Source organism: Lactuca sativa, chromosome 3 (assembly GCF_002870075.4).
Source record: "Lactuca sativa cultivar Salinas chromosome 3, Lsat_Salinas_v11, whole genome shotgun sequence".
Classification (NCBI taxonomy): Eukaryota; Viridiplantae; Streptophyta; class Magnoliopsida; order Asterales; family Asteraceae; genus Lactuca; species Lactuca sativa.
This window is the reverse complement of record NC_056625.2, coordinates 63,524,456-63,596,544: the sequence shown is the minus strand read 5'-3', so window position 1 is coordinate 63,596,544 and position 72,089 is coordinate 63,524,456.

Genomic DNA, 72,089 nt, shown 5'->3' with positions numbered 1-72,089 from the left:
TACTTCAAGTCCCATGTTCCTCCCACTTGCTTTGTCATGAGAAGATTTCTTTTTGCTAACTAAGCTTTCAAATGAATAACAAACCTTATTATTGATGGGTTTGCTTATAATAATCCAAACAACCTTTTACTTTTAGAATTTTCTATAAATATGTATTAGTAGATGTTTGGTATACAAGCTTTAGTCTAACATATTCTTAAAATCCATAAAACATTAAGTAAAATAAGGATGGAGCCATTCCATACCAAATCTTATAAAATGTTTGATCTACTTATTAGTTTGTGATTGTATTTGAAATACAAGTCATAGTGATTAAGGTATAATCCCCAAAAAAATAAAGGAATATGTTTTCTATCGACTAGAAAGTAAACCATATCAAGTAAGGTTTAATTCATCCTTTATTATCACTAAAGATTTAGATTGTTGTTACTAGTTTATATCTCAAATTTATAATTGAAAACTTAAATAAAGGTTTCACAATTATGTTTTAACATGCGTAATCTAATTGCAACAACTATAGTTGTTAGTAAAGTTGATTTGAAATTTTTTGCCAAATCTTAGACATTCAATAGAAAGGAAGTCATACATCACAATGTATAGTTCATTTGTAACATCCCAAAATTTACGACCAAAAAAATTGGTTTTAATATACTAGTTTTAAAACCATTTGTCTGAAAATAACCATAGTATCAACTCATATCAAAACCAAAGTATCAATATTCAAACTTGTCATTGATAAAACTGTTGGATTAGTGTCTAAGTCCATAACTATTTTGGTATGTACTTGACCCGATTATGAGCATGGTCCTTTTGGGTTGCCTTCACCATAGCAATATGTAGGATGATTTAAGGAGAGAAAGGTTTAAATATGATTTATTAATATATTAAGAGAATAATATATTAAAGGAAAAATCATATTGTTTAATTAATATTAGTCAAGAATTAATTGATAATTAATTTTGTGGCTAAAAGAGATTAATTAAACTTAGGGGACTGAAGTTGTAATTATAAGATAATTATAATTGGGCTATGGATCACCTAATAATATATAGGTTGGACGAATTCTATTGGAAGCCCATTAGAAATCGTCCAAGGGATATGTTTAAGGAGTCCATGGGCTGCTTAGGGCCTAAGCAGTCAGATTAGGGTTTCCTAGTTGTAAACCCTAATAGCCTACATGTATATAAAGGGCCCCTATGCCCCAAAAACGTGGACAAGTCTTTCATTAGGGTTTCCAGCCGTTTTTGGTGCCTCCCCTTTCTTCTCCTCTTCATCCAAGTTGTATATGGTGTTTGTGACTCCATTAAAGGTGCAACACTTGAGGCACTAAGCTTTTGATACCAATCCAAGCAAGGAATCGATTGTTATTGCTATATAACAATCAAAGGTAATTCTATAAACCCTAATTCAGTTTATAATATGTTAGATCTAAGTTTATTAGTCTTGGATTCAAAGCATGTACAATAGAGAAACCTAGATCCAAGCATTAGGGTTTGTATGAGCACATATGACTGTTCTTATGCCTAAAACCCATCAGTGGTATCAGAGCCTTGATTGGTTTCAGTTGTATGTGATGCTTAACTGCTTTATTTGATGAAAATCGAGTTTTTTGGCCCCTGCCCGACTCAACTCGGCGAGTCAGTACCTGGACTCGGCGAGTTGACCCCTACTCGGCGAGTCAGTTCGTCAGGCAGAGGGTATTTCGGGTTTTAGCTGCTGTTTTGACTTGGTTTTAATGCCTAATTCGTTTTTGATGTTAAAAATCCGATTTTATCTTAAATTAGTGATTACCCTTGCCAAAAACAATAGATAATTTCAAATCTTTTAAATATTGGTTGTTTATATGATAAATATGGATTATTTAAAATTATTTGGTAATTATCTAGTGACTAAAATAAGATTAGGTCAAATATAGATAATTATGAAGTTAATTGTTTAATTTGAATTATTTGTTATTTGATCCCTTATGTTTTGAAAAGTTTCAAAACTTGCCCTCAAGTTTTGGAATTTTAAAGTTGATTAAAAGTTTAATTTTGAAATGTTAAATTCTAAAACCCTGGTATTTTGAAAAGTTCAAATGACACCCTTATGGTTTTATTAATTAATTAAAGTGTATAATTAAAAGTGATTTAATAAACCTATAAAGTTTTGGTTTACATTTAATTAAATTAAAAGTATAATTTACTAAGATAAACCACCTAGTATTTTAAAAGTATAAAATACACCCTATACTATATATAACATTAAAAGTCTAATATTATATATATGTATGAGTAAACAGTCAGTCTTACCGTTAGTAGGCTTCATTCACGAAGCTGGTCTATAAGGGGTGTTTTAGGAAATTGCCTATAAAATGGCGATTGAATAGGTATCCACTCTTACCCACCGCACTCTTGACTAGTGGAGGGTCGTTAGCCGAACGGGTAGGATAGGACAGAAATCTTCCATTATAAGTATAATGAAGTATAAAGTAACTAAATGCTTTTACAAATTCCCAAATCATAGTTACTTTAGGAAAAATGTGAAATTGTATGCTAACCCATGGAATCACACTTCGTACCCTTGTCAAACATTAGTGGAGCGTGTGTGGTTAACCGGCACACTAATTTGGGGATGACATTGGTGGCGAAGGGTGGCTCGATGCTTATCATAGATCAATGGAGCGTGTGTGGCTAACCGGCACATTGATTAGATGATAGTAGCATTAGGCGCACCACGTGATTTGTATGGTTATTCACACCTTGTTTGTGATCCTCGGCATCCCAGTCACAAATAGTAGGGCATAATCGAGATTAAACATGCCATTGAAAAGTTCAATGAATCTCAATAGATCTAGGAGTTTCAATTCATTTAAAACTTAAACTTCCTTTTCGTTTTTCATGGCGGAAATTGGTAAATCGTCATTTACCTACCTTCAAATATTCTGCAACTAGATTACGGCATCCCTTTTCTAGGTTGTAGAATATTGTGTTGGATCCTAGCTTGATGTTTCATTTGGGTGTTACATCAAGAATTATAATCAACATAACTTGAATTTTCTCCCGTTTTGTAGATGTCTGAATCTTACAATGGTCTTCCCAAATCCTTTGGAACAAGCTTTCCAAATGAAGATGACGTTCCGAGATACGATCAAGGAAATGAGAGTCATGCTTCACTTCCTCCACCTCCTCCAATTGTTCTCCCTGAACCACAAGTTCAAAGGCTTAAAAAGTTCAAGCTCACTCAAGCCCTTTTGGCAAGTAAACACGAAAATGGGAAACCTGTGTGTGCACACGTCTTAGAGATGAAGTCACACAATGATAGGTTAAGCATGTCGGGTGTCGAAATTTCAAGTGAGTTGGCTGTTGACTAGGTTCTTCAGTCACTTCCTGAATCATATAGTGAGTTCGTAAGAGAGTACTATATGATGGACCACGACGTGACCCTAATTGATCTCACCTATTTGCTTATAGCTGCTGAATCAGCAATGATTTGGCGTGCTGGTCAAGCAAATTTGTCTGGTGAATCAAACTCCCAAACTTCAATGGACACTGGCAACATTGGAAGTCCAGAAAGAACTAAGTCTGTGATTGTCGGATGTGTTGTGCCAAAGGAGTCCATTTTCTTTTATTGCCAAGAGAAGGGGCATTGGAGACGAAGCTGCCCTAACTACCTGAGAGATCTAAGAGATGGGAGAGTCAAGACGTATGGCTCTACTTCAGGTAAAATCCATTATCTAACTCTTTTAAGTTCCTATTCTAGATTCTTAATACATGATGTGATAAGATTGCATTTTTATGTTTTGTAGGATCTAAGAAAAGAGAGGAAGCTTAAGGGAAGAAGTGAGCTGAATCTAATCGTGAAGAAATGGATTTCGATCGCATTACTTGAAGATTGGATTCTTGAGCTACTACTTGGAGTTAGAATAGATTGTTAAGAAATATGTAATAACATAGTTTTTCAATTGAATTGCATTGTAAGGACAAATTTTTCCGCAATAAAATAAATTTTGGTTTTTATCTTATTTGTTTATCCTTGCAATGAAATATATGAAAAAATTGATGTTTATGTACTTCTACTATTAGCAAAATGTATTTGATTCTTAATTATGTTGTTTGTGGAAATGTCAAAAGTTTACCAAATAGGGAGAGTTTCTCATCGCCCAAGTTTCAATTGGACAGAAACTTGGAATCATGCAATGTGTATTGTATGATGAATGAAAAACTTTCACATTTGGGAAACTTAGACTAATTCTTTGACAAAGTGTCAATTAAAGGACTAGGAGATCAAGTACACTAGGTTGTGCGTTGATCAAGTCCACCACAAGAGTGACAAAGATATTCGTCATGATTTACTAAAGTTTAGTAAATATGATTATACTTATAAGATTAAGTGTAATTCTGAGTTGATTGGAAGAGTTTCAATTAATAATAGAACGAATAAAGAAGAATCAAGTAGGCAGAAAGATAAAAGTTTCTCTATTCTAATAAGAAGGGAGAGTACCTTTTATTGTGTTTTATGATAAGTCTTAATGATTAAGAACCATGTCTCAATTGATCCTCTAAGTGAGTCTTCGTGTAATTGCATGTCTAAGAAGAGGAATCGAGAATTGTAGAAATGGTTAAATCAAGAAGTCAATCATACTTCATTCCAATATCAAGTCTTAGAGTCAAGATTGTGACATTAAGTGAAAAGTCTTAAGTAGGTTTATAACACTCATCAAATGTGGAATTTAGAAAAAGGTTTCCTTATTCTTGCACATTAGAAATTGGTAAGTTGTGTTGTCTTGGATAAGACAAAGACCAACTAGGACCAATTATGTGAAGTGTTTTGTCTTGATAAGAACTACACTAACTCTTGAATATTTGCTTTGTCAAGAAATGTTTCTTGACAAGAGAATCTTATATGTCAAGGAGTCAGTGGGAGTCTTAATGAAAGGTTTCAAGAACAAATCAAGAATAAACCTTATAGATCATCACTAGCACACGACTTGAGGTTTACAACCTATCGTGCTGACATTATTTTGTTTCTATGCCATTCCAATTGAGTTAATTGTGTATGTGAGTTCTATGAGTTTTCATTTGAATGCATACTAGAGCCTTAGTCGATGGAAAGTACATTGATATGTAAGGATAAGTTACTAAACTACTTGGAAGACATGGTGGGCACTCGTGTTACCATAAGGCAAGAAATCAAGATTAAGAAAGTTCAGTTCATATGAGTTTGGATTTGTCGCAAACCTTGGTTTTGGCAAATTCACATGGATAGGAACTCTTACACCATAAAATCTAAGTGTCATAAGATTCCCTCCTTCATGAAAATGACTGTGAGGAAATGCTTTCACTGTGAGAGATTTTAAGAAGATAGCAATCGTGAAAATTGTATTCTCAAATTCGATTATGGTTACGGCATCCCTTTCCATAGTTCGAAATGTGAGATTTGGCAATTAGTTTGAACATTTGGAACTTAGTAACATAAGTTCTAAATTGTTTAAGCACACATATAAGCTATCTAAGGCAAAAGTGTATAAGTTGAAGAAGCTCAGATAAAGGCTTATCGAAGCATCTGGTATTAGAAATATGAATTTCAGAAATTCAATAGGCATTGTTTTCTGAATACATGTCAAAGCTAGTGGGAGCATAAGTGTTATGCTTATATGATAATCATCATGATAGTGGAAGCATAAGTGTTATGCTTATATGATTATTATGGCGAGTATTGCAAGTTAGCAATATTAATTATAGAAAAACAAAGATTCAATTTGCAACGTTGCATAGGTTGAAAAGTTGTTTTAATATAATTAAGGGAGATAATATTATACTTCGTTTCAAAATCTAAAGCTTAGATTGAGAAATTTTAATATTTTCAGTCAAAGGATACATTGTGTGTTCTTAAAATTCGATTATGATTACGGCATCCCTCTTCATAGTTCGAATTGTGAGAACATGACACATAAAATATTATGGCAAAAGATTGGTAAAGTATCATATCTTTATGTAAGACATTATGCATCGTGTCCCATACGCTTCGGGTATAGGATCGATTGCAAATGTTATAATATTTGACCATTCTAAAATTTTCCAAATGTCTAGCGCATTAAGTGGGAAAAAGGATTAGAATCAGTTTTGACTAAAATAATTAAACAACTAGCAAAGGACGATCCAAAGTTCGCTGAGGATTGGTCGCTTGTGAGTAGTTGGAAGTATGGTATTGGATGGACCATATTGACATTATTATGAATAGATAAGATTCTATTAAGAATGAGTTGTCATTTGGCAAATATGGAAATGTTTCCATATTGGAAGTTGGATGTTGAGAGTCTATGTCTAGATTAGAAACTTTTATGCAAGAAGGATGTTCAAAGGAATGTACTTTGAATGTGAGACTTCACGTCTATGAAATTGTCTTGCAACAATTTCTGAGAGAGTACCTTGTAATTTCATTAGCCAAGTCTTGGTGACTTTTATGCTATGACTTTATGAAAGGATCGTTGCATAAGATGTTAGAATCTAGCATATTCTAATAGTAGCAAAGAACCTTGTGTTCTCACACTAATGATAAGGATTGGGAATTGTGAAATAAGCATCATTGAAAAGGTTTTTCAATTGATATATTTCACAAAGTAAGGACCATAGGAAACATGGTGTGCATGCTTTATGCATGGGACAACTATTGTTGTAATTTGAGTAATAAGTTGATTTTCTGAAACAGTAAACGATAATAATAAGTTATCAATATGGTGGTTAAATAGAAGTGTTTTATTTACTCTCACAAGTTTGAGGCCATATAGGATTAAGTATTATTATTATGTTTCAGTTTACATGTTTTGACTTCCAGAATAACTAGGTTATTCAAACATCCACAGTCAGTCATACGTTAGGAGTAGGTATGAATAAAGACTGTCATGAATCTGTCTGTAGATTGTCTGAAGTGTTTAGACATAGCACAAGTTTGCTACAGAGTTCATGAGTGCTTTGATAAGATTAGAGTATTGGATTAAACCCACGCTCACTTGGATCACTTCATGGTTTTATCACGAGTGATTAGTGAGACGATAATATTGTATATTCTTGAAACCGAAACGTGTGAGTTGTTATTTGTTGGTCGGTTACACATTGATAATAAGTAAACGCACCAGTAACTTGGTGTTATAAAACTTATTGTTGTGTGTGATTCGATCAGTAAATCAAGCGAACATTTGAGTCAAAGTTTATCCATTCCTTTTACCCAAAGTGGGATAAAAGCGATATCATTGGGCCTCTCGATGATTTAATGATGACACCTAAGCGCTTGGCCAAGCCGGGACTAAGTTGATGTGTTCAATTGTAGTCTGTTATCAGTCGTCATAAATCGGAAGTCGGGAAACAGTATAGAGAGAATGATTGAAATTCATGTCTTTTGTCTATACGATATCTTGAGAATGAAGGAATATATAATCCCTTATCTAAGGGACACACTATCTGATAAGATCAGAGTTGACAGCGGCTTTTGAAAGCTACGATTGCTTATCAGGTTCTGAAGTGAAACGGAAAATAGTTATTAGACTTATCCAAGTGGGAGACTGTTGGATTAGTGTCTAAGTCCATAACTATTTTGGTATGTACTTGACCCAATTATGAGCATGGTCCTTTTGGGTTGCCTTCACCATAGCAATATGTAGGATGATTTAAGGAGAGAAAGGTTTAAATATGATTTATTAATATATTATGAGAATAATATATTAAAGGAAAAATCATATTGTTTAATTAATATTAGTCAAGAATTAATTGATAATTAATTTTGTGGCTAAAAGAGATTAATTAAACTTAGGGGACTGAAGTTGTAATTATAAGATAATTATAATTGGGCTATGGATCACCTAATAATATATAGGTTGGACGAATTCTATTGGAATCCCATTAGAAATCGTCCAAGGGATATGTTTAAGGAGTCTATGGGCTGCTTAGGGCCTAAGCAGTCAGATTAGGGTTTCCTAGTTGTAAACCCTAATAGCCTACATGTATATAAAGGGCCCCTATGCCCCAAAAACGTGGACAAGTCTTTCATTAGGGTTTCCAGCCGTGTTTGGTGCCTCCCCTTTCTTCTCCTCTTCATCCAAGTTGTATATGGTGTTTGTGACTCCATTAGAGGTGCAACACTTGAGGCACTAAGCTTTTGAAGCCAATCCAAGCAAGGAATCGATTGTTATTGCTATATAACAATCAAAGGTAATTCTATAAACCCTAATTCAGTTTATAATATGTTAGATCTAAGTTTATTAGTCTTGGATTCAAAGCATGTACAATAGAGAAACCTAGATCCAAGCATTAGGGTTTATATGAGCACATATGACTGTTCTTATGCCTAAAACCCATCAAAAACAACATCAGAGTATAACTCCAAAAGATATCATGTGCCGAAATGTTGTGTGATGCACTACGATCATGTCGGCTCCTTTCCCTTCGAAGAAGAAGTACCTGAAACCAAAATTGTAAACCGTATGCACAAAGCTTAGAGAGTTCCCAAATCATACCACATACCCTACAATAACATACCACATAGCATATCCTGGTGTTGGCTTACCCCTTTTGGTCTCTTTCAACCGGTAACAATCTAGCATATCTGGGTGCTGGCCTACCCCTTCGGTCTCTTTCAACCGGTAAATGCCTAGCATCTATGGGTGCTGGCCTACCCCTTCGGTCTATTTCAACCGGTAATGGTAACTATTTCACCCCTACTACTACCACATATAATTCTAGTACATAAACACATAAGACACATACTACCTAGCATATTTGGGTGTCGGTCTACACCTTCGGGTCCTTTCGACCGACAATGTGGTCTATCCCACCCCTCCTACCACTATCACATAATATCATAGCATACTAGAACATAAAGCATAATAGATAGTAGCACACTATAAAATTATCACAAAGACAATCATCTCAACTATAATCAACTCCTAGTGGGCCGGCATGGGTGCCTTCTTCCCACTTCTATTGGAAGGTAACTCATCTCAAATGTTGTAAAGTAGCTGAACTATCCTCGACTCTGAAATCAACCCCACTCAAACTCCTACACATAAAAGATTTCCTTTAAATACCCCTTTCATACTCATAACCCCTTAAGAGTTAACTTTCGTTAAAGTCAAAGTCAAATTCAACACCCTGGTTAGAGTCAACATTCTGGGTTGACTCAACTCACCGAGTTGGCCCATCAACTTACCGAGTTCCATAAATCAGAAAACCCTAAAATCATGATCCAACTTGTCGAGTTCTTTCACAACTCGTCGAGTTCCTCCTATCAACAGAATCAGAACTTTCCCACTCATCTTGTCGAGTCCTCCTTGAACTCGTCGAGTCCTTCCTTTTACAGAATCGGGACACTTCGACCCAACTCGTCGAGTTCCTCTAAGAACTCATCAAGTTCTTTAGTCAGTTAAGCTTTCTTAATGGATGAAGTCACTAATCTTCAAATATAAGCTCCATACTTCAGATATAGACTGGGAATGTTCTTAGAAGGGTAAATTTTCCTACTTTACCCGTTAATACCCGTCCCCAAGATATTTAGTTCAAACCCTAACTCTAAAAGATCTAGATCTTAATCAAAAAGCCATCAATACTTCAAGATAGTGTATACAAATAGAGATCTGGACCTTAGAGACTAGATGAACATGTAAAGCCTTTAACTTTCTCTTCATTCATGACCCTTTGGAGCTTAAAAGGCCAAAATGGCAGTCTTAAGGTTGCATGAGACTTCTATGCCCATAAATTTTGTAGCTTTATGCCATGAAAGCCCTTCAAGACCCTAGATCTAAAAGGATATTCACTTCGGATGCCTATTTACCAAGGATCAAGATATTTGGACCAAAATCCCAATAAAATTGTTAAGAAAGAGATCTAAGCAATCATTTGGCAAGTTTGACTTGCTTACCAAAAAGTGATGAGCATGGGGTGAAGCTTCTGGATCTACAAACTGCTTCTTGAGTCCTCTAACTTCTTCTTCTTCTTCCACAAGCTTTAAACACACAAAAGTCTCTTAAGGATGGATCACAAACTCACACAATGCATTAGGGTTTCGAGATTTAGGTTTCGGGACTTGGAGGATGTAAATGAGGCCAACCTATGGAGGTTAAGGTGCTTAAATAGGGTGCAAAACCCTGAAAATTAGGGTTTCATTCTGCTCATCCTACTCATCGATTTGAGGCTCTTAACTCATCGAGTAGACTTCACAACCCGCGTCCAAATCCATTCGTACTCGACAAGTTTGGGGCTTCCAACTCATCGAGTTTCTATACAAAAACGAGTAAATTTTTGAATTAAATACATACCAGGAACTGGGCGTTACATCCTTAATACTTATTTTCTCTATAGTTTAGTAAAAATATCATTATGAATCTTTTATGTATAAATAAGATCCACATATGTTAAATAAACTATATTATTTACCTTCAAAGATCCCTTTCTTGAAGTTGGAATATATGTATTTAATTTACATAAAAAGATAAAAATGTCATAGATAAGTTTGATTCAAAACAAATTTAATTCAAAAGTGCTTGCATATAGAACTTGTTATTTATAAAACACTGATATTTGCTTTATAATTCTATTAAGAAATCTAGTTCTCTAAAACATGATTCTAATCATTGCAGAATATGAAGGTGATCGTTATGAAAAATAATTTAAGTAAATAATTAAACATTTAATAAATTAACTTAAACATATATATTTAGACATGCTAAATTAAAACATACTTTGTTCCAAAAAAAAATGTTTTACAATACAAGTACTTTATGTTCTAAGTATAAATTATAAACTAAACTATGAGAGTAAAGTTCAACTTTCTTGTGTTCAGCTAGTTACTCTTCTTGGAATATGTATAAACTGATCCACGATGACCCAAATCAAATCCACTCGCTGTGCGGTCCAAGGAAGCTTCGTGATAAAATCCATAGTAATATCCTCCCATTTCCACACCAGGATATCCAACGGATACGTCTTGTCGTGAGGTCTCTAGTGCTCATCCTTGACATTCCTGTAGGTCAAGCACCTCTCAACGTAACAGGCTATATCCCACTTCATGCAGGGCCATCAGTAATCAGGACGAAGATCTCTATCATCTCCGTCGCCCCGGGATGGATGGAAAATCTGGACTTGTGCACCTCCTCCATCAGGATCTGGCGCACATTGTCCGCATACGGAATTCACACTCTGCGATAGAGTTTGTAACAAGGTTTCCAAAAACATAAAGAACACTGAAATCCGAGTTATAACGAAGAAGTTATAACCAATCGAAAATCCGCGGTAAAACAGGCAAAACATTGTTCTGTGTAAAAAGCGAATTTTCGATAAAAGGATTTTTATCCTTAACAATCTAAATGAAAGTTGTAGAATATGTTAAACCGAGAATGTTCATAAAAAAACGTCAAAATCTTACTTCGTATGAGGAAGTTATGATTTTTCGAAGTTTCGGTTTAGCAGTAGACAGCTAAAAATTTGAAATATAAATCTATCTATATTTAGCCGACACAACTTAAACGAGAATCGAAGGTCTCGTCAAAAGTAGCACAAAAATAAAAAGACAAACGAAAACGGACATCGGATGAAGAAGTTATGAATTTTTAACGGATTCCCATCCCGGTCTGTTTAAAATAACAATATTAATAATATCGTCAAAATCACCAGACGAAGTCTAAATGAAATTCGTAGAGTATGATTTTACCTACGCGTGCATATAAAGAATGTAAAAAACGGAGCTCGTATGCGAAAGTTATGATTTTCGCAAGTTTTTGGCACAAAAATCAAAAAAATCTAGAAAACCGGGAAATTACGCTGAGTCACTCCTCGGACACGTCACGTCGCATGCGAGGTTGCCACGTGTCATCTTCGGGTTGGACCGCAAATCGTCGTGTCACCATCAGATTGGACGGCACCCGCGGTCCAGTAAGAAGCCTACACCTTCACATGAGACACTCCTCGGATAACCCTTTCGCATGCATGGCCTTCTCCTATTGGACCGAAGTCCGGTCCACTTAGAAACTGCCGGGTGCGAACCCTCGCACGTGGCTTCGCTGCTGACCGACGCGTGGCTGCCAACTCACCCCTCGCCTCGCCACCTGTCCTCCTCGGCCGAACCCTCGCACCCCTATATAAAGGGTGCGAGCCTTCTTGGATGGAAGGGTTTTTCACCCCATTTTCACCCATTTTGCACCATTTCACCCCCTCGACTTTCTCACGACCCTCGAATGCCCCGGTATAACGCCCGTAGATCCGGGCTAGCCAATTTAGAGGCAATAAGTGTCGAAAAAACTTTTCGGCAAAAGATTATTTATAATAAATAGTATTAACCAAGTTGTAGAATATGTCTCAAGGTTTCCGTACATATAAAGAACGCCGAAATCCGAGTTATAACGAAGAAGTTATGGCCCGTTGAAGTTTTACGGCAAAACCGGCACGACACCTGGAAGCGTAAATAGTAAATTTACGATGGAGCTACTTTTAGCCTTAGCAATCTAAACGAAAGTTGTAGTATATGTTAAACCGAGAACATACAAAAAAAGAACGCCCAAATCTAAACGGAAGTTGTAGTATATGAATTTTCTAAGATTTGACTTAGCAGTGCACGGCCCGAAACTCAAATTTTAGTTCGAGCAGTTTTTGGCTTACGCTACCTAAATGAGAGTTGAAGATCTTATTAATAGGAACTCAACGGTAAAAAGATAGAAGAAAACGGAGTCCGTATGAAGGAGTTACGAATTCTTCGCGGTCATTTAAAAGTCTAAACGCCTCTTACTGTTAAATTTGAGATCGGTCGAGAATTAGCCGACAGAGTCTAAATGAAAGTTGTACACCTTGATTTTACCTACGTGTTGAAAAAAATAACGTCGAAAATGGAGCTCGTATGCGAGATTTATGATTTTTCTAAGTTTTAAGGATGATACGCGATAGGGGGTGACGTGGCACCACCAGAATTGGACACGTGCCACCACCAGAAGGCTGCCACATGCCCCAACTCAACGAGTAGGTCCTCCTACTCGGCGGGTCCTTCAGTCAGCACCCCTATACATGGAGGTGTCGGGTTCCCTCACTTCCTCACACCTTCAAACCCTTCTTTCTCTCTCTAGTTTCTCTCTCTAAAGCCCCAAACCCCTCCCCTCCCCCCTAAAGTCTAGGTAAACCCCCTAGCACCTAAAGGAAGCTCCAAGGCTCCCGAAGCCTTGAGAAAAGAGTCTTTCGGCTAAGAAACGCTGCTCCATCGAAGGCCGGTTTTCGAGAAAACCCGTTGTAAGTGAGCTATGTCTACCTTATCTTTAGTATAACTTATGTTTCAATATACTAAAGTTATTAGGAACTTATAATAAGTATTTAGACTATTATTATGAGTTATATAAGTTTCGTTATAATGTATTTTTAACCACTCGGGGTACGGGGGTTCCGGTTTGGAGGGCCGCTTGGGTTGCTGGATTCAGAAGTGCTTATATGCCAAAATGATCCTGCCCACCAGTGTTCCATGTCTGGCCTCGTCTGTATATAGTGGGTGAAAAGTATTGTGTTAACGATTATATAATAGTAATAATATTTAGACTATTAAATAGTCACGGTTAACTTTAGACTAAACCCTAGTGATATTGATACTAGGTTTTGTCGAGGAAATTGTTTTAAGAGTAACGAAGTGCTGTCCGAGTGCCGAGTCACCACCTTATCAAGTGAGTGCATAGTTACTTTCATCTTACACATAGGTATGAAGTATTTTATATAAATTACGTGCTATGTGTGCATATTATTTGAATACTTGTTGTCTATGTTGGATGAACGATTTTATACATGTTTTAAAAGATTTAAACGATATAATTATTTTATATCTACAAATATGTTGGGATAAAACATGGGTAGACGAAATAGTTGATGTGTGATAAAATAAAATGATGAGAGATAGGTGATGATAGGAAGGTGATGATAATTAGGTGAGGATAGATAGGTGATGATGAATCGGTGATATAGGATGAAAGATACTATAACCTTGTCCGACAATTTGGAGATGTAGTCATCTACCAGGGTATAGATGGCGACCACGGACTATTATAGACAACCCCGTGGAATCACTAGCGGGCTCATAACCTGTAGGTGATGAATTACGAGTTCAGGCGATGTTGTAACTACGTATTCATGTGATGTTGTAACTATGTATTCATGCGATGATACCCTAACGCCTTACTATGCATTACGATTTCAGGCGATGTTGTAACTACGTATTCATGCGATGATACCCTAACCCGTTACTATGAATTACGAGTTCAGGCGATGTTGTAACTACGTATTCATGCGATGTTGCCCTAACCCTTGTTAGGCACGTATTGAGGGAGTAATCCCTGAATCAATACTGTCTATACAATGTAGGCGATGATCCTTAGGGAGAGTCCTTAGGAACAAACATATAAGGAGATGCGATGTAAGGAGATGAGAGGTAAATATGATGTAGGAGACGACCCTTAGGATAACTCCTTAGGGAGGGTACTTAGGAATAAAGAAGATAATGGGGATGGGTAATTGGATTAATTGTTTGATGATTGAACATAATAATTATATTATTGTGGGTTGAAAACCCTATGTATTCACTAGGTTTCCCAACCTGACCCACTTAGTTTACTTGTGTCACAGGTGATGATGTGAAGTTACATTACACTAAGAGATTAAGGATATATAGATCACTAGTGTAAATGAATGTAAGTTATGTTTATGCTTATGTTTCTGTATTGACGATGACATCCCAAATGTTTTTAAAGGAATAAAAGTACATTTCTTCGGAAATGTTTTGATAATAAAAATTTCATGTTTTTATGGGAACAAAATTCGCAACGTTTTTATTGAAAGAGATACTCTAACTTTTATAAAGCATAAACAAAAATCAGTCTTTTCTGGCTGTGAAAATGGGGATGTCACACCCGGTATCACGTCTAAAGCCCGAAGCAATCCCCGGAGCCCCGGAATTCTCCAGAATTCATCCTCTCTCCTGTTGAAACTCTGCCAGATTTAAGCCGGTTTTCATGAAACAAACTATTTTCCGGGAAACGAAACGCTGCCCGAATTACCACCTATCAAGGTGAGTTCATACCCCTATAATTTACCTTTTTAATGGTTTTTAAATGCTTTTTTTTGGTGGTGGGGGGGGGGGAATACAAGTTTAACACAATATTAAATTGTGTTAATAACTGTATGTGATAATAATCAAACAAAGAGTTTCTGTATGCTTTTAAGAATTACCAAATACATCCAAAATGACTTAAAGCCATGTTAAACTTTAAAGTCATGTAAACTCCATTAAATTCGTTGAAAAAGGTTTTTAATAAAATATTTCAAATTATGATTGCCAAAATCAGGTTTATATATATATATATATATATATATATATATATATATATATATATATATATATATATATATATATATATATATAAATATATAAATAAGATTTGAAGAGCTTGGGACTATTGAATTATCTTATTCCTTTTCCTTGATTGGATGTGGAATTAAGGTGATGTTATTTTTCCGAAGGTCGTTTCCTTCTTAATTATATATATATATATATATATATATATATATATATATATATATATATATATATATATATATATATATATATATATATATATATATATATATATATGAAGTCCTCCGTGACACTTACATGAAGTCCTCCGTCCCCGAACGTTTCCGCCATTCTGGTTTGGGGTGTGACAGATTGGTATCAGAGCATTGTTTATAGTGAACTCAGTATATCAGTCATAAAAGATACAACTATAAACCCATTCGGATAAAAACACTCTGACTAAGAGTTATAATTTAAAAATGTAACAATATTTTATAAAAGTATAAGTACATGCAGAATATACATACTAGAATGAGTATCACAAGAGGAACAAAGCAAAAGTATTTGGATGTTGAACATTACAGTTAAACTTGGACACTTATGTAATCATATTTGGGATCAATATAGCCTGACCAGCTATATTCATTTGAGATATGACCAACATGTGTTTGGGAGTGATTGTAGTGTTGCAACAAGTCTAAAACTTACCTAGGTACCAGAAGAATTCTAGAACCAAATATAAAGGTTAAAATACTATAGGAGTATTTTAGGATGCTATAACAAGAAAACTGAAAACTTATCAACTTCTAATATCTAGAAGTCCAAGAATCAAATACCATGGAGGTAATTTAAATAAACTTTTGGGAAATGTTAGAAAGATCTTCTCTGGTACGTCTATAATTACTATGTGGATATGTTAAAGTTATATATAGTTGAGATTTTATAGACTTAGAATATGTGATTTTCACTCTACTTCCTTTTCCTTGTTTGGATGTGGTTTTAGAGTAAGATTACTTATTCGAAGGTCTATTTGATCTGGATTATATATAATCAGTACACACCATGTGATTATAGAAGGACCAGAAAGGATCACCTTTGTAAAAATTTAAATTTTCTCATAGATTCTTTATACATTCCCATTCTCATATAAACCCCTTAGATAGATACTCCGACAATCAATAGAAGAGTCAAGGACGATCCAACAGAATTTCATTAGGAGAATTCTGAGAGAGAAATGGATGAGAAGTAAAGAAACTATAGAAATCATTTAGTGCCCTTACCCTATTAAGGACACCAATGAGAGATTCGCATGAACTTCCGAGATTAAAAATCTTCATTAAGAAATAATGGGGATCAGTATCAGAATCGGAAGTACGACAGCTCGGGAATTCAATATACCTACAGAGGAGAAGGACACCCTATAGATACCAGGAGGGAACAAATCATTACCGCCCAGAATAGAATTATCAACGGAGGAAAACCACACATGATTCATATGAAGTGTTTAACCACCTTTTCATCTAAGTAATAACTAATAATACAACCTAGTGAGTTGGTGCTTACATTACTCACATTAGGTTTTGAGCTTATCTTCTTGTCACGGTTAATAACAATAAATCGGATCATGAAATCTCAATTGATAGTGATTACTTCTCAAACTCATAAGTCTATTTTATGTAGACACTGTTATGAATTGTTTTCAAATACCTTCGAAAGTTAGAAAACAATATCCACCAATCGAAGGTAACTTAGTTCGGATGACACTCGGTTCATTCTAGAAACTTATTTCTGCTCCTTACCAGGACTGCATCATAGGGATGCAGGTCGAATCCTTGAGAACAATATAACAAAACGAAAATTTTATATGTATATACAAATGATTAGAATACATCTAGAGCAACGATAGTCGCTCACAAGCTCATTTTCTTATCATGTAACAGAATCATGCCTCCAAAGAAATGTAACCAACCCACCAGCAAAACACCAATCCTTCAAATAGATGCGGCTACATTTCAAGCTGCGGTCACAGCAGCTGTAGCAGCTGTCATGGCACACCTTAATGCTAACAATGCAAATGTTAGTAGTAATGCTATCAATAACCCCGATCGTGGTGATGGCCAAGTACAACAACGAGTACCTATTTGTAAGGACACTTCGAACCTTAAGCCTAATATCTTGAAACGAAAGTTCGAAAACAAGAAAGGGAGTTGTTCAACTCAAGAACCTAAAAGAGGGAAACGAACTGGGGCAGTCAATACCCCCATCAGCCATGTTATTCTAGCACCAACTAAGTCGTACTTAGGAAATCTCCCACACTACAAAAAGTGCAACTACCATCATCATGGAGTTTGCCAAGAGCTGCATTGCAATAGATGCAACATAAAGGGGCATATTGCTGACATCTGTAGAACCCCGGTTGAGTTCATCACTTCAGCTACCAACGTTGAAACAATTCCAATATGTCACCTTTGTGGTGAAATACGACATTACAAGAGGGACTGTCCAACAGAGAAGAACGACGGGGGAGTAGGAGGAGTTTGACCCCCAATGCATGGGAAAGCATCAAAGAACCTTGCTATATTTGGTACGTTTCAAAACCCTGATAAATATCTAAAAATATGATTACTCTCCCATTTAAATTAAATCACAACATTCATATAAAATTTGAAACCCTAATAGGTAAGCTGTGATGACTTAATGTATACATAAGGGTCATTTATAATTAAGATTTGTAGACTTAGAGTGAGTCATCTTGCCTCATTTCCCGTTCCTTGTTTGGTTGTGGATTTAAAGCAGGGTTGCTCAGTCAAAGGTCTTACCAATCTTAATTATACATGACTTGTATACTCCAAGCAATTATAGAGAGACCTAGTAAGGATCGTTTCATGAAAGTTCATAATTTCAAATTATCAAAACCCTCGTATTGGTAGTACCCGCCAACTTCGAATCAAAAAAAAGGTTCGTAGTGATAATAACATAATAAAACCAGAAACGCAGAAAACTTAGGAACATAGGATATCATTCTAGTAATCATTCGTCCCAGAACGACTTAATATCTATTTCATCGAGAAAATTCTGACATCCTCATTTGACATAGTTTGGCCTGGCCCTTACCATGTGAAAATTCTTATGTTGTATAAGAGAACTTTTCCTTAATCATCCGTAAGATGAAATTCTTTCAATCCATAACACAAAACCCTTAGGTTGTCTCTCGTTTCAAAACTTCAGAAGTACCCATGCGAAGAGTACCACGCCATTCTAGCCTACTTAGTAGACAGGAAACTTCAAATGAAAAGCACCGAAGTAGTCTTAGAAGTCAGTAACTACCGAAATACCTCAATAGATCTCATAGGAAAATCATTGTACCGCAGGTCAAGTTCAAGAATAAAGACGAAGAACTCATTAAGTTAATCTGTCGCTGTTAAGTGTATACACGAGGGTGGTATATAAGTTAGACTTAAAAAGATTAAGGATATGTTCTTCCGCCCTATCTCCTTTTCCTTGTTTGGTTGTGGACCTGGGGCAGAGTCACCCATCTGAATGTTTTGTGAAATCTAAATTATATACGACTTGTATACACGAGGTGATGATGGATGAGCCAAGTATGAGTATGATCATGAACTTCGGAGCAAAAGCCAGCATCATGTATTCTACCAGGTAGAATTCAACATGAGACCACGACAGTGGGTCGAGCTACTAAATGACTACGAATTTGAAATTTGTCATTATCTCGACAAAGCCAATATAGTAGTTGATACCCTAAGTCGGAAAGACTACCCAGGTCATAGTGCCACTCACGGACTATGATAACCCTTTTAAATCTTTCCACACAAAGTAAGGACGCTCAACAGGAGGCCTTTAAACCTGAAAATGTGGCAAGTAGAGAAAATAACTAGAACGTGTGAGTACACGGTATGCCAATATCTGTTATCTCCACTGAGATAATAGAATCAACTCACAATTCAGGCCGTCATTCAAAAATCTCTAGGAACCAGAATAGTCATGATTCTATGGGATCGATTATGGTAAAGAATGGGATACCCATTTACCAATTAGTCGAGACCGTTATCACACTAGCATTCAAGTTGCTCCATTCAAAACCTTATGTGGTCACAAGTGCAGATACTATATGCACTGGACTAAATTAGGTAATACGCAACTACCTAAAGATCCAATTTCCACACAGCACCCTTGCTGATCTGGAATTCTTCCGAGAAACTACCAAAAACAAAATACGAATCGAGAAGCGCCATAAAGCTTCCAGAGTTAACTAGAGAAGCTATGGCTTCGATAAAAGAAAACCCTTGGAATTCCAGGATTGATGACCTTGTCATATGAAGGTCTCACTCAGGAAAGATAAGATGCGCTTGATAAAGCATGAAATACAAAACTGAAAGTACATAAGACCATTTGAGGTTATTACCAGAATCAGTCTTGTACTTTTAAACTGAGACTACCACAAAAACTTACTAACATTCATCCCATCTTTCACATATCTAATCTAAAGAGGTGTCTGTCCGATAAAACACTTGTTATTTCACTCGATGAAATCAAGTTAAATAAAAGTCTACACTCTGTAAAAGAACCAATAAAAACCATGGATAGGGAAATCTAAAGAACCACGCTAAGTCTCATCCCGTTAGTGAAGGTTTGCTGGATTACAAACCAGGGAACTGAATTCACTAGGGAAAGGAACGATTAGACCTACTCCATGAGTATCACTTTACATTTAATTTCGGGATGAAATTCCCTCTAACGGGGGGATAATGTAGCACCAGTCAAATTTTGGTCAAAAATAAATTGATCAATAATCGTAATTGGGATGAACCAAGTGGTAGAGTTTGTAACAAGGTTTCCAAAAACATAAAGAACACAGAAATCCGAGTTATAACGAAGAAGTTATGACCAATCGAAAATCCGCGGTAAAACCGGCAACACATTGTTCAGTGTAAAAAGCAAATTTTCGATAAAAGGATTTTTAGCCTTAACAATCTAAATGAAAGTTGTAGAATATGTTAAACCGAGAACTTTCATTAAAAGAATGTCAAAATCTGACTTCGTATGAGAAAGTTATGATTTTTCGAAGTTTCGGTTTAGCAGTAGACAGCTAAAAATTTGAAATATAAATCGATCGATATTTAGCCGATGCAACTTAAATGAGAATCGAAGGTCTCGTCAAAAGTAGCACAACGGTAAAAAGACAGACAAAAATGGACGTCGGATGAAGAAGTTATGAATTTTTAATGGATTCCCGTCCCGGTCTGTTTAAAATAATAATATTAAAAATAAATTCAAAATAACCTAATGAAGTCTAAACGAAAGTCGTAGAGTATGATTTTAACTACACATGCATATAAAGAACGTCAAAAACGGAGGTCATATGCGAATGTTATGATTTTCACAAGTTTTTGGCACAAAAATCAAAAAAAATCTAGAAAACCGGGAAATTTCACTGAGTCACTCCTCTAACACGTCACCTCGCATGCAAGGCTACCACGTGTCATCTTCGGGTTGGACCGCAAATCGCCGTGTCACCATCAGATTGGACAGCACCCGCAGTCCAGTAAGAAGCCTACACCTTCGCATGAGGCACTCCTCGGATGACCCATTCGCATGCGTGGCCTTCTCCTACTGGACCAAAGTCCGGTCCACCCTCGCCACCTGTCCTCCTTGGCCGAACCCTCGCACCCCTATATAAACGGCGCGAGCCTTCTCGGATGGAAGGGTTTTTCACCCCATTTTTCACCCCCTTTTCACCCATATTGCACCATTTCACCCCCTCGACTTTCTCACGACCCCCGAAGGCCACAGTATCACATCTAAAGCCCGAAGAAAGCCCCGGAGCCCCGGAATTCTCGAGAATTCATCCACTCTCCTGTCGAAACTCTTCCCGATTTAAACCGGTTTTTCGTCAAACAAACTATTTTCCGGGAAACGAAACGCTGCCCGAATTACCACCTATTAACGTGAGTTCATACCCCTATAATTTACCTTTTTAATGGTTTTTAAATGCTTTTTAGGGGGGATACAAGTTTAACACAATATTAAATTGTGTTATTAAATGTATGTGATAATAATCACACAAAGAGTTTCCATATGCTTTTAAGAATTACCAAATACATCCAAAATGAATTAAAGTCATGTTAAATCTTTAAAGTCATGTAAAATCCAATAAATTCCTTGAAAAAGGTTTTTAATAAACTATTTCAAATTATGATTGCCAAAATCAGGTTTATATATGTATAAATATATAAATAAGATTTGAAGTGCTTAGGACTAATGAATTGTCATATTCCTTTTCCTTGTTTGGATGTGGAATTAAGGTGATGTTATTTGTCCGAAGCTTGTTTCCTTCTTTTATATATATATATATATATATATATATATATATATATATATATATATATATATATATATATATATATATACACACACACACACACACATATATATATATATATATATATATATTAATATAAAAGGTTACTCCATTCGATATCATTACCTTTGTATAATGGTGAGCAAAGGTGTTCAACCATGAGAAATCATGCTAATCAGATTAAAGCATATAAATTATAATTAGTATAATTTATGATTCAAAACTAAATATACAAGTATGATTCACGACTGTATACTTTCCAAGGAAATTACCAACAATTCATTTATCTGTACCAGGATATGTATAATGCCTTTAATATACGAATAACATATTAAAGAAGTAAAGATACGTCATATCGGGTTTGCATTAACAAAGGTACGATACATAGTACCAGGGTTAGCAATCACGGGGTAATAATACATCGTAAATCTCGTTGAAACAATAAATGTGTGAGACCCTTCACGGTTTACTTATCTATTAACCAAAATCTCTTGTAGGGAGAGCGTGAATTTGTGTATAGATCTATATGGGACTGACAATCCCACGCCTTCACTGTTCGCTACAGCTTAGCCGGCAGGCCTAGGGTGTCAAATGTCATATCGTTTTCGACACCTGAAGAATGTCGCATCAGGCATATCAGTCATATTAGTATTGTTAATAGAACTCACATGGATAAAACAACGAGTAAATTAATATGTAATATACTTCTCTTAAAACTGTAAGAAAAGATAATTACGTCCAGACCCAATACACCTTATGTTTGTTTTTACTTAAAGTAAAAACTACGTATCATGAAATCAAGTATGGAAAATATACTTGTACTTCTGGTTTTGGAACATTTAAAACCATAAGGTAGTATTATGGATAATTTAATATTTTCCAGGGTTAATACTAATGTTTTATTGCAGAACGGATGAAACTAAGAATACTTTTACAAATGAAACGGTTTATGGGATTAAACCACTTTTACAAAGGAAACGGTTTATGGGATTAAACCACTTTTATAAATGAAATATTTTATGAAATTAAGCCACTTTTACACATGAAACGGTTTATGGGATTAAACCACTTTTACAAATGAAACGATTTATGGGATTAAACTACTTTTTCAATTGGATCTTAGTCAACTAATATAACATAAAGGACCTTTAGTGGTTAATTCTATAAGTCCTTAGTTATTACATCAGAGTTATATATAAGTAATATCCAATTGACAGTGAAATGTGTGACTTCCGCCTTACTTCCTGTTCCTTGTTTGGTTGTGGGCTTAGGGCAGATACACCTATTTAACTGTCAATTCTATATTAGGTTATACATAATTAGTATAAACTAAGTAATTACAGAGGGAAACTATTGAGGTTATCAGTTTATCACCTCAGGAAATATAGGATTTTCTGGAGGAACCAGTGAAATTTTCCAAAGAACCTAGAGTATAATTAACAAAACTAAAATACTTATGAACTCACCAGCTTAAATGCTGATATACTCTTTCCAAATAACTTGTATTCCCAGGAATCCAGTAGACATGTCCACTCCTAAAGCTCTTGAGAAGACTACCTAGTACCGTACCATGACTCTTGTCTTCTACTGTACCTACTTTGGTGTTAGAATATGTAATGTTTAAACACTTATGTAAAACTTATACTTATTAATGCAATGGTTGTTTGTACTTGGATTACTATGTTGTATGTGTTGTGATACTTACATGAAGTCCTCCGCCCCTGAATGTTTCCGCCGTTCTGGTTTGGGGGTATGACAGACTATCATAGTCGAAGGAAGAAATCTGGCCCATGATACGCTCACTCTTCCGGTGTTCCTCCTTCATAGCCTCCTGCTCGGTCTCCCGAATCCGCTCTAAAACCGGAGTCACTATTGTCATCCTTAGGCAAATGTCTCTAATCGGGGCTGCAATTGCCTTGCGGCTAAGTGCATCGGCCACAATGTTGGCCTTCCCCAGGTGGTAGAGGATCTCACAGTCGTAATCCTGCACCACGTCCAACCATCGCCGCTGTCTCATGTTCAGATTTGGTAGGTCCATCAGCTATCTCAGGCTCTTGTGGTCCGTGTAAATGGTACAACGGACCCCATATAGGTAGTGTCGTAAAATCTTGAGGGCAAAAACAACCGCCCCAACTCCAGATCATGCGTCAGGTAATTCGCCTCGTGAGGCTTCAGCTGCCTCGAAGCGTAGGCAATGATGTGCCCCCTCTGCATCAACACTGTGCCCGAACCCAAGATAGACGCATCATAGTACACAACAAAATCCTCAATGCCCTCCAGCAGGGCTAGGATCAGCGCCTCGCATAACCTCTACCTCAAAGTCTCGAACAATGCTTGCTCCTTAGGCCCCCAGCGAAAGACAACAACCTTCTTTGTCAACCGGTTCAGGGGTACCGCTAACTTGGAGAAATCCTAGATGAATATCTGATAATGGCTTGCTAAACCGAGGAAATTTCGAATCTCGGATGGAGACTTCGGAACCTCCCATCTCATCACGGCCACCACTTTGGCCGGCATTACCAGAATATCGTTCTGGTTGACAAGGTGCCCCAGAAACTACACCTCGTGCAACCAGAACTCGCACTTGGAGAACTTGGCGTACAAGCTCTCCATCCTCAGGGTATCTAACACCTCTCGCAAGTGCTCCTCATGTTGCTCCCATGTCTTGGAGTAAAGCAAGATGTCATAAATAAAGACTATCACGGACCGATCCAGCATTGGTTTGCATACGCGGTTCATGAGGTCCATGAATGTGGCAGGGGGCATTGGTGAGCCCAAATGGCATCACCACGAACTCATAGTGGCTATAGCGAGTCTAAAACACTGTCTTCTACACATCCTCGTCTCTGACTCTCATCTGATGGTAGCCTAATCGCAAATCAATCTTGGAAAACCAAGATGCTCCCTAAGCTAGTCGAAGAGATCGTCAATCCTTGAGAGTAGGTAAAGGTTCTTCATCGTTACCTTGTTTAACTCCTGGTAATCTATACACATCCGATGTGACTCATCCTTCTTCTTCACAAACAGAATCGGGGCTCCCCAAGGCGAACTACTTGGCCTGATAATTGATAAATCCCTAGTCTAACAGCTCCTGCAGCTATGTAGACAACTTCTGGATCTTGGGAGAAGCCAACCGATACGGTGCCTCGGCTATCGGAGCCGCACCCGGAACGAGGTCAATCCTAAACTCCACCTGTTATCTAGAGGTATGCTAGACAACTCCTCCGGAAACAAATCCTGGTACTCCTGCACAACTGGAACATCACTCACGGTCACCTTTCCCGCCTCCCAGGTATCCATAACATAGGCGACATAACCTGTCTAACCATGCTGAAGGTAGCTCCTAGCCCTCGCTGCTGAACCCAAAATTGGCCCATGTTGCAGCCTCTCACCCTGAATCACCAACTCTCCCCCACTTGGGGTCCTGACACGAACCAACTGCTGCTCACATTCAATCACCACCCCCATTAGGGCTTAACCAATCCATGCCTATGATGACTTTGTACCCACGCAAAGGAATGGGAACCAAATCCATGATGTAATGCTCATCATATATCCTCAAGACACAATCTCTGTAAACCTCAGATGCCAAGGCAAATCAGTCGTCAGCAATCTCGACCTCTAGAGGATAATCCAACATGTCTGAAGACTCAGCAAACCTCTTGCTGAGTACAAGAGATACGAATGATCGAGTAGCCCCTAAGTCAAATAACACCTATACTGGGATGTGTTCACGTGGAACAATTGTAACATCCCAAGTTCATAAGCAAGAAGTTGAAGGGTGTTATGTGAAAAAATAAGGAAGGGACTCGACGAGTAGGTCTCTTGACTCATCGAGTCAAAGCGAGTCTCGGGCACGTGGTTAAGTGGCCTGACTCGCCGAGTCGGCGGCTGGACTCGATGAGTCAGTGCTGGAAAAGGAAAACCCTAATCTTAGGGTTTGCACCCTATTTAAAGGACTTAATGTCCTCCCCTCATCCCCCTTAGCACCCTTCGAGATCCAGAAACCCTAAATTCGTGTGTGAGAGTCCTTGGGAAGATAATTGGAGCTTGGATAAGTGATTTTTGAAGAGATTTTGAAGATCAAGAAGCTTGGATCAAGGAGTTTGTGGAGATTCAGATTATTCTTCCGTGCGTGGGAGGTCGTTTTGGAGGTAATGAATTGTTATCCTTGGCCTTCTCCTTTCTAGATCCATCTTTCATGGAGTTTTAGGGTTTGTTTGGAGATAATGTGATGAGATCTTGGTGCATGAGTTAGATCTAGAGTCCAAACTCTAGATCTGAGTTCTATTTGGATCAAATATGCAGAAAGCCCTTTTAGTTGTTATGCAAAAGCTATTCCCCATTAGATAAGTCCCTTTCTAGCTTGGTTTTGGAATTATGGGTCATGAAGCATGTAAAGGTAGCAACTTTATGTTGCTAATGCACTCTAAGGACCCAGATCTATTGTTTGGAGCAAAGGAGTAGCTTTGTATCTTTCGAATATGAGAATGCACGTATGAACTCGGCGAGTCTGGGAGATGACTCGGCGAGCTGGGCCAGGGTTTCAGGCATTGAGTCGTGTAGTGACCTCGACGAGTTGGAAGAACAACTCACCGAGTCTATTGAAGATTGTCGAGGACTCGGCGAGTCTGTTCTTGGACTCGGCGAGTCTGGTTGTAGAACCCCAACCTGTTTGGTTAAAGCCTCGGATTAGTGAGTCGGTTGTTGGGCAGGATAGGAATCAGAGATCGTTGGACTCGACGATTCTTGGGGTGACTCAGCGAGTTGAGTCGTGCTGTGAGAGTTTTCTGAGTTTGAGAACTCGGCGAGTCGACGAGTTGACTCGGTGAGTATAGTCAATCAGGAAGGCTGACTTGGGCCAGGACTTTGACTTTAACTTTAGGGGTATTAGGTAATTTTCGGATATTTATGTCATTGGATCATTGATGATTATAGGTGTTGAAGTTGGTGGCAGTGCTTTGGATTTATGCTTCCGGGATTCAGTTCGGCAGTTGCAAGGTGAGTTATCCTCACTATATCGATAGGGTCTGGGGCTCCAAGGCCGGCCCTTTATCGGATGGGAATCCAGGTTTTTTGTTTAATATGTTTTTGAGTTGCTAGATATGCATCCTGGTTTTAGGATAGTGTTATGTTAGTGACCTGTTTAAGGTCATGTAAGGTCCTAAGAACGGATCTTACCAGTGATCAATAGCAAACACAATCACACAAAACAAGAATAGAGACGAAAAGAGAATAAACCAATCTTGCACACGTTTTATAGCTATAAACGTCTGGTACAACTCGATAGAAAGCCATGAAAAATAAGGCATCAACAACTACAAAACGTATGACTAAACCTCTATTTATAGGGACCACGACCGAGAAAAGTTTACGGTCGTAAACTCATTACAAACCATAAACTTGCTATAACACCTACTAACATACTCCATCTAAACCAAACTACTATTACATTGCAAAGCCTAGACCAAACCACTAATTTGAGCCCTTCAATCTCCCCTTGGTTTGGTGCTAGCCTGAAGTTAACCTTTATTGACTACCATAACATCTGCTTGCCCCATTGCCACATTCGACATGCGCTTGTTAAGAATCTCAGCATCCATAGTCGTATAAACATTTGCAGCATCTTCAAAAGTATCCTCCACCACCAAAATCTGAAAGTTGCTTAGGTGATGAATATCCCACTTTCGAAATTGTAATAAATCCCTTCGGTCATAGAGTCGGATGTATCCATTCTGGAGTTTGATTATAGCAGTTGAAGTAATCTCATCAAAAACCCAACATGTCACACCCCAAAACCGAGAACGGCGGAAACGTTCTGGGGCGGAGGACGTCATGTATAATATCAACAACAATGTAAAGTAGTAAACAAGCAACAACATCATCCATTGCATTAATAAAATAATTATTATACAATTGTATTCTGACAAATTTTGATAAACACTAGAGCATAAATCAAAATGAAAGATAAGTCTTGAATAAGCTCCATCTTCCGTTTTTCCTTGCATCGGTACCTGTCTATGATGACCTGAGGATACAAGTAATTTTGAAAGCGAGTATCAGCTTTAAAGCTGGTGAGATCATAAGTATTAATGTGTCTTAATGTGTGAAAACTTATAATTTCTAAGACTTGACATTGCTTTGAAAGAAAACGAGTATAAGTATGAAAATATTTGTAGCTCAACTGTATATGTTTGAAAATCCCTAGAAATCCCTATGATTCCTATTAGTAACAAAAGGAGTCTTCTACCAAGACTTAACTGTTCTGTGTGTATGTGTCTCTTGTAAGAGTATGTATTTTTCCAAAGTATAACTATCATTACTCAAAATATCTTTTGTATATTTATGTTTAAGTGAGGTTATCACTGAAATATGTACTGGAAAAATTAACGTAGTACTAAATCGTAGCTCTAAAAGGGCTACTATTTATCAACAGATAGCATCTACATTGCCGCGCTTCCTATGAAAATTCGCGAAGTGAATGTAATGGGAAAGGAATGGTACTATGGTGTAGTGTCGAACTACAACCGTACCTATTACCTTAAATCTAGGGTAAACCTACCAAGTACCACAGTATTTGGATATATATTTAGGTATATATATCAATACACCGATACTCAACTTGCCTTATTTGATGGATAAGGTATAATGTGATGTCTAGATCCCAGACTGTTTCGCTCCCCTATTAGAGGGATTTTAGGACCCACACACGACCCCTGCATGAATGCAAGCCGTGAGCACCACATTACCTGCGATCATGTATACTCGATATAACCATCACGTTCGTAGTGTGATTTATCAGTATAGATAGATCCTAAACTGGTTCTGAGCTATAGCCCCTAATGACGTCTATCCTATGTATATGAAAGCGTACTCATGTAAGTGTGATCACGTAATTGTACTTATGGTGTACTGAAGTGTTCTACGTGTGCTAGCCGTAATGTGTGATCTCTTTAGCTAGCATGTATTGTCATGTAAGTGTTCTAGTATAATTGTATATGTTCTCGTCCTAATATAGATGTATATGTATTTCACAGCAACATTCTAGAAAGTATTGACTCATGAATGAACTGACTCGTTGTATGATATCGTGTTCTAGTAATAGTTCTAGTATCTTCCTGAACTACCCATATGGTAGCTTACTAGTGATCTAAGTGGTACGTATGGACATGGATGTATACCCTTGCTACCCAAGGGCATAGGATGAATTGGAAGGACCTTTTATGACTTTATGTGTACACATGATATATAACTAATATTTAAACGACCTTCGGATGAGTATCCAATATCCCACCAGACCACATTCAAATCGAGAAAAAGGAAATAGGGTGAATAGCCTTCCTAAGTCTTTTAAACATTTCTTATATAACTATACATATAGAGGCATGCAATTTATAATACAAAAGCATAAATAAGTTTGGTAAAACATTTGAAACATAAATATTAGTTTAAGGAAAGATCGACTTGATGTCAATCTATAAAACAATTTGAAGGCATAAGTTTGATAAAACAATATAAGTATAAGGAACATTTGTTTGAAACACAGTTGTAAATAAGTTTGAAATATGATAAACAGAGTAAGAGGTACAGTGTAATAAGGAGTTTAAAACATATAAAATGTTTATAAAGATCATTTGAAGGAAACTGTTTGGTAAAACGGCTAATGAGTAGCCAAATCTTTTGAATGTTGTATATTAATCACATGTGATTGATGTAATAAGTAATATACTCCTACTTACTAATCACATGCGATTGACATAATAAGTAGCATGATTCTACTTGTATCCCCCCCCCCATAAAGCATTTAAAAGTAGTTTAAAACATTATTTAAGGGGTATGAACTCACCTGAAAGCTTGAAGATAGCGAGATGGAAAACCGGGCAGAGTTTTGTCTCGGGAAACGGATTTTCCTCGAGATTCTCGGGAATCTCGGGAGTAAAATCGACCCTCGGGACTTGAGCAAAAAGACCAGAGCTTCGGGTTATAACGGGCACGGAAAACGAGGCAAGATCGAGAGAGAAATGAGAGAATTGAGCAACTTTTTCGGAAAGCCTCGCATCCTATTTATAGGAAGGCTGAACCGCCTCCGAACGCGGGGCGTACGCTCGTACGCAGCGCGTACGCGTACGTCATGCATGACCGAAGCCTCGACTGCCTCGGTTCGGATGGGACGGGTTGCTGGGTACGCGGGTCGGATGGGACGGCGGGTCGGACGGGACAGCGGGTCGGACGGGTCGGAGCTTCGGACGGGTCGGACGGGTTAGATTCTTCGGATAGTGCGACGTGGACGATCCGAGACCCTCGATCTCAGTACGCGGGGCGTACGAAGGTACGCAGGGCGTACTTCGGTCCTATCCGGTGACTCCCCTTCGGATAATACCGGGAATTTATAATTAAATTCATATTTATTTTAATTAAACTTCTAAAATTCATATCTCCCTCATACGAACTCCGTTTTTGACGTTCTTTATATCCACGCGAAGGTGAGACCAAGATCTACAACTTTCGTTTAGAATCCGTTGGCAAATTCCAAAGTTATTTTTATTATTTATTTAATAAAATGACGCGATTAAGGAATTTCTTCAAATATTCATAACTTTCACATCCGAAGTCAGATTTGGACGTTCTTTTTATGCACGATCATAGATTGAGGTTGTCTATAACTTCCATTTAGATACTTAAGGCTAAAAACTATTGCATCGAAATTTCGCGTTTTACGATTAATCGCTGATGCCGGTTTTTCCGAGAATCTTCGGTTGGTCATAACTTCTTCATTATAACTCGGATTTTAGGGTTCTTTATATGTACGAAAACCTTGATACGGTTCCTACTACTTTAATTAACCCAAATAAGATTTTAGGAAAGTTATATTTTGACCTAAATTTGATTGGTTTTACATTACATTGTCTCGAAATATAGGGTTGTCACATCATCCCCCCGTTAAAGGGAATTTCGTCCCGAAATTAGAATTTAAGCAAGGAAGTATGCACGAATAATCGAGTCGTGAGGAGGAAACTTCCTAATCGATTGGTTCTAACGCACCTAAGTGATAACGGGTTCTCGGTTGGCATTCCAACGAACCTTCACTAACTGGCGATGGCGTTTCTTCGTCCGCTTGACCTCTCGGTCGAGGGTCACTATGGTTCTAATACGAAGGCGAGGATCTCGACGAGTGGACTTGCAAGAGTCCTAACGGAAAGGTATGGTTTCACGATCGAGATGCGAAGAGTAGAAAGTACGTTACTGAGTTCGCGGAGTAGGTCTTGTTTGTGTGAGGCACAGGACCGATTCTGATAAGAATCTCGGAGGTCCTGTCTAACTTGGATTTAGATTCCCACGCTTTACGAAGCGTATTAGTCCATTCCCAGAGTGAGTTATCCTAAAGAACTTGGTCACTCACTTGGAATATCAAAGGTTCCTTTTCTTACGTAACTTCCCAGTCAAAGGCCACCCGTTGCTGGGTAAAAGTCGTACGAGTTTCTGTAGCTTGCGAGGAGTTCTGAATGAACTAATGCGGTAGGTCGGTAAGACCTAGAATCTGGCGAAGAACTGTCGGAGTCTCTGGTGTTGATAAATGCTCAACGGTTTTGACTAATTGAGAGAGTACTCAAAATTTCTCACACAACTATCAGTGTGTCCTAGAAATTTGACTCTTCAATTTCAAAACTCGTGCCTAGAGAACTTTGCTAAAAGTTCCACTGTAGGATTGTTACCATGGGCTTTCTTCTTACTACGAGGGTAGATAAGTAAGTCATCTCATGGGGAAAATGACGAATTGATCCAAGTAAGAAAGATGTAACCCTTCATTTAACTCATGAAAACCATGGGCGTATTGGTCCTATCCGAAAGGTATCACTACGAACTCGAAGTGTCCGTATCGGGTTTAGGAGATAGTCTTCCGGACATCCTCCCCTAACACTCGAACTGGTGATATTCGGATTCCAGATCCATTCCTGGAAGTAAATTCTTTCCTTACGTTTGCTCAACCATTTTGTATATGCGAGGCAGAGATAACGCTTTCTATGAAAGTTTTGACGAAGTCCTCGATATCTGAGGCACATACGATGCGATTCGTCGATCTCTGGAAGAATATGACCGGGGTTCTCTAGGGTGAGAAACCTAGTCTTCTAATTCTAATTCTATGTGGTTCGCTTAGTTGTTTGCACTGTTCTGGTATCTCCATGGGTGTTTAAACTATAGGGCGATATGTTTTCGGGAGTTGTACTGGGTTCTAAGTTTATTCACATGACGATGTGATTACTCATATACGTAGGCAGTTTCTCCGTCCTAAAGTTCATATTAGAATTCATACATGGTATCACCATCACAATTTCGGGTATACGAGTTGCATATAATTAAGGTTGAAAAGGTAGTCGAATAACTGATTCTTCTTTAAGCTCACATCCCATCGGGGAAAAAGAAGTTAAAGTGGAATCATCAATTCTAAACCTGTAGAAGCTTGATTATATATCACTCTTATGTATACCATTCTCAGTGATAGATCAATCATATGAATCCTTGGATTGAACTTGACGTACTGCACGAGTGGTACTTCGGGGATTTCTTCGGCAAGAAAAATAACTAAGGGGTACTCCTGGAATGAGTACTTCGGTGTTCTGATATGACGGCTTCGCTGCAAAAGTGATCTAGAAGAAAGAGATGTACGCATGAAGCTGTTTTCGCGTCGATCAAATTGAATCTGATTGTATGATAATGTCGGAATCATACAGAAACTTTAAAGACATTAGAATTAAACATAGACGATTACAGTCAAAACACAACTGTGCAACCATGAACAGAGTTACAGTACTTTAGATTTACCACTAGACTATTGCTGCGAATAAGATATACTACAAAAGACAAGTATACGCAACACGAGAATTCCTATACAGACAGGATCTCGCAAAAGGTAAGACTCTAGTTGCACTAGTTCTAGATAGTTTATAAGTCTGTTACAACGAAACGCCTTAAATACATTAACGTGGTTCCTGAGCAGGCTCTCCTGCAGCTGTGATCCTGGGAATCTTCCCGTCTACGCCAGGGTTCTGCATTATCGGGCAATCCTTTTTGAAGTGCCCTAACTCACTGCATTGGTGGCATGACTGGCTAGTACCCACATCAATGGAGGAAGTGAAGTGTCGGGTAGGAGTTATGGGAACACGGGTGCTTTCCTTGTTTTCCTTCTTTGGGCAATCTCTTTTATAGTGCCCAAACTCACCACAGTTATAGCAATCTAGGCTGGCCCTAGTGGTGAAGGTAGCTTTACAGAAACGGGCGATGTGTCCTTTCTTGTTGCAGTTCACGCACTGTAAGACGCGGCACATTCCCTCGTGGTGGAAATTGCACCGGTCGCACTTCGGGAGTGTTCCCTTATATGGTCTGCTCGGTACTGGGATGGCAGAGGTTTGTGGCTGCTGTCTGGCAATTTTCTGAAACCGTTTGCGTTCCACCTTGGCTTGACATTTTCTTTTCTTGTTCTCTGCTTTCTGGCTTTGCGAGCCTGTGGATGTTACTGTTGGATGACTTCCTGGATGGATATTGCGATTGGAAAGTTTATTCCCATTAGCAGCATTGACTGTGCTGTTAGCGCTACGGTGCGCCATGAACGCGGTTACGGTAGCCACTACGGCAGCTGTAACTGTCGTTTGAAAGGTGGCGGCATCCATCGGAAAAGTAGAGGTCTCGTTGCTTGGTTGGTTGCTTCCGGACGACGCCATGATTCTGTAACATGAAAGAGTAAAGATTTGTAAGCGATTATGGTTGACCCTGATGTACTTAGATTGTTCATGAAAAGAGTAAGGGTATGATCTCTAAAGTTTGACCTACATCCCTATGATGCAGTCCTAGTACGGAATGGAAGTATGATCGTAGAATGGTCACAAGACGTTTGTCGTTCGAGATGAGGTATCGTGGGTTGGTGAATAACAAGATCCAACCACTGAAGGAGACTTGGAAGTGTCTCCTGAACAAATCACCATAGTCCAATGACTTGACTAAAGCATGTTTCAGATAGACTCGAATGAAGGTAAGATAAAAGTACTTGAATGAAGAATGACACAGAAGTTAGCCGGCTGTCAATATCTTTGATATTCACGATGTAAGGGTTTTGGAAAACGGCCTTTTAAAGGTATCACATCATATCCCCAGAAGATAGTTCCTGACAGCATAAAGACCTAACTAAAGTACTTACGGAATCAAGATAATTTCATAGAAAATACCACATCGGGCATAGACAGAAAAACACGGTCTCTTGTTATAAGGGAAATAAAGTAAAGCGTCTACTACGGGCGACGGTCATCCCTCTGGTGAACTCTTAGTTCAATCAATTGACGTTCCATTGTCAAGTAGATGTCTTTCGCACACCATGTGGCATACTCGGAGTCCTATGACTTCGGTTCGTGATTCAGCCAGTTCTTGCAGCAGGGTTTCGTGGTTTCTCTCTGATCTCTCGTGAGCATCCTCTAGAAGAAGGGTGTGGAGGGTATGCGTTCTAGCATAGGCGACTTCTTCTGAAATCTGATGTAGGGTTGTCCTGTCTTGAATCTCATTTATGGCCTCTCTGCGGACCAAGATTGGCAAGACTATATCTGCTAAGCCCTCATTGCTCAAGTCGTAAAAGTTTCGGTTGCCAATAAATGGCATGGGCTGATCTTGTTCTTGGTTCCATGTTTCCAAGCATTCCACTCACTCAGGGTCAGGCTATGAAAAGCCGGAAGAGGGTTAGGAATTTGAAATGGGAGCTACTCGGGGTAGGTTCTCAACCTCTGGCTCGGGGTTAGCATCGTACAAAAAGTCTTCATTACGGTGATCATCCAAGGGGATAGGATGATCATTCTCTGGTTCTTCTCCAAACCAACCAACTATGACTTCATTCGGAAGGTACTGGTTGTCAAGGGAATGGAGTCCAGCTATGATTTTTATGCGAGAATTTAGGGTAAGAGGATAATTATTAGACGAACTATCTAGATAATTATTTAGAAAACCTTCATTAGTTACATCGTTAATTGTGAAGTGCATACCAGCTATGTGTAATCTAAACAGGATAGACCTTCGAATAAGTGACCTTATTTCCAAATTCACACAGAATAGGGGTAAGGCAAAATTACCACTGATTCTAAGTTTATAACATCCTAATTACATGTAGCCTTAGTGTATCCACTTAGCAACTATCAACTTAGTAATGAGGATTCCGTTTTAATTCTCAAGTATAAAGTACTTATAGTAACACCAAATACTCCTATAGTATTTTAAAATTTTATATTATGTTCTATTGTTCTCATTGTGGTAGGGTTGGTAAGATTTTAGCATTGTTGCAACCACACACTTAAACTTAGGCACAAGCTAGTCAACCCTCGGATAATATAGGCGATCAGGCTATATCTTCCCAATTCTGACCATATGTCTCTAAGCATACTTGTGTTGCCCAACAATCGTAATTCTTTTGTACTGTCCTGGTGACACTGATTTTAGTATGAATGCAGCACGTATACTTACTTAAATATTTTACTATTTAGAGTATAAACTCTTGGTCAGAGTATTTTTAATCCCATATGTATTTATAGTTAGTATATCTTTTATGGGTTGATATACTTAATTCACTATAAACAATGCTCTGATACCAATCTGTCACACCCCAAAACCGAGAACGGCGGAAACGTTCTGGGGCGGAGGACGTCATGTATAATATCAACAACAATGTAAAGTAGTAAACAAGCAACAACATCATCCATTGCATTAATAAAATAATTATTATACAATTGTATTCTGACAAATTTTGATAAACACTAGAGCATAAATCAAAATGAAAGATAAGTCTTGAATAAGCTCCATCTTCCGTTTTTCCTTGCATCGGTACCTGTCTATGATGACCTGAGGATACAAGTAATTTTGAAAGCGAGTATCAGCTTTAAAGCTGGTGAGATCATAAGTATTAATGTGTCTTAATGTGTGAAAACTTATAATTTCTAAGACTTGACATTGCTTTGAAAGAAAACGAGTATAAGTATGAAAATATTTGTAGCTCAACTGTATATGTTTGAAAATCCCTAGAAATCCCTATGATTCCTATTAGTAACAAAAGGAGTCTTCTACCAAGACTTAACTGTTCTGTGTGTATGTGTCTCTTGTAAGAGTATGTATTTTTCCAAAGTATAACTATCATTACTCAAAATATCTTTTGTATATTTATGTTTAAGTGAGGTTATCACTGAAATATGTACTGGAAAAATTAACGTAGTACTAAATCGTAGCTCTAAAAGGGCTACTATTTATCAACAGATAGCATCTACATTGCCGCGCTTCCTATGAAAATTCGCGAAGTGAATGTAATGGGAAAGGAATGGTACTATGGTGTAGTGTCGAACTACAACCGTACCTATTACCTTAAATCTAGGGTAAACCTACCAAGTACCACAGTATTTGGATATATATTTAGGTATATATATCAATACACCGATACTCAACTTGCCTTATTTGATGGATAAGGTATAATGTGATGTCTAGATCCCAGACTGTTTCGCTCCCCTATTAGAGGGATTTTAGGACCCACACACGACCCCTGCATGAATGCAAGCCGTGAGCACCACATTACCTGCGATCATGTATACTCGATATAACCATCACGTTCGTAGTGTGATTTATCAGTATAGATAGATCCTAAACTGGTTCTGAGCTATAGCCCCTAATGACGTCTATCCTATGTATATGAAAGCGTACTCATGTAAGTGTGATCACGTAATTGTACTTATGGTGTACTGAAGTGTTCTACGTGTGCTAGCCGTAATGTGTGATCTCTTTAGCTAGCATGTATTGTCATGTAAGTGTTCTAGTATAATTGTATATGTTCTCGTCCTAATATAGATGTATATGTATTTCACAGCAACATTCTAGAAAGTATTGACTCATGAATGAACTGACTCGTTGTATGATATCGTGTTCTAGTAATAGTTCTAGTATCTTCCTGAACTACCCATATGGTAGCTTACTAGTGATCTAAGTGGTACGTATGGACATGGATGTATACCCTTGCTACCCAAGGGCATAGGATGAATTGGAAGGACCTTTTATGACTTTATGTGTACACATGATATATAACTAATATTTAAACGACCTTCGGATGAGTATCCAATATCCCACCAGACCACATTCAAATCGAGAAAAAGGAAATAGGGTGAATAGCCTTCCTAAGTCTTTTAAACATTTCTTATATAACTATACATATAGAGGCATGCAATTTATAATACAAAAGCATAAATAAGTTTGGTAAAACATTTGAAACATAAATATTAGTTTAAGGAAAGATCGACTTGATGTCAATCTATAAAACAATTTGAAGGCATAAGTTTGATAAAACAATATAAGTATAAGGAACATTTGTTTGAAACACAGTTGTAAATAAGTTTGAAATATGATAAACAGAGTAAGAGGTACAGTGTAATAAGGAGTTTAAAACATATAAAATGTTTATAAAGATCATTTGAAGGAAACTGTTTGGTAAAACGGCTAATGAGTAGCCAAATCTTTTGAATGTTGTATATTAATCACATGTGATTGATGTAATAAGTAATATACTCCTACTTACTAATCACATGCGGTTGACATAATAAGTAGCATGATTCTACTTGTATCCCCCCCCCCATAAAGCATTTAAAAGTAGTTTAAAACATTATTTAAGGGGTATGAACTCACCTGAAAGCTTGAAGATAGCGAGATGGAAAACCGGGCAGAGTTTTGTCTCGGGAAACGGATTTTCCTCGAGATTCTCGGGAATCTCGGGAGTAAAATCGACCCTCGGGACTTGAGCAAAAAGACCAGAGCTTCGGGTTATAACGGGCACGGAAAACGAGGCAAGATCGAGAGAGAAATGAGAGAATTGAGCAACTTTTTCGGAAAGCCTCGCATCCTATTTATAGGAAGGCTGAACCGCCTCCGAACGCGGGGCGTACGCTCGTACGCAGCGCGTACGCGTACGTCATGCATGACCGAAGCCTCGACTGCCTCGGTTCGGATGGGACGGGTTGCTGGGTACGCGGGTCGGATGGGACGGCGGGTCGGACGGGACAGCGGGTCGGACGGGTCGGAGCTTCGGACGGGTCGGACGGGTTAGATTCTTCGGATAGTGCGACGTGGACGATCCGAGACCCTCGATCTCAGTACGCGGGGCGTACGAAGGTACGCAGGGCGTACTTCGGTCCTATCCGGTGACTCCCCTTCGGATAATACCGGGAATTTATAATTAAATTCATATTTATTTTAATTAAACTTCTAAAATTCATATCTCCCTCATACGAACTCCGTTTTTGACGTTCTTTATATCCACGCGAAGGTGAGACCAAGATCTACAACTTTCGTTTAGAATCCGTTGGCAAATTCCAAAGTTATTTTTATTATTTATTTAATAAAATGACGCGATTAAGGAATTTCTTCAAATATTCATAACTTTCACATCCGAAGTCAGATTTGGACGTTCTTTTTATGCACGATCATAGATTGAGGTTGTCTATAACTTCCATTTAGATACTTAAGGCTAAAAACTATTGCATCGAAATTTCGCGTTTTACGATTAATCGCTGATGCCGGTTTTTCCGAGAATCTTCGGTTGGTCATAACTTCTTCATTATAACTCGGATTTTAGGGTTCTTTATATGTACGAAAACCTTGATACGGTTCCTACTACTTTAATTAACCCAAATAAGATTTTAGGAAAGTTATATTTTGACCTAAATTTGATTGGTTTTACATTACATTGTCTCGAAATATAGGGTTGTCACACAACACTCCATTTGAGCCGAGAGATCCATCTGGATAAGGTTGAAGCACATGGAACTGTTTGACCAGTTTAGTTGCAGGCCACATCACAACTTGTAGAGGTTTGTCAGTTTTGGAATCAATGATATCAAGATGCTCTATTATAAGGGACTCAGCAGTTTTTATGGCAGGAAACCCCTTCTTAACCTGATCTTCAAGAAAGTGCTTGAACTGGGTCGCCTGTGGATTGTTTGTGAGATTAGAGAAAGGAGCTCGAGACAATTCTGTCAGATCGACCCTAGTCCATGAACTGAAATCATGACTATCTCTATAAAGCTCAGAGTTGCCACTTTTCCTTAGCACGATCCACATATTGAGAGGATCATGAAATCCCCACGAAAAAATTCCCGATCTATCACTGAATGTATCTCTGAATCGAACGACTTCAAGATCAGTCATTGTAATCGCAGGTTCATCCCAAGAAGCATTCTGATTAGGGTTTCTTTTAAACAGTAGTTGCCCTTTCTAAGCTACTTCCTCTTGTGCATCGTGAATGGTTGCTGAAACATGGGGGGCTTGAGGAGGCTCATCTTCAACACGATTAACTGCTCCTGATGTTTGACCAGTTGGCAAAGAAACTGGAAAGCCTTGAACATGTAGATTGATCTTGCATTCATCAGCAGACGTCTAGAATTTATCACCGAGGTCTTCCTCAAGTTTCTTCTTTAGCTGAAAATAGCTTGAAGTCAAGAGATTGAAGTGATCTTGAAGATCAGAAATCTGTTTTGACTTAAGATCTTTGTCCTTAGTAAGATCATCTACTTGCATACCAAGCTTTGAATTATCAGATTGAAGCTCAGACACTTGAACATAAAGCTTTAAATTTTCAGCTTGAAGACCTGACACACGAATGTCAAGCTCAATGTTTTTCTGACTTGGCACTGATATCTCCTTCTGTAGCCCTGAGATAGTTAGGTTGTCTCCTCCAGAACCACCATCCCCTATAGAAATACTTTTACCACGAGGAGAGGGCTTCAAAAATTGCTCCTCAGCCAAATGCATGGCTAATATCACAGAAGTCTCATCGTGATCAGATTGAGGAGGAGTAAACCTTGGTGGAATAGAGGAACTACCAACATTAAAAGTAGTGTCTGGACCCACAGTAAAAAGTTTGGTTGTGGTAAGACTGGGAGTAGTGGTAGGTGGTACTGGGAGGCCGCTAGCAATACTTGCAATTAGCTCACTCTGCCTTGGATCCCTTCTTCTTCTTTTCAACGGGGGTTGACCAGTCTGTGTTGTTGCAGAATCACTCACAAACAGCTCTGAAGTAGGAGGAACAGAAACAAGAGGGGAAAATCCCATAACTGTCTCCATTGGAATGGAAACACTTGCCATTTGGTTTGAAGTAGGGGTTGCAGTTTCAAAAACTTCATTAGACTCCATTGTCTCCGTTGTTGGAAGAAAAAATTCATCGACATTGTTAAAGATTGTGTCTAGTTTCTCATTCGACACCAAATTAGAACTACCAGCTAGAGAAGCTGCAATATCATCATGATCAAACCAGTGAGATCAAGATCACTAAAGGAATCATTTTTATCTCCCTCAACATTTGCTTCAAACTCCACATTCATTCCTAAAACATCACCTTGAGCACGATCAGACATTAAGCCATGTTCTTCTGCGACATGAGCGTCAGGAGTAGGAGTATCTTCCTTTTCAGTACTTTGATCATCAGATACATCAATAACAAAGTTGTATGGAGATAACTTCTCAGAAGATGCAGGCTCAGAAGAGGCCTGGTCAGATGAACCATAAGATTCTACAGGTTCATTTAGTTCAGTGAACTTTCCAAACTTTTCAAGCGGGTATTTTCCTTGAAAAATAACCTTTCCTCTTTGATGAGTCCTACAGTGTGAGGACCCAATGATTTCATATCCAGAATATCACCTTCTTTTCTCACATCCGGAAACTGAGCATCGATGAACAGCTGAACGAATCTGGGATACAATAAGAAAGTATCCCGAGTTGAAGCTCGAATGTTCACAACAAACTCATCCAAGATGAATCTCGAAAAGTTGAACTTCACTCCTGCAGCGAGAGAAATAATTGCACCAGTATTCCTTTGAGAAATCTCATCTGCTCCCGATCTTCTCCCTGAAATGCAGCTAACGAACACGTGTGCTAAAAATCTCCAATACGGATGTAAGAGCTTCTTTAAAGTTGGAGGTGAAGTGCCTTCATAACTCATTCTCCTTATAATTCTCTGAGTGTCTTCAATCCCAATCTCCGTAGGGAAATTAGGTTGATTGTCAATCAGCAACGTCTCTCTGATAAAGCTTTCATTAATAACAATTTCGCGTCCTTGAACTATATCTTTAACAGTAAAATGACCGGCATCACTCATATCCATGTTGGTAGTCGCCCATAATTCTCTAATTAAATTCTGGTAAAAAACAGGATTTACTGTAATAGCAGATGCCAAACAGCCCTCCCAAAGTCTGTGAATCATCGACCGAAGATCCGAGTGAACAGCTGGAGGATCCGCCAAGACAATAGCAAGATTGTGCATATCCGCAAATTTGAGGTTCGCCATTATCCTGCACTTAACCATACAAAGTAAGACAGAAAAACAAGCCAAACGAACAACAAGAATTTTAATTTAATTTTGATCCCAAAAATAATATTAATTATTTTTTTATTTAAAAAATTTGGTTCAAAAATTAAAAAAACTTTCATTTAAATCAAATCTAAATTTGGAGTCAACACTAATTTGCGGTCAACATTAGTTTGCGGTCAACACCATTTTGCGGCCCAAGAACCGAGTTTGCGGCCGATGAACTAGGTTTACGGTCGACGAACAGATTTTACGACCAACACATGAAGATTGCGGTGAATAAGGATTTACGGTCGCAAATCGGGACAATAGACTATCAATCATTCGGAGTTTGCGGCAGCAAGCACCTTGCGGCCGTAAACTCCGTCGTGTCCTTTTTCTCGACTTCTGCTTCGACAACTCGGTTAATCACACAATATAATACATATTCCTGATCAAGAACTCATTACCTTCGAGACTATCAGATTAGATTTGCAAGATCTGATGGAAAAAATTTCAAAGAGAGAGAGAGAGAGAGAGAGAGAGAGAGAGAGAGAGTGGGAGGGATGTTTGCGGCCGGAATCAAAGATATGAGGGTGATTCCGGCGGTAAACCCCTTTTTTATACCCATTTACCATTTACCTGATAACCACATAGGATAGAGCAAAGTTCAACACAGTTAAAAAATTTAAAAATAATTCTTTTGAGGATTTTTACTAAAGGTAAAATTAAAATTTAAAAACAAAAAACAAAAATAAAATTTAAAATAAAATAAAATAAATTTAAATCATGCATAATAGAATAAAAATAAAAAACTTATAAATTTTAACAGTTAAAATTGAAATAAATAAAATAAAAATTAAAATTAAAATTAAAGATAGAATAAAAATAAAATTAAAATAAATACAAATACAAATAAAATATAAAATAAAATTACAGTAATTTAACTTCAACTAAAATATAATATTAAAATTTAACTACTGTGATTGAATTTGTGACGCTGGGATCAAAGTTATTGGACAACCTTATTCCATTTGTGACAAGATTTGGACAATTTACTAATGACATGATACATGCATATATCTAATTATAACTTTATTATTATGATTGGCCCTAATTCCTAAATAGATTTTTCTTATGACTATTTAATTTACTACAACCAGGGATATTGTTGTCCACCTAAATCGATCAGCGAGATCTGCATACAATTTGTATGTGTTCAATTTTAATTGTACTAGAACGTGTTTCCCGCTTCCTGATATGCCCCATCTATCAAGGACTTCTAGAGTACTCCTTACATCGGGTGTGCAGACAATCATTAGGAGAGAGGATAGATTCAGATTGTTATTACTTATAGTTTTAGAGGGATTGAGAAGTAGAAGGTTGCATATGCTGTGTTCCAGGTCGGATCTCCCGATCACGCAGAGGAGGCAACATATGACTAACAGACAGAAAGAAAGAAAACAATTTTCTACACACCTAATTCATCGGAATTTACCAGTCGCCCCATCCAACCGGAATTAAGGACAGAATCCGCACATCGAGGAAAAGTGAATCCACAGTTCTAGATATGGGTTATTTAATGTGACCGATAGATTCCCATGTATATCTCCCTGCTCAACCTATCCGAGCGTCGTGAAGTCAGGTTAAACGGATCTAACTAGGTCAAAGTTTGTCAAGTCCTTAAATTCATTAGGTTCAACTTTCCCTAGTCAAGCCCATTTAAAATCTTTCGTGCCTACCAACGCATCGAACACAGAGCATAGACGATTCAACTTAGGTACGTTACGCCGATTCAGATTGCCCGTTATCACTTGCTAATTTCATTTCCCGTCACAACACCTACAAACAAAACTATCAGCAATATTTTTAATTTTCTGGGTTTTTTTATTGTTTTTGGATTTTTGGAATTTTTTATTGTTTTTGGATTTTTGATTATTCCCCCTCCCCCCTAAATTTTTGCATGGGTGAGAATAAAAATAAATGAAAATGAAATGCGCAAATTTAATCTATCCTAAGAAATTAAAAAATTAAAAAACATAAAAAATAAAATTAAAATTGAAAATAGAATTGAAGAATTAAGAAAGAAAAAATAAAATAAAAAACTTAATCCTCAATATGAATCATTTTCAGAAAACCTACAAGCACATCGAAGCGAGCTTTGTTAAATGGCTTTGTGAACAAATCAGCCACATTATTCCAGCCGGATTAGCAAACATTCATAACAGTCTCTGATGAAATGAATTTTAATGTCGATGTGCTTGGTTTTAGAATGTTGGACTAGGTTTTTGGCAATTTGAATAGCAGCTTCATTATCACAATGAATGGGGGTTTCTAAATAATTCAAACCATAGTCCAACAGCTAATGTTCGATCCAAATAACTTGAGAGCAGCAGGCCGATGCAGCAACGTATTCCGCCTCCGCTGTGGAAGTTGAGACAGTGTGTTGCTTCTTGCATTGCCACGAAACTATTCTATCACCTAGGTATTGACATCCTCCAGAGGTTGATTTCCTATCAAGCTCACAGCCTCCATAATTACTCTCAGCAAAAGCATAAAGATCAAATTCAGAATTCTTCGGATACCAAAGACCCAATTTTAGGCTCCCTTTGATATACCTAAAGATTCTTTTGACAGCAATAAGATGTGAAAGTTTAGGATTAGCCTGATAATGTGCGCATTGACAAACTGGAAACATGATGTCAGGTCGGCTTGCAGTAAGATACATCAGTGAACCGATCATCGATCGATAGTGAGTCTGATCTACAGATTCGCCTTCAGGATTTGGAGTCAGAAGAGGTCGTTCAGCCATTGGTGTTGATGCAGATTTCGCATCGTGAAACCCGAAATTCTCAAGAATATCCTCCACATACTTGGCTTGATGTAGCAGGATTACGGTTGAATTCTGTTTAACCTGAAGCCCCAAAAACCTGGTCATTTCTCCGAACGAACTCATCTCGAACCGCTTCTTCATTACACCTTCGAATTCTTTGCAGAGTTGCGAACTGGTCGACCCAAAGATAATGTCGTCAACATAAATTTGCACAAGAATTTGATCATTTCCGACATGCTTGATAAAAAAAAGTCTGATCGATGGTGCCACGTGAATATCCATGCTCGAGCAAATGCTTTGTTAGAGTTGCGTACCACGCTCGAGGAGCTTGATGTAACCCATACAATGCCTTGTCCAACTTGTAGACGTGATTAGGAAATTTTGAGTCAACGAACCCAGGAGGTTGATCAACGTAGATTTCTTCCTTCACCTTGCCATACAAGAAGGTAGTCTTGACCTCCATTTCATACACGGTAAAGTTCATGTAAGAAGCATATGCTAGAAAGATACGAATAGCCTCAAGGCGAGCTACTGGAGCATAAACATCAGTGTAATCAAGACCCTCGATTTGCCGAAACCCACCAACCACCAATCGAGCTTTATTTCACACAATAACCCCTGAATCGTACTGCTTATTGCGATAAACCCATCTTGTGTCAAGAGACTTCTTGCCCTTTGGTAACTCACCTAACTTCCAAACACCGAGTTTTTCAAATTGATGCAGTTCCTCATGCATTGCATCTACCCAGCTGGGTTCATTCAGATCCATTTCAACATTCTTGGGCTCTATTTGAGAAATCAAGTAAGAGTGGAGACAAGTATTAACATCGCCACTATGACTTCTTGTTTTAATACCGTCACCCAGCTGACCAATGATGTTATCGATCGGATGATCACGTTGAATTCTTGAAGGTATCTCTTGGCTGATATCATTGAGAGAGACAGGAAGAGTGTGAATGTTGATACCTCCTTCATTTGCTGATTGAGCCGCTCCAGAAGGCTCTGCCACAAACTCATTTGAGATAAATTCAGGAAAGAGTAGTTCCATAAAGGTTGAAGTGGTTGTGGAAGCGTTATTAGGCATGAACTCTCTCTCCATAGGTGTAAATGGTGTAGCTTCAGCATCAAGCGTATCATTTTGGACTGGAGATTTAGGACTATCAAGTTGTGCAGATGAATTCATCTCTGGTGAAGCAGAGAACTCCCCCTCAGGCATAGCAGAGGACTCCCCCTCAGACATAGCAGAGCACTCCCCTTCACGCATAGCAGAGGATTCCCCCTCAGACGAAACCGGAGACTTCTCCTTGAATGAAGAAGGGGATGCAGATGGAGGACTATAGACAACTTCTTCGTCTGCGTCTTCAGAAATCTTCTTCAAACCAGAAATAGATCCAGATGAGCCACTCGAAGACACATTTATTGATTTGAATAGCGATGTGTAATCAAACAGCCAATCCGGACCCACTCTAGCGTCCGTCTCATTTTCTTCCAACCAACGCACGTCACACAATTCCACAATCTGTTTTATCTTCTAATTGTAGACTCTATAGGCAGTGCGAGCAGCATACCCTACGAAGTAATAGTCATCGGCCTTTGCATTAAACTTCGGGTTGGCATCTAAGTGAAGAAGTTGTTGGATTAATGTCTAAGTCCATAACTATAATTGGTAAGACTTGACCCGACCCGGCATGGTCCATTTGGGTTACATGGCATCATGCACTTGGATAGACTAAATGAGAGAAATAAGACACTTATGGTTATTAATATATTATAAGTTCTAGTATATTAATAATAAGAATAATAAGATTATTTAATTAGTATTGATCAAGAATTAATCTAGGATTAATTAAGTGATCAAAAGAAGACTAATTAAATATATGGGTTGATTGTGTAAATCATCCATACTTGTATAGTGGGCTAATGCTTCATGGATAATCAAGTTGGGCTAAAACCCATAGGATGGTCCATGGATGCTCCATGGTGTATTTGAACCCATGGATCCAAGGAAATGGAAAGCCATGACAATTAAGGGTTTACCCTAATTGTAACACTATATAAAGATCACATTCTTGGGAAAAATCGGCCACTAGAGAGAGTAAGAAAGGGCTAGCCGATTTCCATGAAGTGTAGAATTCTCCCAAGTTAATCCATTTGTATTTGGTGTTGTGTGAACCATTTGAGGTGTCACACTTGGGGCACTAGGCACTCAAGCTTCATGAAGACTTTCTACACCAAAGAGGTATGTATTCTATCTTGCTATAGTTATTGTTTTTGTATGCTAGATTAGGATAATACCTTGGATGTTCTTATTTGCATGTATAATAGAGAAAACATAGATCCAAGGTATTTAGGGTTGCATGTACACTTAGGAGTGTTAGAATGCTCAAAACCGAACAGTGGTATCAGAGCCTAGGCTTGTTTTCTTGTTATACCTGCAATAGAAGCTGAAAAAACGAATCTGGTGCTGTCTGATCATCAGACTCGGCGAGTCCATCAGAGGACTCGGCGAGTCCATGCCTAAAATGTGATCAATTCGATCCAACTCGCCGAGTTTGTTCATGCACTCGACGAGTTGGACCCCCAGACAGCATATTTTCGAGTTTTTTGGCTAGAAATGGACTAGGAACATTACCCTAAGTTGTTTTTGAACTTATAAACTTGTTTTTGATGTGGTAATGTTCATGCTAATCCATTTTCAAAGATAATTGTCAATAGATTCATGTTTTGTATTAGTTTAAGGTTTAGACTAATTACATGAAAAAGTTTGATTTGAATTATCTTGTACTTATGAGTTGCTTAGATTAATAGAAAAGTTAATTGAAATAGTTGTTTTCAATCCATTTTAATCTAAGAGTTGAGTATAAAATGTGTTTGTGTAACTTGTCCTCAAGTTACATGAAGAGTCACATTAAAGACTCATAAAAATTCATAAGAGTTGGCAATGGTTACAAAATGAAGAGTCTTGTGTCATTGAATAATTTTTATGACTCCATAACTTGTCCTCAAGTTATGAAAGTTCAAGAGTCACTTCATTAAAAGAAAAATATGTAACCATAATTAAATCCATAAGTTATAAAATAAAGAAAAAGTTAGTTCTTTTACTAGTTTAAAGTCTTCCATAACTTGTCCTCAAGTTATGGAACTTGAAGAGTTTTTGGATTAAAACTACTTTAAACACATAAGTTATGGAATTAATTAGTTTTGAATAGTTTCAAAACTTGCCCTCAAGTTTTGTAATTTGAAAAGTTTTCAAGTATGAATACTTTAATTCCAAGTTAGCCCTTAGAATTTTAAAAGTTAAAATTCAACCCTTATACTTTATAATATTATAAGTTAATAATATATATATATGTATAAGAGTAAAGTCAGTCTTACCGCTAGTACGCCTCATTCACGAAGCCGGTCTATAAGGTAGGTATAAGGTTGTTGCCTATAAAATGGAAACTTAATGGGTGTCCACTCTCACCCACCGCTTGCTTGACCGGTGGAGGGTCGTTAGCCGAACGGGTTTGACAGGACTAGAATTCTCCCTTCATTAAAAGTATTAATGATAAATACTAAGTAACTAAACTTTTAATAATACCCAATCTTAGTTACTTAGGAAAAATGTGAATAAGGTGCTAACCCATGAAATTACACTTTACACTTTGTCTAAGTCGTTAGTGGAGCGTGTGTGGTTAACCGGCACACATACTTGGACTTAACAAGGTAGATAAAGGGTGACTTAATATTTATCATAGTATCGATGGAGCGTGTGTGGTTAAACGGCACATCGATTGAGGGGTAATTTATTAAGGGTACCAAGTGATTTGCATGGTTACTTCACACCTTGTTTTGTGATCCTCGGCATCCCAGTCACAAAACCTGAAGGGCACACTCGAGATTGAAACATGCCTTTGAAAAGTTCAATGAATCTCAATAGATCTAGGAGTTTCAAAACCAATTAAAACCTAATAATACAGTTCGTTTATCTTGGTGGAAATTGGTGAATCGTCATTCACCTACCTTCAAATATTTTATAGCTTGGATTACGGCATACCTCTTCTAAGTTATAAAATAGTTTGTTGGGTCCTAGCCTTAATATTTCATATTGGGTGTCATATTAAGGACTTAAGATCAACTATCTTGAATATCTCCCAAAAGATGTCTGGTTTAGACACCTATGATCTTCCCAAATCTCTTGAAACAAGGTTTCCTAATGAAGATGATGTCCCATGGATATCATACTTCTTTCACCTCCTCCAAATATTCTCCCTAACCCACAAGTTCTTGAAAAAGTTTAAGGTCACTCAAGCCCTATTGGCAAGGAAAGGTCTAGGTGTGATCACATCTTGGAGATGTTGTCACATATTGACAAGCCGGGAGAGTTGGGTGTCAAAGTCTTGAGAAAGTTGGTGGTTCAATCACTTTCTAAGTCACATAGTGAGTTCCTTTGGGACACCTATGAAACAAACTATGACAAGACCCTTAATGATCTTATCTATTTGCTAAGATCAACTTCCTAAAACTTTATGGACATTGACAATGATGACATTGGATATCTAGTAAGGCTCTCTCTTCCCAGTGGAAAGGGATCGGCCATAGTCAACTCGGTTGACCAAATGGTAAAGAGAAAAGCTAAGTATGTGATAGTCCCGTGTACCATTATCAAAGGGTCCATATGTTTATATTGCCAAAAGAAGGGGCATTGGTTGCGAAGCTGCCAAATTTACCTAAGGATGTTAAAGTCAATAAGTTTGACTCTACTTTAGGTAAAGTCCACTATCTAACTCTGTTAAGTTTCTATTCTGAGATTCTTGACACATGTTGTGACTGGGTCACATGGTGATGTTTTAAGAATCAAAGAAAGGTGAAGAAACTTAAAGAAAGAATATGCTGAATCTGATCGCGTAGATGGATTTCTATTGCATAGTTTGAAGATCGGATTCCTGAGCTACTTCTTAGGAGTTATGAGATATTGCCTAGGAATAGATAACAACAAGTTTTCATATGGATTGTAAGGATAAGTTTTTCCGCAAAGTTTTTAAAAATAAAAGGAAAATTTTGATTTTATTTATTTTAAAATATCCTTACAATGCCATTTGAGGAAAAATTGTTTCTTATATGATTCCATTAAGAGCAAGAGTGGAAATATGAAATTGATTCTTTCATTTGTGGTAATGTCTAGATTTACCAAATAAGGAAAGATTCTCATCAACCAAGTTTCAATTGGACCGGAACTTGGAATCATGCAAGTTGTATAGCATGATGAATGAGAACTTCCAAGTTTTGGAAAAAAAAAATTAAGACTAATTACTTGTTCACATGGATGTGTGAGTCAAGTAAAGGACTAAAGGATCGAGTACACATTCATGTGCACTGATTAAGTCCTCCATAAAAAGATTGATAAAACTATTCGTCATAGTTTACTAAAGCTCAGTAAATATGATTATACTTACAAGCTTAAGTGTAACTCTGAGACATTGGAAAAGGTTCCAATGTATGGCAGAGCGAATAAGAAGAATCAAATAAGGCAGAAGGATAAAAGTTTCTCAAATCTGAAAAGATGGGAGAGTACTTTAGTATCAGTTTTGTGATCATCTTAATGATTAAGAAACCATATCAAAATTAGTTCTCTAAGGAAATCTTAGTGCATTCTTGTGACTAAGAAGAGGGATCTTGAATTGTTGAAATGGTTAAATCAAGTAGATGAGTCACACTTCGTGCCAATACAAGTCTTAGAGTCATACTCCAAGATTGTAACTTGAGTGACATGTCTTAAAGAAGGTATAAAACACTTGTCAAATGTAAGAGTAAAAGTTTTCTACTCTTGTACATTTGAAATTGGTAAGTTGTGATGTTTTGGACAAAACAAAGACCAACTAAGGCCAATTGTGTGAAGTGTTTGTCTTGATTAGAATCTGCACTATCTCTTGGATGTTTGACAAGGGAGTCTTATAGGTCAAGAGGACAGTGGGAGTCTTAAAGGTCTTGAAAGTCTCAAGAACTAATCAAGAATAGAACCTGAAGTTCTTCACTAGCTTAGTGAGGAAACACTTTCACTAAGCAGATTTTATCTAGATAGCAATTGTGATATTTGCATTCTCAAAGTCGTTAGTGGAGCGCGTGCGGTTAACCGGCACACTAATATGGACTTGTGAGAAGTGGCAAAAAGGTCTAACCATTATGATTACGGCATACCTCTTCATAATTGTTTAGACTCACAAGTGTGCTATCTAAGGGAAGGTGTATGATTTTGATAAAGTCTTACCAAAACAATCTAGTATCAGAAATCTGAACTTTGGTAAGAAAGTCAATGAAGTATTGATTTCTAGAAGTCCATGTGATTTCTGAGTACATGTCAAAGCTAGTGGGAGCAAAAGTGTTATGCTAATAATCATCATGTTAGTGGGAGCATGATAATTATGATAAGTATTGCAAGTTAGCAATGTTAATTATAGAAAACAAAAGTTTCAATTGGGAAAAAGTTGTTTTGCTATAATTAAGGGAGAGGAAATTATACTACATCTCAAATCTATAAGCTTAGATTGAGGTTTTAATCGTATTTAGTCAAGGATATATATATGAATTTCATTTTGGAATGGCTCAACATAAGGAAATTCTGTATATGGGTCCATTATTTGCGTTCTTAAATTCGATTATGATTACGGCATCCCTTTTCATAATCTGAATTATGAGAACTTGGCAAATAGAAATGGAAATGTTATAGCAAAAGACTGGTTTGGTCTTTATGTGAGATATCATGAATCGTGTCCCATATGCTTCGGATATAGGATCGATTACATGTGCTATATTCATCCTTTCTAAAATTTTCCAAATGCCTAGGGCATTAAGAAGGGAAAAGGTTTAGAACTGGATATGACTAAAAGGATTAAACAATTGTCGAGGACAATCTAAGGATTACCAAAGATTGGTTGCTCAAGGACAGTTGGAAGTATAGTGATAATTCTGGAAGGACCATATTGACATAATCTGTAAGGAGGCAACTCTTGTTCAGAAGTGATAAGTCAGAATGGAATCTGGAAATGTTTCAAAGTTAAGATTTTTCAATCTGTGTAAGATTAAGGAAACTTAATGCAAGAAGGATGTTTCCAAGGAGTTGATCTCCTTTGGAATACTCTGTAATGATTGTTGGCAAGTCTTTCTGACTTTGTGCATAATCATTACAAGAGGATCAATGCATATAAGTTTAGAATCTGACAGATTTCAGTAAATGGTATGAATTTGGAATTCTTGCATTTGCAGTAAGTATTTGGGAGTGTGAAAAGAGAATCATTGAAGTTATGTTCAATTGATCTAGTTCACAAAGTAAAGATCATAAAAAAAACATAGTATGCATACTTGGTGTATGGCATGACTAGTGTTTAGAAAACATAGTGTACATGCTTGGAGCATGGGACAACTATTGTTTTTAAATTCAAGAACAAAGTTGATAGCTGAAACAGTATACAATGAATAATGTGTAATCATATGGTGATAAATAAAAGGTGTTCAAAGAGTTGATACCATATTGGATTCAATTATTATTGTGTTTCATTTTGCATGTTTTGACTTCCCGAATAAACTAGGTTATTCCTCCGGAATGACTAAGTTATTCAAACCATCCACAGTCGGTCATATGTTGGAAGTAGATATGAATTAAGACTGTCATGGGTTGGCTTGTAGAGGTCTAAGGTGTTGGACAAAGGGCTACAACACTCATGAGTGCTCATAAGTTCTGAGTATTGGATTCAACCCGCGCTCATTGGAATCACTTCATGGATTTTATCACGAGTGATCATGAGACGATAATATCTTATATTCTTCAAACCTAGAGATATGAGTTGTTACTATGAGTTGATAGTACATTGATTGCACGAAACCGCATTTGGTAACTTTGTGCCATAAAACGTGCCTTTGTGTATAATTCAACAAGTAGTAGAACAAGCCATATGAGTCCAAGTTTATCCATTCCTTTTACCTTCGGGATAAAAGCGATATCTGTGGGCCCCTCTATGATTTGATGATGACAAATGGAAGTGCTCGGCCGGGCCAGGACTGATTTGATTTGTTCAATTAGTCGGTCGTCATAAATCGCAAATCGGGAAACAACAAATGGACAGAGAGAATGATTATAATCCATGTCTCAGTCCATATGATATCTAGAATGGAGGAATATATGATCCCTTATCTAATGGACAAGTCATTGACAAAGGTCAGAGTTCATCTACAAGGTCAGAGTTCGACAGAAGCTTTTGAGAGCTATGATTGCCAGTTGGTTCCTGAAGTCATACGCAATAATAGTTTTAGACTTATCCAAGTGGGAGACTGTTGGATTAATGTCTAAGTCCATAACTATAATTGGTAAGACTTGACCCGACCCGGCATGGTCCATTTGCGTTGCATGGCATCATGCACTTGGATAGACTAAATGAGAGAAATAAGACACTTATGGTTATTAATATATTATAAGTTCTAGTATTTTAATAATAAGAATAATAAGATTATTTAATTAGTATTGATCAAGAATTAATCTAGGATTAATTAAGTGATCAAAAGAAGACTAATTAAATATATGGGTTGATTGTGTAAATCATCCATACTTGTATAGTGGGCTAATGCTTCATGGATAATCAAGTTGGGCTAAAACCCATAGGATGGTCCATGGATGCTCCATGGTGTATTTGAACCCATGGATCCAAGGAAATGGAAAGCCATGACAATTAAGGGTTTACCCTAATTGTAACACTATATAAAGATCACATTCTTGGGAAAAATCGGCCACTAGAGAGAGTAAGAAAGGGCTAGCCGATTTCCATGAAGTGTAGAATTCTCTAAAGTTAATCCATTTGTATTTGGTGTTGTGTGAACCATTTGAGGTGTCACACTTGGGGCACTAGGCACTCAAGCTTCATGAAGACTTTCTACGCCAAAGAGGTATGTATTCTATCTTGCTATAGTTATTGCTTTTGTTTGCTAGATTAGGATAATACCTTGGATGTTCTTATTTGCATGTATAATAGAGAAAACATAGATCCAAGGTATTTAGGGTTGCATGTACACTTAGGAGTGTTAGAATGCTCAAAACCCAACAGAAGTGTGCATGGACAGCCAAATACATGGAAATGACTGACTAATGGCTTGTGACCATAGAGAATCTCATACGGGGTCTTCATCTGAGCTTTGTTGATCAACACTCGATTCTAAACATAACAGGCAGTGTTTATCGTCTCAGCCCAAAAGAAAACCGGTAGCTTTGAATTACACATCATCGTCCTTGCAGCGTCCTTTAAAGTTATGTTCCTTCTTTCAGCAACACCATTTTGTTGGGGTGTGTGAGCAGAACTGAATTGACGCAGGATACCCTTTTCTATGCAAAAGTGATTGAGTACAGAATTCTTGAACTCTGTTTCATTGTCAGTACGAAGCACCTTCACTCGATTGTTAGTTTGGTTCTCAACTAATATAATGAACTTCTTGATCAAATCAGCAACTCCAACTTTGTTGGATAGAAAGGAAACCCACATAAACTGAGAGAAATCATCAATCACAACCAGACAATAAGAACTTCTGTTGATGTTGAGAACGTTTACTGGACCAAACAAATCCATATGTAGCAATTGAAGCACCTGGCTAATTGAGTTGACCTGTTTTGGAAAGTGTGGTTTTCTATGAGCTTTCTTTGTACGCATGACACACATTTTTCTAACGTGACGACGTCTTTGACAGGCAGTCCACGCACCATCTCATTTTTTGCAAGACGATTCAGATTCTTGGTATTAGCATGACCTAGTCTTCTGTGCCACAGCATTGCAGTTTGTTCGGAGATCTTGGAGAAAAGGCACGTAACTTGTTCTGGAAGATTGTTATTCATATCAATGATATAGGAATTTCCATACCTTTTAGATTTTACAAAAAATCCACTCTTCTGGGATGACAAAGCCTGGCTTGAGAATTTTGCATTCCTTATCAGTGAAATGCGTAGAATAGCCCTTGTCACAAATCTGAGAAACATTAACAAACTATGCTTCAGCTCGGGAGCAAAATTAACATTCTCGAAACTTAAAACCCCATTTGAGATAGTTCCTTGTTGAGTGATTTTACCACCTTCTCCACCCGCAAAGGAGATATATCCCCCATTAAATGATTGAATGTTGTGCAGTTGGGCGATATCTCCTATCATATGCCGGGAACAACCATTGTCGACGAACTAGGGTCTGACGACATTTCCCCGCAACTGTCCTTGAAAAATGTGTGGGTTTAATTAGATTTGGGAACCCAGGTCATTATTTTCATGGGTGGCCCCGATTCCTTTTTAGATTGATAATTTTCGAATTTTTCAGAAGACACGGAAGATGAATTGGAAGTTAGTTTGGCCAGCCATTTATAATTTGGTTTTCTAATAGTCCCGGATGTTTTTGAGATTAAGTGTTTATCCGTTTGCTTTAGGCATGTGGGTTTTCTACTAGATTTGGTTGAAGACTCACTGCTGCTTCTTGACGAAACCGACCTCGGCTTGGCCATGCTCGGTTTTGGCAAGCTGCCTGGGACCTTTTGATAAAAAAACCTTTTTATGCTATATTGATCAGATTTGTTTTCCATACTATCACCCTTGCTTCTCTCATAAGAACATGAACAAGAATTAGGTTGTGAGGCAAGTGAGGGTACATTAGATGGAGAAGTTTGTGAAACTGGTGGTTCTTCAAAATTATTATCACACACATCAGAATTGTCAACCAAATTGTTCAAACTAGATACTTTCAAACCATTCAAAACAATATCATAAGTAATAGAAACACCACCACAAAAAATATTGTCACTTAAAACAACAAAAAAATTATTGTCTTTATTAAAAACTAAAACTTCAGGTTCGGACTCAGTTTTATTTTCAAAAACAGATCCTTCAACTTCGTGCTTTGACTGATTTAAGGATTGATCTGCAGGAGAAGTAGAAATGTTAGTACTTTCAACATTAATAAATCCTCCTGAAAGAAAACCAGATGGCTTGCCATAAACCATGAATGGTTCATTGGCAATCTCTTCTTTGGACAAAGGCTTGTGCTGATATGAATGATTGAAGGGAGGAGGAACTTGATTATAACCTAGACCTTCTGATTGATTTTTATTAAATTGCATGCAGTGGTCTATCATATTTGCAACTACCTCACTCAAGACATCAAATTTCCTAAAATCAAAATCATCGGTTTCAAATTTTCCCTTTAAGGATTCAATTTCAGCCACTAGTTCAGCGTTCTGTTTCACTACATAATCATAATTTTCGCATTTGTTACTGTAGTCTTCCTGAAGTCTCCTAGAGTCCTTTATTTTTTATTCCAATTGAGCTTTAAGTGGTTTTTGACCTTTTCTGATTTGGTACCTTTCATATCTAAGGTCTTCTACTTCCCTTTTTAATGAGTCATTAAGTTCACGAAGAATCCTAAGGCTTTCTACTTCACTATCTAATGTCTCAATTTTCTCATGCAGAATTTTAACATAATCAATACAGGCTTGAGAACATGATGTTAGACTTAGCTCGGTTGTATTCGGTTCATGAGAAGAAGATACCATCAACGCAAACTGCAGCTCCATCATTCTATCTTCAGCTGCCACAATCTCTGCCGAAGCATCATCACAGACCTGTGCCAGGTGAGCATTTTCTGGTGCAGACAAATTCAGGGCCTGTATTTGATCCACCCAGTCGAAAGACTGTGCAACCATAGCTTTCTCGTTGTTTATCTGAGTACCACTTCGATTGTTTCCAACTGCAACTATTGTCCTATCATTATTTGATCTTTTGTCTAGCTGCGGACAATCACGATCAAAATGCCCTGGCTCGTGGCAGTTGAAACATCATAGCTTTCCCTTGTTGAACCCAACTTTCTTGTCAGCACTCATTCCCTAGTTGTTCTTTCCAGTCTTTTTGGCAAACTGTTTTGCCCTAAAGACTGCCATGGCAATTTGCCATGTAATATCCATCTCCTCAATGTATTCAAGGTGAATCTGATCAAGATCGGCAAATGATAGTTGGGGTGGGAGATCCTTGGCTACGAGTGCATTGTAACAATTGACAAGCCCTGAAGCAAGAGCAAGATTTTCATCACCCTCCTTTCCCTTTGAAGAAGAGGCCCCAGTTGAGGATGGAACATCTTGAGAAGCCACAAACTATTGATTTTGCAAGAAAGGCATGGCTGATGCAGAGGAAGCTGATGGAGTGGGGAAAGTCTGAATCCGAGCTTGCGGAGCATTAAATGATGAACCTACAGAAGGAAGAGAAAAAGAAAAGCATGAAAAAGCATTGTTAGAAGAGATGCCAAGGTTCGCAGCTGAATATGAGCTCACATGGTTGATCTCCCGCTGCTTCTCATCAATATCACACGCCTTGATGACTGCCATCACTTCAGCGAGAGAGAGAGACGACTGAGATCCTTAGTCTTCTTGATGACAGCTACATGGGAGAGCATTTAGTAGCTTTTTGTTTATCTCTGACTTTGTATAGAAAATCCCAGCCACAGTCATTTCTGTATTTAGAGATGTGAACCGCTGCAGCTGTGCTTCAAGAGTCTCTCCAGGAACATAATTGAACATATTGAATCGTTGTCGCAGCATGTCATGGCGACTCTCTCGCATATCTTTGTTCCCTTCATAAACCTCAATTAGGGCTTCCCACAAAGCCTTAGCAGACATATACTCTCTGAAACCTTGAGCAATATCTAGTGACAGAGCCATTGTCAAGATAGCCAAAGCCTTCTCCTGCTCTTCCACACTCTCAAAGTCTTCATCAGTGTAATTTTCTATCTTCTTGTCAACCACTTGCCCTGCAACTGTAGTGGTTATTCTGACTGGATCCTTGATGATGCATTTCCAGATCTTGAAGTCTTTCATTTTTATGTATTTCTCTATTCTATACTTCCACTCGGGAAAACCATCAGCAAACATTAACCTTGGAATTCGTGTAGTGGCGCCCATGACAGCATCAAGTTCTTGAAAATGATTTTGACTTTGAGATTCCATTTTTTATTGTTTAATAAATGTGAAACAAAAAAAACAAATTAATTAAAATTTAAATTGAGTTCTTGGTCAAACATAGTTAAATTCCGATTTACTATTAAAAAGAATTTACTGCCCAAAATCAGTTTGCGGCCGTAAACTCTGAGTTTGCGGTCGAAAAGAGAATACGGTCCAAGAATGCAGTTCATGGTTGAAAAGAGAATACGGTCCAAGGTTCACGATGCAAGATCAATCAGTCTTCGATTCCATGTTTACGGCTCAGGAATGCAGTTCACGGTTGAAGAAATATGATGAGATTGCGGCCGTAAATAGTGATTACGGCCGTAAGCTCGAGCCGTAAGCAATGATTTTTGCAGTTTTTCGATGAAGCAAAAACCCTCTTGCAGAAAAACACGAACTTAGTCTCAAGACAATAAGAACTCGCTCCAAAATCGATTGTAGATTTCCTTTGACGCTGGTTCTCGCTCCAAAATCGATTGTAGATTTCCTTTGACGCTGGTTCCGCTCTGATACCAATTGTAAGGTCCTAAGAACGGATCTTACCAGTGATCAATAGCAAACACAATAACACAAAGAGACGAAAAGAGAATAAACCAAGCTTGCACACGTTTTATAGCTATAAACGTCTGGTACAACTCGATAGAAAGCCGTGAACAATAAGGCATCAACAACTACAAAACGTCTGACTAACTCTCTATTTATAGGGACCGCAGCCGAGAAGAGTTTACGACCTTAAGCTGTTTACAGCCGTAAACTCATTACAAACCGTAAACTTGCTATAACACCTACTACCATACCCCATCTAAACCAAACTACTATTACATTGCAAAGCCTAGACCAAACCACTAATTTGAGCCCTTCAGGTCGGTATCTTGGTATGTAGGGTAATGTTATGTTAGTGACCGGTTAGGTCGGTATCCTGGTAGCGATGTTGTTATGTTGCATGATCTGATAGATTCGTATGTTTGGTTGAGGATTTTTATGTGATTGACTGTTTTATGTGCACATGGTTGTTTGGTTGGGAATGGGTTGAGGAGGGTCCTTCTTTGTGCTGTAGGCCAACATACCCAGGGCGGACCGGATTGACCGAAGGCCTAGCGAGTGGTCCGGATAGGCTGAAGGCCCCAAGAGGGCGGTCCAGACGTGCCGAGGCTCAGAGAGTGGACCAGGCCGACTGAAGGCCCGGTGCGGGCAGACCAATCATATTGTAGACTCAGAGAGTGGACCAGGTGGATTGAAGGCCTGGTGCGGGTGGACCAATCACACTGTAGACTTGATATACATGTGTAGACTCGGAGGGTAGACCAGGTGGGCTGAAGACCCGGTGCGGGCGGACCAACCACACTGTAGACTCGATATGCATGGTTGTCCTGTTTTGTGATATGATATGGGTATGGCTATATGAGGTTGGTATTTTGGGGGTAACTCACTAAGATTTCGAGCTTATAGTTGTAGTCTTTTGGTTTCAAGTACTTCAAAAGATCGTGGCAAGGTGAAGGCGTGATCGTACCGCTCCTCATACTTCATGATTTTGTGATGTGGTTCTAGGGATACTCTGATGTTTAAACTCTTTTGAAAGCAAATTGTAATAATTTAATGGCTTTTAAATGAATCAAAATGTTTTAAATTGGTGCAATTTTTATGAGTGTTACAACAATCCTAAACAGAACACATGGAATATAAATATCAAAACTGACATGTAACAAAACTTAAGAAGAAGAAAACATACCCGTCACCACATCCAGTGTGGCACACGCCTCCTCGGCGTTCAGCTGGAAGGCCCGACCTCCCACCACTGGAGCATCTGTCTTGCCCTATTGGCCATCCGTGATCCGTAGGGTGGATGGAGTTGGCGCCGCCACTAGCGCTGTTGATACCAATCTCGGGCAATTGGCCTTTTTATAGCCCTTCTAATTGCAATGAAAGAAAATTAGGTCTGATGTCTGAAGGTTGGGGTAGGGGCAGTACAATCCCTGCCAATGTGCCCAAGCTTGCCACACTTATAGCAAACCGATCCCCCTAACATGCAAACTCCCTCATGCGACTTGTCGCATTTCCCATACTGGCTCTCGCCCTGCTAGCCCTTCGACCTAGAGTCGAATCCCATGGGTTTCTTCCTAGAAACCCCAGTCTTTTGCCCAGTCTCCACATTCCTCTTCCTGATGTGTTCTATATCAATATACATCTCCCTCACCCTCGCTATCATGTCATCCAAGTAGGGCATGCCGAGTACCTGACATATTTCCGAATGTAAGCTCTCAACATGTCATGGTACCAGGTTTTCTTCGTCTCTTCATCACCTGCGTACCGAGGCACTAGTAAGGCCCTCTCCCTTAACTTGGCAGTGATCTCCGCCAGTGACTCAGTAGTTTGTATCATATCCAAGAACTCCCTTGCTAGCTGCTAAATCTCCATAGCTGGCGCAAACTCAGCCCGTAATCTTTTCGTAAGGTCTTACCAGATCATAGCCTCAATGGTTGGAGCCCCCAACGTATCACTGACTACCTCCCACCAGTATCTGGCCCTCTCTCTCAAACAACCAGCAACAAACCTGACCTTCGACCCCTCATGGAAGAAGTGATGGGTTTTGAACACTATAACATCCCTATGGTGCACATACAACCCTAATGCTTTAGATCTAAAGCATGAAGTCTAACTAGCATACAAAACTTGATATTTGAATCATAAAACTAGTTAGATGACTACCTATTTTTCAAGCTTGTAGAAGTTGGCCTTTCACGAGCTTAGCACCTCAAGTGTGATGCCTCAAATGTTTCACAAAACACCAAGAAAAAATGGAGGAAAATGTGTGTGTGTGTGTGAAAAAGAGAGAGAGAGACAGTAGAAGGCACCAAAATTGGCTAGCTAATTCTTCGAATGCACAAGTGCCGATTTTAGGGTTTTGGGGTTACATTTAAAGTGTAGAAATTCCAAGGGTCACTTGTAAACCCTAATTCTTACACTTAGGCTTATGATCCAACAATTGATTTGAACTAACACTCGATGGACTATCTCATAAGCTTAGCCCATCACAAATCAATCATGGATCATTAGCCCAAACCATATGTGTAACTGATTTACATAATTAGCCCCCGTTAATTTAATTAATCTCTTTTAATCACTAAATTAATTCCCAATTAATTCTTGATCAATACTAATTAAATAATATGATTTCTCAATTAATATATTATACTTATAATATATTAATAAATCATAAATAACCTCTTTCTCAAATATCCATCCTCTCAAATTGTTATGGTGAATGCAACCCAAAATGGATCGTGCTACTATCAGGTCAAGTACATACCAAATATAGTTATGGTCTTGGACACCTAATCTAACCATATCGCACTTGGATAAGTCTAATAACTATAACTGCAAGTACGACTTCAAAAATCGACTGGCAATTGTAGCTCTCAAAAACCACTCTCAACTCTAATCAATAACGCGTCCTTTAGCTAATGGATCAAATATTCCTCCATTCTATAAAATATCGTACGGACTGAGACATGGTTTATAATCATTCTCTTTGTCCATGTGTTGTTTCCCGACTTCCGATTTATGATGACTGACAATAGACTACACTGAACACATCAACTTAGTCCAGGCTTGGCCAAGCACTTAGGGTTTCATCACTAAATCATCAAGGGGCCCACAAATATCGCTTTTATCCCTCTGAGGTTAAAAGGAATAGATAAACTTCGACTCATATGTTTGCTCAATTTACTCATCAAATCACACACAACAATACGTTTTATAACACCAAGTTACTAGTGCGTTCACGTATCATCAATGTGCAACTGACTTGTAAACTACAACTCATATGTCTCCGTTTCAAGAATACAAGATATTATCGTCTCACAATCACTCGTGATAAAATCCATGAAGTGATTCAAAAGAGCGTGGGTTTAATCCAATACTCAAATCTTATAAGGAGTACTCATGAAAAATGTAGCAAACTTGTGCTATGTCTAAATGCTTAGACAATCTACAGTCGGATTCATGATAGTCTTAACTCATTACTTACTTCCAAAGTATGATTGGCTATGGATGTTTGAATAATCTTTGTTATTCAGGAAGTAAAACATGCAAGGTGAAACATAAGAATAATCCAATCCAATATAGACTCAACCATATTGATTACACATTATTCATTGTATAATTTTTCGATTAATCAACTTAATACTTGAATTAAAACAATAGTTATCCCATGCTCCAAGCCTGCATACTATGGTTGCCTGTGGTCCTTAACTTGTTAAATAGATCAATTGAACACATTTCCAATGATGCTCATTTCATAATTTCCTAATCCATATTATAAGTGTAAGAATACAAAATCCTTTCCACTAAAAGAATCCATTAGAGTCTAAACTTGACGCAATGTTCCTTTTGTAATGTTGAGGCACAAAAATCATAGAGACTTGGCCAATGATATTACAAAGTATTCCATTTAAGAATGTTACAAGACAATTCCCTGGAATTTAAGTCTCACATTCAAAGAGCATTCATTGAACATCCTTCTTGCAGTAAAGTTTCTAACTCACACAAAAATTCTTAATATCCAACTCCCATTATGGAAACATATCCATAATTTCCATATGACTATCTATTCTAAATAGAATCCTATCTATTCCGATTTATATCAATATGGTACATCAATTACTATACCTCCAACTGTTCACAAGCAACCAATCTTCGGTGAACCTTAGATTGTCCTTGACAGTTGTTTAACTACTTTAGTCATATCCGGTTCTTGTCCTTTTTCCCTCTTAATGCCCTAGGCATTTGGAAAATTAGAGCAAGTGAATATTGTTGCATATGAAATCGATCCTATACCCGAAGCATATGGGATACGATTCATAATGTCTTACATAAAGACATGATTCTCAACCAGTCCTTTGCTACAACATTTCCACATACAAAATTTCTTTATGTTGAATCATTTCAACATAACATTAATGTATGTACATGACTATATTCTATTAAAATCTCAATCTAAGCTTTTAGATTCGAAATGAAGTATTAGTTCCTCTCCCTTCTATACCGAAACAACTTTTCTAACTATGTAAGCTTGCAAATTAAAACTTTGTTTCCTATATATAATATTGCTAACTTGTAACACTTAACGTGATAATTGTGCTCCTGATAGCATAATAATTATATTTTTACTAGCATAACACTTATGCTCCCACTAGCTTTGACATGTATCAAAAAAATAGTTGGACTTCTAGAAATCAATACTTATTGACTTTCTTACCAAAGTTCAGATTTCTGATACAAGATGCTTCGATAAGACTTTATCTAGGGTTCTCAAACTCATACAACTTTCCTTAGATAGTTGATATGTGTGTCTAAACTATTTCAAAACTTTATAGCAGTAAGTCCCGAATGTTCAAACTATTTTCCATTTTCTCACAATTCAAACTATGAAGAGGGATGTCGTAATCATAATCTAATTTGAGAACACATTTAACACAACTGCTATCTCCTCAAAATCTTCTTTGTGAAAGTGTTTCCTACAATCATTTTCATGAAGTGGAGAGAGACCTTATGTCACTTAGATTTTATGGTGTATGTGTTCCTATCCATGTCAATCTGTCATTTACAATCATTATCATAAGACAAGGTCTATGACAAATTCAAACTCATATGGATTGAACTTGTTCAATCTTAATTTCTTGCCATATGGTAGCACAAGGGCCTACCATGTCTTCCAAGGTGTTCAACAACTCACCCTTACAGATCAATGTACTTTCATAAGTGCTTTTCCTTATTCAATCAAATGAGGATTCATACAACTCACATGCATAGTCAACTTAACTGGAATGGAACAAAAACAAGAATGTGTCAACACGATACGTTACGAACCTCAAATCGTGTGCTAGCGATTAACAATAGGTTTACTTTTGATTAGTTCTTTAAACTTTTCAAGATCTTTAAGACTCCCACTGACCTCTGGACATATAATATTCTCTTGTCAAATAACATTCCTTGACAAACAAATATTCAAGAGTTAGTGCGGGTTCTTATCAAGAAAAACACTTCATACAATTGGTCTTAGTTGGTCTTGTTTTATCCAAAACATCACAACTACCATTCTCAAATGTGCAAGAGTAAGAGAACATTTTTTTACTCCACAATTCATGATGTGTTATAAACCTACTTAGGATATGTCACTCAAGACACATTCTCGGAGTATATCTCTAAGACTCGATTTTGGAACGAAGTATGACTCATCCTTTTGATTTTAACCATTTTAACAATTCCCGATACCTCTCCATAGTCATATAAATGCACTAAGGTATCCTTAGAGGATCAATTGTGACATGGTTCCATAATCATTAGGATGATCATAAACACGATACTAAAGTACTCTCCTTTCCTTTCAGATTGAAGAAACTTCTATCTTTCTGCCTAATTGATTCTTCTTATTCGTTCTTTTTATACTTCGAAACTTTTCAAGGTATTAGAATTAAACTTAATCTTGTAAGCAAAACCATATTTACTGATCCATTAGTAAATCATGACGAATAGCCTTTATCATTCTTTGTGGTGGATATGACTTGTACACATCAATGTAAATTAGATCCTTTATTCCTTCACTTGGTTCACATACATATGTGAACAAGGAATTAGTCTTAATTTCCCAAAGATCAAGATTTTCATACACCATATAATTCAAATCACATGATTCCAAGTTTCCATCTAGTTGAAACTTGGACGATGAGAATCTTTCCTTACTTAGAAAATTACGACACTACCACAATCGATATAACTAAGAATCAACCATTTTCAACATTGCTATTAATAGAAACATGTAAAAAATGATTTTCACAAATGTCATTGCAAGGAAACATAAAATAAGACAAACTCAAAATTTTTATTTATTTATAAAAAAATGCAGAAAACTTGTCCTTACAATGCAAATACATATCAAAAACCATGTTACTAAATATTCCTAAGCAATTTATCATAACTCCTAAGTAGTAGCTCAAAAATCTGATCATCGAACCATGCGATCGAAATCCATCTCTTCGCGATCAGACTCAACTCACTCTCCTTTTAAGCTTCCTTTCTTTTCTTCGATCCTACGAAACATCAAAATGTAGTCATATCACATCGTGTATTAAGAATCTATAAATAGGAGCTTAATAGAGTTATATAGTGGACATATCTAAAGTAGAACCGTACAATTTGATTTTACCCTCTCTTAAATCTCTCAGGTAGTCAGTGCAACTTCACTTCCAATGTCCCTTTAAATGGCAGTAGAAACAAGTGGACTCTTTGGCATTAGCACATGAAACTATCTCGGAACTGGCTTTTCTCTTATGTTCAAATCTTTTGACCATGGCCAATTCCTTTCCCTTAGGGGAAGGAATCATTTCAGGGATATCTATGTCATTGCCTATGTCCATGGCAATTTGGGATGTAGATCTTCCAATCAAATTTGATAGACTAGTGCACCAAATCATTGTTGATTCAGCAGCAATTAGAAAATATGTAAGATCAATAAGCGTCACGTCGTGATCTGTCATATAGTAGTCTTTAACAAACTGACCAAACGACTCGGAAGGTGACTGAAGAAACAAATCAACAGCCAACTTCCTCGGGAAAGCAACACCCAACTTTCTTAGCCTGTCAATATGCAACTTCATCTCCAAGACGTGAGCACATACAAACATTCCATCTTCGTGTTTACTGGCCAATAGGGCTTGAGTGACCTTGAACTTTCAAGTCGACGAACATGTCGGTCAGAGAGAATTATTTAAGGAGGTGGAGGAAATGAAGTATGATTTCTAGTTCCTCGAACGAAATGTGGAACATTATCTTCATGAGGAAAGCCTTTTCCAAAAAGATAAGGAAGATCATAGTTGTAAAAATTAGACATCTACAAGGGGAAAAATTCAAGTAAGTTGATTTAATCCTTAATTTAACGCCCAAATGAAATATTAATGATAGGATCCAACACAATAATTCACAATTCGGAAGAGGGATGTCGTAATTCAATTGCCAATTATTTGAAGGTAGGCAAATGATGATTTACTAATTCCACCATGAAAATGAAATTCCTAGATCTTTTGAGATTCATTGAATTTGTCAATGGCATGTTTAATCTCAATTATTCCCTTCAAGTTTGTGGCCGGGATACCGAGGATCACAAACAAGGTGTGAATAACCATGCAAAATAGCTTGGTACACTTGAAGTTATTAATCACCTAATCAATGTGTCGGTTAACCAAACACGCTCGATTAATCAATGATAATTCACGAGCTACCCATCGTCATCCTTCATTAGTCCCATATTAGTGTGTCGGTTAACCACACACTCTCCACTAACGACTAATAAGGTGTAATGTGGAATTTCATGGATTAGCACCAAATTCACATTTTTACTAAGTAACTAAGATTTTGGTATTTATAAAACATTTAGTTACTTGTATTTCATTATACTTATTAATGAAAGTTTGTGTCCTATCCTACACGTTCAGCTAACGACCCTCCACTAGTCAAGGGTGCGGTGGGTAAGAGTGTATACCCAATGGTGGTCATTTTACAAGCCGTTTCCTTAAACACCCCTTATAGACCAGCTTCGTGAATGATGTCTACTAATGGTAAGACTGACTTTTAACTTATACATATATAATATATTAGAATTTTAATTTTATATAGTATAAGGGTGTATTTTAAACATTTAAAATACTTGGTGGTTTAAGCAATTAATAAATTAGACTTTTAATTTAATTAAATTTTAACCATATGATTATGGATTTATTAATTTTCACTTTTAACTAAGCATTTAATTAATTTAATAAAATCCATAAAGGTGTAATTTGAACTATTCAAAAACATCAAGGTTCTCAATATAAAAATTCAAAATTAAAACTCATTAGTTAATTTTTAAGTTACGAAACCAAGAGTTGCAATTTTTTGAAACTTTTCAAATTACTAGAGATTTGAGAATTTAATGTTTCATAAATGAGACTTTTCAAGTTCCAAAACTTGAGCGCAAGTTTTGAAACTCTTCAAAACCTATTTGAATTCCATAACCTAGAATTTAAATTCCATAAATGAGATCTTTTAAATTCCAAAACTTGAGGGAAAGTTTTGAAACTCTTCAAGACCTTTTGAATTCCAAAACTTGATGGCAAGTTTTGTAACTCTTCAAATCCATTTAGATCAAATTTTAAACAAGTAAAATAATCACATATTTTTATCACTTACTAATTTGATCTAATTCAACTCATAGTGCAAGATAATTTCAAATTAAATAATGCAAATAATTAGCTTATCATATCAACTAGCAATTATCTTAAAAATTTGACAATTATCTTCTCATTTGGATGAATATAATCATTACCTTATCATAAAAAACGATTTTTTATCAATCAAAATGGTTTGTGCTGAGGATTCTAATCCAAAACTTAGCCAAAAACCTAAAAATCTGCCCACTGAATGACACCACGTCGTGGTAACTATGACCACGTCGTGGTCATCAGGCAGATTAAAAAAATGATTTCCTTGCTTTGAACAATTACCAATGCATCACTATACATAAAATACCTTAATCTTTGATACCGCTGATGGGTTTTGAGCACTATAACATCCCTATGGTGCACATACAACCCTAATGCTTTGGATCTAAGTTTTCTCTAGTTATACATGCAATATTCTTTTACCAAAGCATGAAGCCGAACTAGCATACCAAATTTGATATTTGAATCATAAAACTAGTTAGATTATTACCTCTTGTTGTAGCTTGTAGAAGTTGGCCTTTCAAGAGCTTAACACCTCAAGTGTGATGCCTCAAATGTTTCAGAAAACACCAATAACAAATGTAGGACAATGTGAGAGAGAGTAGAAGGCACCAATACCGGCTAGCTTCTTCTTGGAATGCACAAGTGCCTATTTTAGGGTTTAGGGGTTACACTTATAGTGTAGAATTCCAAGTGTCACTTGTAAACCCTAATTCTTACACTTAGGCTTATGATCCAACAATTGATTTGGACTAACACTCCATGGACTATCTCATAAGCTTAGCCCATCACAAATCAATCATGGGTCATTAGCTCAAACCATACGTATAACTGATTTACATAATCAGTCCACGTTAATTTAATTAGTCTCTTTTGATCACAAAATTCATTCCAAATTAATTCTTGATCAATACTAATTAAATAATATGATTTCTCAATTAATATATTATACTTATAATATATTAATAAATCACAAATAACCTCTTTCTCAAATATTCATCCTCTCAAATTGTTCTGGTGAATGCAACCCAAAATGGATCATGCTACTATCGGGTCAAGTACATACCAATTATAGTTATGGGCTAGACACCAAATCCAACAAGAAGCTCGTCATTTGTGCATACTCAATGTCCATGATTCATCGTCTCGCAAAAATGGGGTCTTTCACCTCACTGAATTCTGGCACTCCGCATCCCCTGAAATCCTTGAAGTAGAGCGTGTGAGTCCCTGACTCGCCTGGTGCCATGTCACTCCTGAATGCCCAAAGGCGATTCTCCATCAGCTCGATGATACCCTCCTTAATCGACCCAAAAATCACCGGGATCGCCTCAATGATGTCTCTCGTAATCTCATATGCAATGAACTCGCGCAATCCGTCATTGACTGGCTTGGAACCTGTACCCGAACCTGACCCACATCCTTAACCTCCTGCTCTGTGACGTGTCATCACCATTCTGAAACAAACCACACAATCATCAGAGTCATACATAATATTGAGAGATCTCATGCTCACTACAAACTCCTTGGTTTAATCTCAGGTCTCCTTGATTCGAGTACGGATTCTCTACTTTCAGTAGTACGTTCCCATACTACCTTCTATTCGTACTTTCCTCAAGAATTTCCTTGACTACACCAAGTCCCTTTCACTACTACTGCTCGTTGCACTAATCTCATCATAGGATTACCTTAGGGTAATCTCCGACCCACTCTCCGCCCTTAGTTGCATAAGAAGTCCCTGCTATCTCTCCCTAACTAGCTCGTGAATACCATTACATATTACTGAGACCAGATAATTATTTGAATTAGAGGTTCTACCCTACAACGGTTGGACTCAGACAAGTGTTGCGAAATAGGGCTATACCTAACCTTCTGAAATTATTTAGCCCTTGTAATATGTAACTTAACGTATTCGTTTACTAGCTAATTAAAGATAACTACAGACTCCTAAGAGAACAAAGCAAGCAACATTCAGGCATTGAGTAACCCAAACCAAGCATATCCTAATAAAGCTATCATATCACTGACTAGTTAGTACTATCATGCAATTCAATAAGCACACACAACTAGCACATAAGGCATCCTCCTAGATCCTTAGCCCTATTCTAGAATGTAGTTCTCATACACATATAGTAGGCATATAAGGCATCATTCCTAGATCCTTATCCCTAATCCAGCATGCAGTTCTCATAATCATATCATATATCATAGAAAACATGAATGGGTATCTTGGGGAAAACTTACTTGAGCTTGGCCGATTGCACGAATCACACACCTTGTTCTTCCTCAAAACTCTTAATTTTAATTTTTGAAAAATTGTTTTCTTTGTAAGAAATTTACAAACCCACGATTTGAGTCCAGACACCCCTAAAGGTGTGTCCAAATCCCTCAAACCAAGGCTCTGATACCAACTTGTAACATCCCAAAATTTACGAACAAATTTTTTTTTTTAATATACTAATTATAAAACCATTTATCTGAAAACAACCATAGTATCAACTCATATCAAAACCAAAGTATCAATATTCAAACATGTCAATGATAAACAAAATCAGAGTATAACTCCCAAAGATCTCATGTGCAGATATGTAATGTGATGTGTTGCGATCATGCCGACTCATTTCCCTTCGAAGAGGAAGTACCTGAAACCAAAACTATAAACCGTAAGCACAAAGCTTAGTGAGTTCCCCCATCATACCACATACCATACAATAACATACCGCCTAGCATATCTAGGTGTGACATCCCGAAATTTCCATTCTGTACAAACTATATCACTTTAATAGAAGTTATAGTAGTCACAGTTAACTTTAAGACTTTTCGTGTAAGTTTGAGTAATTCAGGGTTTACACTTCAGGAAATATCAGGAGAGTGGGTGCACTAGGGTTTTGTGCAACACTGTTATTCCAACACTCTATTATATTAGAGATCATTTCAGGAATAAAAATATTTTCTGCCAAAAATATCTCAGGACTATAAATAGAATTTTGAACCAAATTCATTCAATATTCACATTTCCAACTAGAGAAAAGCCATTTTCTCTCTCACGGATCTTCGGGTTTTATCCCAAATCGTGAGTACCTCTTTCTAGTAATGTTAGAAAGCTTTATATGTGTTAATAACATGATTTAGAAGGCTAAATCACTAGATCTAGGAGTTTACTCCCTAAGGTGTTCTTGGGCGGTAAACTCCCAAAACAAAGCCGAGACCGACCCTTGTGTTATGCAACTGCCTTAGACTCATATGTATGTGTGTCAGGGACAAGAAAACAACCTAGAATCACCCAAGTTTGGGAGTTCACGGCCCAAGAGTTTCTTAGGCCATAAACTCCCTTTTCAAACACAAAATGGTGTTTTAAGGCACCTAAGGCTTTAAGACTATTATCAAGACTAGTTCCCATTTAATCTAAGGCCTTAAACACATCAAAATCACTTATCAAAGTGAGTTTACGGCCAAGACTTGTTCTTGGGCCGTAAACATGAAAGGATGGCACCAAAGTGTGCCTAATTCCTTCATATGCTTTAGATAAAAGTCTAGAACCTATCCTTCATATGCAAGAGACTTGAAAACAACAAAAACACCATTCCAAGGGAGTTTACGGCCGTAAACTCCAAAGGAAATGGCCTCAGGGCCGTAAACTCCTAAATGGAGTGTTTCTAGACCTTAAACCCTTCCAAGAATTTAACCACCAAGTTAGAATAATTCTAGGAATCATTTGGAACTTCAAAACACACAAAACACCCATGGTTGGGAGTTTACGGCCGTAAACTCAAGAGTTTACAACCGTAAACTCCATGTGTGTTAGTATATGAGGAGTAAACTCATATATGGGGTCCTTTGGAACCCTAAACACAAGTGCCTTGTCCCACAATAGCTTAGATGCAATCCTTAGGGCTTAAAACACTTATATAAAGTGTTTATTATGTCTAGGATGTCTTAGCTTTATCAATTAGTAACTTAAGACTAATTGAGTGCATATATGTGTGATTATATGTTCATTAGGATCGTAGTGTGTGTACAAGTCCTCGCTTGACACCTAGCAATCCTATACCGTTCAGTTCATCCCAATCACCAATTACAGGTGAGTTCATACCCCTTAATCAATGTTTTAAATGATTTTAAATGCCTTAATGGGGGGGGGGAATAGAAGTAGAAAACAATATGTTATTAAATCAATCTTATGTATTTTATAACTGTGTTTTCACTCAATAGATTTCACATATTTCAAAAGGTGTTACATGAAATGGTTTTCTATCTTAAAATACCTTGATAACAAAAGTATTAGTTTTGAAATGTTTATTAAAATGACACCAAGTCATTCTTAATTATTGTTCAAAACTCCTAGATATCTTGAAAAACCATTATTCTACCTTCTTGAATAAAACTATACTTATGCGCATATGTTCATTTATATGTTAGAGACTATAGTTTTCATCCTTCGTTCAGTCTCCCACACCCTGGTGTATCGAGGGTGCGTAAATCTACTTGAACAACCACTTACTTTCCAGTTAATTATCATAGGGATAGTTAGAAGAAACCAAACATTATTCCTATTACAAGGAATCACACAAGAGTCAGTTCATTCATGAGTCTATACCAGTATATTACCTGATACATGAGTATATTTACAGTTGATTACATGGTACCTGAGTACGTTTACATATACTTACCTGATACATGATCACGCTTACATGAAAACATTACATGAATACCATACAGGAACACGGTTACTTAGGTGCATTATCCTTTATTTACTTACCTGGATATATGTACTTACGACTACGAGGATGATTTATTAGTATTTACTATGTAAATTATCTTTCCTATCCCAGTTCAATGGGGAAATTCGGCGGGACTTACCATTCCGAATCCCACTGATTAGCACCAGTGGTCGATGAATATCTACGGGTGTTTAAGGTTGTTACTGTTGGGTTTTGAGCAATCTAACACTTCCTAAGTGTGCATGCAACCCTAATAAACCTTGGATCTATGTTTGTCTAATACATGCAAAATAATAATTTTTCCAAGGTTCATAACCTATCTAACATGGCATGGGGTACTTTTAAACATAAAAGAATTAGATGAGATTACATACCTTTTGATGATGAGTTTGATTCCTAAGGAGTTTGAGGGCCAAGCACCAATAGTGTGAATGCCTCAAATGGAATCACAAATCACCACAAACTCTTGGAAAACTTTAGAGAGAGTGTATACACACATAGAAAATCGGCCACACACACAAAACCACACTAGTGGCTATTTCATGCAACATAAGCATGCTTATATAGTGTGCATGGTTAGGGTGAAACCCTAATAACCCATGACCTTTCCTTTTCCAAGGATCCATGGGTTAATAGCTCCATGGATCATCCATGGACTTCCACATAAGCCTAGCCCATTAACAAATGAGTGTTAGCCCACACCATATAAAACAATAGCCCACAATTTAATTAGTATTCCTTTTAATCTCTAAATTAATTCATAATTAATTTAAGACTAACACTAATTAAATAACTTCATATTAATATATTATAACTTACAATATATTAATAAACATATGTGTATAACTCTCATAAAATTATCCATAAATAGTTTGGATGAAATGCAACCCAAATGGACCATGCCGGGTCGGGTCAAGTATATACCAAATAAGTTATGGACTTAGACACCTTATCCAACAAACTTCCACTTGGATAAGTCTAATAACTATATTTGCGTATGTTACTTCAGGAACCAACCAGCAATCGTAGCTCTCGAAAACTCTGTTGAACTATGAAGCGCCATTTTAGATAAGTGATCATATAATCCTCTGTTCTCATGATATCAGCCGGACAAATACATGGAACAACGTCGTACTTATTGTCCAGCAGTTTGTTTCCCGATTTCCGATTTGTTTGACAAAGAACTTAATCGAACACATCAATTTAGTTCTGACCGGCCGGTACATAGGTCACAACAAAATCATCGAGGGGCCCA